A 63,470-nucleotide genomic window follows, 5' to 3' on the forward strand; every position below is an offset into this window, starting at 1 on the left:
TCAAAGCCCGAGTCCTAGCGATAGTCTTTTCTTATTGGTATAAAGGGTGGCCCGAACTCTCAATCATTGGCTTTCTCTACATGTCCGTCACGGAACCAATTTCCAAGTCCGTCACACCGGCTTTTTTTTAAATGAACGCGCAAAAGGCGGGGAAGTATTCGAAAAGCGATTGGCTACTCTTCGGAAACGGTCAAACCCAGAGTCTATGCGGAGCCTTCTCGTTCTGTGAGGACCATGTCCCTTTATTTTTGACCTCTAAGCCTCGCGTAAAACAAACGCCATAAAGGAGCCAGCGGGCTGTCCAATTATAGGTGTGGAGGCCTAGTCCCACCCGGAATTGCAGGGGGTTGGCTGCTGATTGGCAAACAAAGTCCTACTAGGCCCTCATTGGAGGATATAAACGCCTCTCTTAGACGTCGAGACGGGAAGGGAAGGCGCAGGCGAGGACAAGAAGCGATCTAGGGAGAGGCGGTTGTTTTGCTTTAGCCAGCGGGTGGGGCGCACGCGGGAGAGGGAACCTCGGCAGGCAGGGCTCTGGGGGAGGTGTTGCGGGGAGGGGAAAGGCCCGGATGCTCCCTAACAATGAAATCATCGCCGACCAATCAGAGCAGCTGAACTGGGATACCTGCCTAACCTGTCCCCAGAAGCGAAGAAAATGAGTTAGAGAGCGGGAAATTGGGGTGTCAGGAGAGGACAAAAAGCGACGTGAGAAAATCAGACAGGCGATCCCTTCAGGAGGATTCTGTGCTGTTAGGGGTTATTTTTATTCCTTCTCGGCCCGCACTGGCATTCAGCCCTTGACATTTCCGTGTTTTGTTTCTTAGTCAACGTTGATTTTAGAAACTCTTGGCCTAGTCTTTGACATTCGTTCGCTCCACAGTTATTGAACGCCTGCTATTTGCCAGGCACTGTACGGAGAGCTGAAGTACAAAAATAAATTAGGTATAAGATGATGGGTGCTATAACTGAAACGTGGTGACGATGAAGTAAAGGATCTCCTGTGAGTAAGTTTACGGAGGAAGGCTTCACAAAGATACAGGATTAGTCTAGAATGAATGACTCAATAGGAGGATGAGGGAAGTGGACTTAATTCTTCCAGCAACTGAATTAGACTAAAAGGTACTGCCAGGTTAATCTGCCCCTCCTCCACCCCCAGCAAAAGAATGATAACTAGAGTGTAATGAAGGCATTCTAGTACCTTAAGATACATTTTTTTTTTAATGAAAATTCCCTGAAAGAGAATTTAAACCTTATTCACACTTTGGTGTAAATTGGTTTGGGTAGACAATTTAAGCTAAGATCCAACAGAGTGCTGTTCAGCTTAAGGGCTGTCAGTGTTTGGGGGAGAAGGGCAAATTTAAGAATAGGGCAGTTGTCCTAGCCATGGTGAGGATGGCAGAAAAAAAGACTTGATTGCAATTCAGATTTCTTGATCTACTCAAGTTTGTGTAAGGACAGTGTTTCTTACAGCATGGTGGCTAGACCACCAGCATCAGAATCACCTGGGGTGCAGATTCCTGGGTCCACTCACATCTATAATATCAGGGACTCTGGGGACAAGACTTAGTTGAATTTTTAAACAATTCCCCAAGGTGGTTTTTATGAACACCAAAGATTGAGACCTTCTAGCATAGGTAATGAAGACACCGTAAACTAAAATTCAGTTTCCCTACTTCTGCACCTTGGGAAGACAAATAATAAGAAAAAGAAGTAGGCCCATTTAGATTTTGCCTCTCCCTTGTCCCCTTTATTATCAGCATGGGATCATACAGTTCTCAGGAAATATTTCTTCAATGACTTATAGAATCTGTTTCTTTAAATCATACTCCTTTGCCTGACACACCTTATATAGGGGTAAGGGAATCTAGGATCCCAGCTTCCAAACAGGAATCAAGCTAAAGATCATAAAAATGGAGACCTCTAGGGACCCTTGTCTTGAGAATCCAAGCAGCCGCAAAGGGCATCAGAGAATTTTCGTGGTCTGCTTGATGTCCTTCTCACTTTCCCTTGGTTGACCTCAAAATTAATACAAAGCACAATCATTTAGGTGGGCTCATCATGCATTCTTTCATTCACTAAAAATAAGGATGTTTTGAATACTGTTCTAGGTGCTGAGAATATAACAGGGATCAAAAAGATTTTACGTTAACTTTGTTATATACTTTATCTAATTAAAACACTAAACCAATAGAGAAGGTCCAAGAAGATTCACAAAATTGATGTGTACCATTATAACATACAATGTGTCAGAAACATCGAGTACCATCATAGTGGGCTCTGCTACAAACTAGCTATGTGGCTTCAGCTAGGAACTAAGCTATCTTCAGCTAGTCAACAAGCCTTGGTTTGCTCTTCTGTAAAATAGGAATCATAACATCTTCCAAAGTCAGATGAAGAGCTTTTGACACTCTCAGTAATAATACAAAGCACTCCCCAATACATAATTTAAAATGGAAATAATACTAAACGTAATGTAGAAAAGGTTCTAATTTTTCCAATGTTGACTATAGTATTCTCAAGTTCTTTTTTAAATAAGACATCAGATATCAATTTTTTCCAAATTTGGGTGCCCCAGTTTTGCTGGGACACTAAGCCCACACTTGGTAATCCAGTGCTGCCTACTTCACGTGACTATTTTAAAGATTAAATGGGATATGGTATATAATAGCACCAAATACAGTGCCTGTCACAGTTCAATCAGAATCTTTATATGTCATAGAGAAGAAGTTTCATTTATTCATTCAGCATATTTATGTGCCTGTTATATGCAGATGAGTATATTCTCTGACAAGGAGCTTCAGAATCAAACTTCAAGTAGTCTGATTTGAGCAAATTGATCCTCTCCCTTCTTAACCACTGGAAATATTCCACTAATAAACCTGTTTTCTTCACTTAAAAAAAATTTCACCAGCTCCACTCTACAAATGTTTACTAAGCGTTCACTGTGAATCAGCTACTATGGTAGGTGATAGGCATTGCTGCCCACGTGGAATTAATTAACTGATATTGTGGTATAATAAGAAATATATATTTGGTCTTCATCCATAGTTTTGCAGCTATGTTTCTGTTTTATCTATGCACAGATGAAAATAAAATCAAGCAGAGGCAAAACCAAGAAATCTTTGCAGATACCAGTAGGTCCTCAACGCACCTAGCTCTTTCCCAAGCCATTAAAGACCTTAGGCTCTGAGACACCAGGGCTTCACAGCTTTCTAACTTCCATTAAGATCAAGTGGATCTGGTGCCATGGATGATACTTTAACTGAAGTTTATCCCTAAGGTCATGTAACTCTCAAAGGTTGCATTAATCAGAGTCTGGCAAGAAACAGATGGTGCAACCAAATTAGGAATTTTGAGGAGAGTGTAATAATGGGACTATTTTTAAAGATGCAGGCAGGGTAGAGATAAATCATGAAGTCTAATCCCCTCAGGCTAGTAATAGGGAAGCATGGTATCATCTCTATTCCTGAAGGGATGAGAGTAGGAAGGGCTTCCAGAAACCTGTACCTGGAGAGCGTTGTATGCAGAGGGTTCCGTGACAAGAACTCTGACTTGTGGTGAAGGACAAAGTAAGCCCTCCTCAAGTAGGGGATAAATACCCCAGCCTCACTCTCCTCCCTCCCTTTGATCTCCCACAGGTGCTACCCATTGGCCAAACCCAACTGGAGCCTGTTGATGCTATCCATATAGGTCACAGAACAAGATGGAGAAATGGAGGGACAGCTGGATGTCTAGAGGGACACCAAGAGATATCCAACACACATATATTTGAAGACAACAAGCACACACATATCATTTATTTCTAATTATAGAATTCGTCTTTTTCCGTAGCTGAAGAAAATTCAAATCATAAAACAAAGAAGAAAAATTTTAGAAGAAATCCCTAAATCAAAGATCTCAAAGTATGGTCTGAGGACCCCTGAGGGTCTACAAGGTCAAAACTATTTTCACAATGATATTAAGACATTCTTTGCCTGTTTCACTCCTGTTCTTTCACAAGAATACAGTGGAGCTTTCCAGGGGCTATATAACATGTGCTGTTGCAACATACTGAATGCAAAAGCAAATACAGATTCCAACTGTCTTTTTTCTTTTTTTTAACTGGGATTTTTTTTTTTTTTTTTTTTTTTTGGCTGTGTTGGGTCTTTGTTGCTGCATGTGGGCTTTCTCTAGTTGCAGCGAGCGGCGGCTACTCTTCGTTGTGGTGCACGAGCTTCTCGTTGCAGTGGCTTCTCTTGTTGCGGAGCACGGGCTCTAGGCAGGCGGACTTTAGTAGTTGTGGCTCACGGGCTCTAGAGTGCAGGCTCAGTAGTTGTGGCACATGGGCTGAGTTGCTCCGCAGCATGTGGGATCTTCCCGGACCAGGGATCGAACCTGTGTCCCCTGCATTGGCAGGCGGATTCTTATCCATGGTGCCACCAGGGAAGCCCCTCCAACTGTCTTTTATTAAGCCAGAGTTTAAAGAGATTGGCAAAAATATAAGACAATGTCTCCTTCCTCACTAATATTTTTGTTATTATTATAGAAAATAGTGATGTGTCACCAAAAAATGCTATTTCTGTAACATATACTATAAATTGATAAATATTTTTAAATTTCTCAGTTTTAATTTCTAGTATAATAAATATTTATAGATATAACCCACACAGACAAAAGCTCTTTGGGTACTCAATAGTTTATAAGAGTGCAAAGGGATACTGACATCAGACTGTTTGAGAACTGCTCTAAATCATACTCCACCTAGGGCTAGCTCCAACGGTAAGCCAGTGTTAGTCAGTTTAATGAGCTGAGGAGTAGGAGGATGGGAAGAAAAGGATGACCCAGAAGCTAATATGCCTGCCTCCCTTCTCTCCACTCTCTTTTCTTCCCCTTTACCTATTTTTAAGCCTTTTCAGATTTCCTCTCCCTATTGAATCCCTGTAGCACTTTGCTGCTGCAATCCTACAGCACTTATCCTATTCTACCTCACATTTTAATTATTTAGGTAATTTATTATTCCAACATGCTACCCTGTCTGAAGGACACGTGTATGAGCACATGTGTGCACACACACACATACACACACATCCCCAGTGAGAAGTTCTTAACCTGAGGTCCACAGAGTCCAAGGGGATTGAATTCACAAGTTTATGAATTTGGATGGGAAAAAAGTTACACATTTATTTTTATTAACCTCTAACTGAAACTTAGCCTTTCTTTCTTATGAATGTAGACAACAAACCACAGTAGCAGTAACCGTACTGTGACTTTATCATCGTCATAGATTGCTGATCTCTTTATATCACATTAGAGTTGTTACAGAGCTCTCGAAATATTTACAATCAACACTATTTTGAAATTACAGGAATTATTAGACTCACCACTAGATCTTGTTATTTATTCATAAAGAAACATATATATTACTGTATCACAAATTTGCTTCTTTAATAGTTTGATGACTATTTCAATATAATTGGTTTCCTTTGAAATCTTATGAACTCTGTTTTATGTATTTTAAAACATTATCCTGGGAAGGGATCCACAGGATTCACCAAAGGAACCCTTTGCAAAAAAAAAAAAAAAAAAAAGAAAGAAAAGATAAACTCTGAGGAGTAATAACCCCTGCTGAGACAGTAATCTCCATTTCAGCAAAGACGTTATTTCTTTTGTTGTACATTGTACACAGTGGCTGCTCAATAATCACTTATTATAATTGAATTCGGGGTATCTCGAGTGGTTCACTGGATGATTTCCCCTTCCTCAGTGCCACTCTGCCAAGGCTGGGCTGGCCCTACCCTGCCTCCTCTGAAGAGAGGAAGTTGATCAAGCTCTCGCCATCCTGCATGCAATCCCCACAGCCTTGGAGGCCAAAGCTGGCTGCCTCAGAGCTAGCTGCGCCTCTGTGTTTTAAAGTGAGTGTCATGCATAAGAGATCATTGAGATTATGGTTACAACACAGGGGGTGTTATCAGAAACACTTTTCACTTGGAGCCCAGTGATATAAATTCTGCAAAACTACAAAATGTTTAAACATGCTTGGCTGTAGAAAACTACTATCAGGCATTTATGTTGAGCATTTATGCCCAAACTCATTTACATTATTCATTTGCTTTGTTATATTTTGTTTTCTTTTTTACAGTAAACTGTACATTTCTGCCAACTTTTCATCTTTTGCTTCTTGGTAGCACTTCCATTTGCTTATGCAATCTGGTAGTTTGCTCATGTTTCAGAAACCTAAAGGGAAACATTGGGCTACTTTTCCCTTATTTTTCTTCCACACCTGCAAGTACTCCTTTCCTGTTTACCTTGTCTGAAAGCTCTTTATCTCCTGCTATTAAAGCTGGATATGAGTGCTGATCTTGAGAATCTAAGCAGACTTTGAGGATGAAGCAGTCATCAAGGTGATGAGCACAGGAGTAAAGTCACAGGTTGGTTACATTAGCAACAAGTATGGAGGGATGTAGTTGTAAGAAGACTCTCAAATGAAAAATTCATGATGAAAGGGACATGCCGGACTTGAATGCTGTTAGTTTAAAATGTTTCATAATAAGGCCCACATTTAATGTCCTTTAGATAAAGGCCTTATGTTTCTGGAAAACAGCAGAGACCCCAGCAGTTAGATAACTGGTCCAGAGGCAGGTATCTTATCAGGACCTGGCCACAGAAAGATTGAAGATCAGGGTTGAGAAATTCAGGCTCTGAGGCCAAGTAGAAATGGTGACAGGAGAGGAAGCCAGAGAATCCGAGAATAGCCAGAGGAGATCAGCAGCAGAAATGAATGGAAACCGAACCAGTGAGAGGCCAAACTAGGGCTTCTTATATTTTCCCTGCCTGGGACCAGAACTTGTCTCAAAGTCCCAGAGTGGGTTCAAACCTTAGACAAGGGTTAAGGAAGGTACAAGGCCGCAGAGGGGCTGGGGAAGCAAGGACAGGAAGTCCCTTCCGAGTGAGAGTTTCCAGAGTCTCCATGGTTGGTTTTTGTTTTGCTTTGTCTCTCAAAAATTTTCATTAGGGAAATTTTCAGACACACACAAAAATAGACAGTGATATTATATAACGAACCCCATGTACCTACCACATAGCTTAAACAGTTCTCAACATTTGGACTATATTGCTTCAACCATCCTTCCCCTCAAGTTTCAGTTTTTAGCCCTCTGATTTCTATACCATCTTCCTCAGAAATTTGTCCCATTCTTGTGACTCCGGCTACTGCCTCAGTGAATCTGAGCCCCAAATGTGGAACACAAGCCCCTTCCTTTGATGAACCTCACTTAGTTGATGTATAGGGGGAGGTTTAGTTACCCTCCAGCCCCAGAGATTAATCTTGGTTAGTCTAAACTATCTATGATAATTTCATTCCCCTTAGGGTGATTTGGTTTAGGAATGTGCATGTGATGCAAATCAGGCTAGCTAGTGACACTTGAGGGGCAAGAGGCAGGAAACAGGGTGGGGTGGGGGGAGGGGGGTACTCTTATAAGGGACCGTGAAAAAGGCATGCTCTTCTTTTGTTGGAGCCAAACTGCCTGCAGTTGTATCTCAGTGATGCCACTCACTAGCTAGGTAACTCTGAACAAGTTACATAACTTCCACACCTCAATTTTCTTATCTGTAAAATAGGATGATAGAACCAATTCACAGGGTTGTTGTAAGGAACAAAGGAATTAATATACGTAAAGTGTTTAGAACAGTATCTGGCTTATCAAAAGTGTGAAGTAGGGACTTCCCTGGTGGCACAGTGGTTAAGAATCTGCCTGCCAATGCAGGGGACGTGGGTTCGAGCCCTGGTCCAGGATGATCCCACATGCCGTGGAACAACTAAGCCCGTGCACCACAACTACTGAGCCTGCACTCTAGAGCCCGCGAGCCACAACTACTGAAGCCTGTGCGCCTACAGCCCATGCTCCACAACAAGAGAAGCCAACGCAATGAGAAGCCCGTACACAGCAACGCAAGAGTAGCCCCCCCTCACCGCAATTAGAGAAAGCCGGCACGCAGCAACGAAGACCCAATGCAGCCAAATAAATAAATAAATAAAAGTGTGAAGTAAATTTTAGCTATTATTATTATTTTGTAAGGATGTGATGCTTGGAGCTGTGGCAGCAATTTGTGACTATGGAGGGGCAAGCTTGAGGAGAAAGACCAGCTCACTGCGCATGAGAGGAAATGTAGAAAGGACCTTAATCACTGATGTCAAGCTACTGAGTTAAACAACCTTGGAATCATTCTATCCCTGAATTTCTCAATAAAGGAGAGAATAATTTTCCTTATTATATGTCTCTTTGGTTGAATTTTCTATTATTCATAGCTCAAAGCATCCTAATTGATACATATGCCCCAAATAAGATTTCTTTTCCCCAAAGCTTGCTCAAGTTTATTGCCTCTTTCAAGGCACTGCGATTTCCCCATTCAGTCTTCTATATAATTCCCCATATCTAGCCAGTTTTGTCAATGTTTTTATAGTATGTGTTTTTTTGTTTTTTTATAAATTTATTTATTTATTTATTTATTTTTGGCTGTGTTGGGTCTGTGGTGCTGTGCGCAGGCTTTCTCTAGTTGTGGCGAGCAGGGGCTACTCTTGCGTTGCTGTGTGCGGGCTTCTCATTGCGTTGGCTTCTCTTGTTGCAGAGCACGGGCTCTAGGTGCACAGGCTTCTGTAGTTGTGGCACGTGGGCTCAGTGGTTGTGGCTTGCGGGCTCTAGAGCACAGGCTCAATAGTTGTGGTGCACAGGCTTAGTTGCTCTGCGGCATGTGGGATCTTCCCAGGCCTGGGCTTGAACCCGTGTCCCTTGCATTGGCAGGCAGATTCTTAACCACTGCGCCACCAGGGAAGCCCTTATCAATGTTTCTTTCAACTTTTTCTTTCTCTCCATTAACAAAGTTACTGTTACTGGCAAAACAAAAAATAGTGCAGTTAATGCCTGAAATAGCCCTTATGAGAAGTGAGGGGCTCATATAATGTAAAAATTGGTCATGGCCATCTCTGTCTTATTTACAGAATCTAGCACATAGTGGGTATTCAATATCTATTTGCTGAATGAATGAATGGAGGGATGGATGAGGCATTTTCCAAGTGAATATTTTTCAGTGAATAATTTTTCAGAGAAAGAAATTTTCCTCTGCCAAATAAGTTTGTTTATTTGATTAACCATTAAATAAAGTTGCTCCAGGACTTCTCAGAGCCTTCTATACGCTTCTATGCGTTAAGAATCAAGAGGAGACACTACTGCTCAGTGCTTCCCTAACTTAATTGACTAGAGAGGCATTTGTTTTCCAGTCACCATTTTCTGGAGTTCCACAGAACATAACTGGAAAAATGTTTAAGGCAGTGTTTTTTTAAATGAACACGATAACATTAGCTAACAAATGAAATTATACTTGAATAGAAATCAACTGTAGTTGGATTTTTCTTAAAAATATAGGGGCAGCATTCTGAAATTGGTACCCCCCCTCCCACTTTTATATGGGACTGAGCCTACATGATAATACAGTAGGTGAAATTCCATAAATATCCCAAGGTCTCTGTAAGTTAACTCAGATATCCTACACTCAAATGCCTACAGAGGCCAAGAAGTAAATGAGTGAAGCACATGAGTATAAAAAAACATACAGCACTAGCATGATAGTAAATGGCAGTTGGTCCTCAGTATCAGTGTCAGGGAATAACAGGTACCCAGCTAATGGGCCAGCTAATTCACCACTCTGCCTAAGTAGTGAATAAAGGCCCAGTGGCAAAAGCATTCCTCTTTTTTATTTTTTTCCCAAGAGAAACCTCACATCTGGACTTTTATGTAAATTTCCCAGTTTTTCAATATTAAGAATTAATTCAATTCCTTTTTAAAAATTGCATGGCCCAAACACACCTCTGCCAGTTTTAGACCAATCAGCCTATCAACGGCATCTTTTAAGGTCCATCCTCATAACTGAAAAAACACCTGTAAACTCAGATTACACAGAACAGTGAGCAATCACACTCATGCTAAATTTCTGTGGCTTAATCTTTAAAAGAGCAAAGAATTTTCTGGAGTTTAGGTATCCTAAAGTGCATGATGAAAGAAAAAAAAGAGACATTTTACCATTTTATCTATTATAAGCTTAATATTCATATACATTTTATATATTCATGTAACATATGCACAGATATAAAATTTCAATTTAACACTTTGAAACAGTAGTTACTCAGAAAAATTAAGCCATCATTTATATCCTAAGTAGATCATGCTGTCACTTCTAACTACTACTACAGCAAATAATTCTTACATCACTTCATCGGGTTGATTTTTTTTTAACGGTTGACCATTAAAACAATCCTTTTAGAAAAGTTCTGTTGTCTGAATGCCATCAGTGTCTTGCTTCTCAGATTAGCAATCTTATACTCTAGAGAAGAAATGTAAACAGATGGATATTTTAATATTAATAGATCATAGTATTTGTCAGATTTACCCTGTATAATTTAGATTGCTGTTTTGTTCAAAAAAAGAGAAAGCTCTGGCATTTATTAATAGCAGGTAATAGGAACAGAACTGTTGGTCTCAAACAGTTTTTGCCAATGACAGCTTTAGACAGTAGAGAAAACTCTAGAACAATCTACACCCTATACTTGCTTTCCTATATACTCATTCTCATTTCCCAATGGAAAAAGAGTTGGGGATAACAATGAAGTGCCACTCAATGGGAAAGTTGGGGGAGATTATGTATGCATCTATTTTTGCAATTCTAGTATGACTTATTTATTATTTGAACAATGTGTACATATTCTGAAGTCTAAATATTGTAAAATTCCATGCTAAAACACTATTGATGCAAACATATAGTACTGCATGTTGTTAGTTAATCAAAACCCCTATTGAAGCTTAATTGAGCATGGAATGGAAGAACAGCAACTTTGGAAAACCATAACCAACCTAAAAGAATACTGATGAAGCAATGAGAACAAAAGTGTCCTTCCTGAAAACTGTGGGAATTTCTGCCAACCATTTATGTGCATATGCTATAGCTTTGCATGCATCCTATCTTCCTAGAAGAACACTGCATTAGTCCTCACTAAATTCTAACAAATCACTAATTTTAGTTTATGAATATCAGAACCTCATAACCCTCAATAACTCAGTAGGTTTCAAGTAGGCCTTAGTTTTATGTGAAAATGAATGTCATTAAAATTGGCTAAGATAATGCTTATAAGAACCAGGGACCATACTTCTGAGAATGACTTCATGGCCTGCCTAACTCCATACAATGTGCAGAGAGATCATCTGTTCATCTCCCTTATATGTTGGAGCCCCTCGTGGAGGGGCCCAGATTAGCTTTTACATGGGGCCTATTTTACCAGCTGCCACTAGTTACTGCCTACCATATTAGCCCAGACCAACATCTCCTCACACCTAAAGAACCTAATAGCTACTGGCAATGAAAGTTACCAGCCCCTACATTAGTAGCTAGCACCTCTAATGGTGTGCAAAATTAATCAAAGGAACCTAAGAGCTCACAGTTCAGGCATACAAAAATGCGTTGGGCAGCCATTCAGGATCTAGTCTTAGACCCATCTCTGCACCATCTCTGAGGCCTTGAACTTTCTTTGAATTGTACCAGACCCAAGGACACCACCTGCCATATTCAGAATAGCACCTGCCAACTGCAACCTCATGGGTCTCAAAGTTTCCCCTTGTAACTCTGCAACCATTTTGGACCCCAACTAATCTTTATTTAACAAGCACTTTTACTTCTTGCCAGCTCCAATTATAATTCTTGATAAACAATTCATGTAATTAATGTACTGTTGCTGTTTTCGCCTTTAAAAACCTCCTCCACTTTGTATAATAGTTCAAGTGCTTTTTGAATCTGTGTCTCCTGGGCTACAGTCCTAACAAACCCCAAATACAAAGTGGGGGAGGCTTATAAAGGCCCCAAATAAGCACCTTTTAATTTCAATTAGGTCTCCATTTCTGAAATTTTGGTTAACATAGCTATTTTCAATATATCAAAAAACCTAAAGGAAATCACGAATTTACTTGTAATATTGTTGCATTGACCACATTTCTTACTTTTAGTCTGGAATTATGCCAACTCAATGAAGAAGTACCAGTATTCTCCAAGAGATCTGAAGTTTAGAATGACAGTTTTATATCTTTGATTTATAAAACATGTAAACTCATCCTCATTTCCATGTCTTTGCTCATTTTGATTCACTCAACTGCAATCTTTTAATTCTTCCTTTTCAAATCCTCCCCATTTTTAAAGGATAGGCTCAAGATCCCACTAGTGCAGTCCTCAGAGATCTCCCATTACTCTTAAACTCTCCAACACTCATTGATTATTTTATTATCCTAATTTCTTAACATGTGCTAATCTTAATCCCAAACGCTGTATTCTTGTCTTCTCCATCACTTTTGAATCAGCATTGCATGAATGCAATGTTCTCAACTGAGTAGATACTCAACAAATGAATAAAACTCACTTTTTGAATGAAACTGATTTGAATTTGTAGGACAGTTGACTGAAGTTCATCTATTTAATTTACATAATTTGTGGTGTTCTTAAAAAAAAAACTGAGGTTAAGCAGAAGCTTACACACTTGATTTTTATCTTAACCTTTTTATTATGAACTTATTCATACATGGAGACAAATTTAAGAAAATTACAATGAACATCTGTATACTCTCCACCCAGATCCAACAATTTTTATGATTTTACCATATTTATTTCATCACTCACCAATGAACTATCTATACATATTTTATACTGTTGCTGAATCATTTAAAAATAATTTGCAGGACAAGAGGGGCCGCGATAGTGAGAGGCCCGCACACCGCGATGAAGAGTGGCCCCCGCTCGCCGCAACTAGAGAAAGCCCTCGCACAGAAACGAAGACACAACACAGCCAAAAATAAATAAATAAATAAATAAAAATTTAAATAATAATAAGTTGCAGGTATCATAACACTTACCTCTTAAATATTGGGTTGGCCAAAAAGTTCATTCGGGTTTTTCCATAAGATATTACCCAACGTAAATTAATAATTAATTCACTTATGTCATTCAATATCCAGTTCTTATCCAATTGTCCCAAAAATATCTCTTCTTTCTGTTTTTTTCCTAAACGGGATCCAATAAAGTTTTATGCATTGCATTTGTTTGTTATATCTTGTAGAGGAGGAAATAGTTTTCCATGTTTTGGGGTAGCGTGCCCTGGATCCCGTCAATCTCTTTACATGCTTTTAAGCTAAAAGAGTCCTCCCTCTTTCTTTTTTTTTTTTTTTAACACCTTTATTGGAGTATAATTGCTTTACAATGTTGTGTTAGTCTCTGCTATATAACAAAGTGAATCAGCTATATGCCGTACGTATATCCCCATATCCCCACCCTCTTGAGTCACCCTCCCACCCTCCTTATCCCACCCCTCTAGGTGGTCACAAAGCACCAAGCTGATTTCCCTGTGCTATGCAGCTGCTTCCCACTAGAGTCCTATTTTACATTTGGTAGTGTATATAGGTCAGTGTTACTCTCTCACTTCGTCCCAGCTTACCCTTCCCCCTCCCCGTGTCTTCAAGTCCATTCTCTATGTCTGTGTCTTTATTCCTGTCCTGCCATTAGGTTCATCAGAACCTTTTTTTTTTTTTTTTTTAGATTCCATATATATGTGTTAGCACACAGTATTTTCTTTGTCTTTCTGACTTACTTCACTCTGTATGACAGTCTCTAGGTCCATACATCTGACTACAAAAAACTAAATTTCGTTTCTTTTTATGGCTAATATTCCATTGTATATATGTGCCACATCTTCTTTATCCATTCATCTGTTGATGGACACTTAGGTTGCTTCCATGCTCTGGCTATTGTAAATAGAGCTGCAATGAATATTGTGCTACATGGGTATATGCCCTATGGTGGGATTGCTGGGTCGTATGGTAGTTCTATTTTTAGTTTTTTGAGGAACCTCTGTACTGTTCTCCATAGTGGCTTTATCAATTTACATTCCCACCAACAGTGCAAGAGGGTTCCCTTTTCTCCACACCCTCTCCAGCATTTATTGTAGATTTTTTTGATGATGGACATTCTGACTGGTGTGAGGTGATACCTCATTGTAGTTTTGATTAGCATTTCTCTAATGATTAGTGATGCTGAGCATCCTTTCATGTGTTTGTGGGCAATCTGTATATCTTCTTTGGAGAAAACTCTGTTTAGGTCTTCTGCCCGTTTTTGGATTGGGTTGTTTTCTTGATATTGAGCGGCATGAGCTGCTTGTATATTCTGGAGATTAATCCTTTGTCAGTTGCTTCGTTAGCAAATATTTTCTCCCATTCTGAGGGTTGTCTTTTTGTCTTGTTTATGGTTTCCTTTGCTGTGTGAAAGCTTTTAAGTTTCATTAGGTCCCATTTGTTTATTTTTGTTTTTATTTCCATTTCTCTAGGACGAGGGTCAAAAAGGATCTTGCTGTGATTTATGTCAGAGTGTTCTGCCTATGTTGTCCTCTAAGAGTTTTATAGTTTCTGGCCTTACATGTAGGTGTTTAATCCATTCTGAGTTTATTTTCGTATACGGTGTTAGGGAGTGTTCTAATTTCATTCTTTTACATGTAGCTGTCCAGTTTTCCCAGCACCACTTATTGAAGAGGCTGTCTTTTCTCCATTGTATATCCTTGCCTCCCTTGTCATAGATTAGTTGACCATATGTGCGTGGGTTTATCTCTGGGCTTTCTATCCTGTTCCATTGATCTATATTTGTTTTTGTGCCAGTACCATACTGTCTTGATTACTGTAGCTTTGTAGTATAGTCTGAAGTCTGGGAGCCTGATTCCTCCAGCTCTGTTTTTCTTTCTCAAAATTCCTTTGGCTATTCAGGATCTTTTCGGTTTCCATACAAATTATGCAATTTTTTGTTCTAGTTCTGTGAAAAATGCCATTGGTAGTTTGACAGGGATTGCATTGAATCTGTAGATTGCTTTGGGTAGTATACTCATTTTTACAATATTGATTCTTCCAATCCAAGAACATGGTATATCTCTCCATCTGTTTGTATCATCTTTAATTTCTTTCATCAGTGTCTTATCGTTTTCTGCATACAGGTCTTTTGTCTCCTTAGGCAGGTTTTTTCCTAGGTTTTTTAGTCTTTTTGTTGCAAGGGTAAATGGGAGTGTTCCCTTAATTTCTCTTTCAGATTTTTCATCATTAGTGTATAGGAATGCAAGAGATTTCTGCGCATTAACTTTGTATCCTGCTACTTTACCAGATTCACTGATTAGCTCTAGTAGTTTTCTGGTGGCATCTTTAGGATTCTGTATGTATAGTATCATGTCATCTGCAAACAGTGACCGTTTTACTTCTTCTTTTCCAATTTGTATTCCTTTTATTTCTTTCTCTTCTCTGATTGCTGTGGCTAGGACTTCAAAAACTACGTTAAGGGCTTCCCTGGTGGTGCAGTGGTTGAGAATCCGCCTGCCAATGCAGGGGACATGGGTTCGAGCCCTGGTCTGGGAAGATCCCACGTGCCACGGAGCAACTGGGCCCGTGAGCCACAACTACTGAGCCTGCGCGTCTGGAGCCTGTGCTCCGCAACAAGAGAGGCCACGATAGTGCGAGGCCCACGCACCGCGATTAACAGTGGCCCCCGCTTGCCGAAACTAGAGAAAGCCCTCGCACAGAAACAAAGACCCAACACAGCCAAAAATAAATTAATTAATTAATTTTTTAAAAAAACTACGTTAAATAATAGTGGTGAGAGTGGACATCCTTGTCTTGTTCCTGATCTTAGAGGAAATGCTTTCAGTTTTTCACCATTGAGAACGATGTTGGCTGTGGGTTTGTCAAATATGGCCTTTATTATGTTGAGGTAAGTTCCCTCTATGCCTACTTTCTGGAGGGTTTTTATCATAAATGGGTGTTGAATTTTGTCAAAAGCTTTTTCTTCATCTATTGAGATGATGGTTTTTCTCCTTCAATTTGTCAATATGGTTTATCACATTGATTTATTTGCATATATTGAAGAATATATTGAAGAATCCTTGCATTCCTGGGATAAACCCCACTTGATCATGGTGTATGATCCTTTTAATGTGCTGTTGGATTCTGTTTGCTAGTATTTTGTTGAGGATTTGTGCATCTATGTTCATCTATGTGATATTGGCCTGTAGTTTTCTTTCTTTGTGACATCTTTGTCTGGTTTTGTTATCAGGGTGATGGTGGCCTCGTAGAATGAGTTTGGGAGTGTTCCTCCTTCTGCCATATTTTGGAAGAGTTTGAGAAGGATAGGTGTTAGCTCTTCTCTAAATATTTGATAGAATTTGCCTATGAAGCCATCTGGTCCTAGGCTTTTGTTTGTTGGAAGATTTTTAATCACAGTTTCGATTTCAGTGCTTGTGATTGGTCTGTTTATATTTTCTATTTCTTCCTGGTTCGGTCTCGGAAGGTTGTGCTTTTCTAAGAATTTGTCCATTTCTTCCAGGTTGTCCATTTTATTGGCATAGAGTTGCTTGTAGTAATCTCTCATGATCCTTTCTAATTCTGCATTGTCAGTTGTTACTTCTCCTTTTTCATTTCTAATTCTGTTGATTTCAGTCTTCTCCCTTTTTTTCTTTTTTTTTTTTAATTAATTTATTTATTTATTTATTTATTTTTGGCTGTGTTGGGTCTTCGTTTCTGTGCGAGGGCTTTCTCTAGTTGCGGCAAGCGGGGGCCACTCTTCATCGCGGTGCGCGGGCCTCTCACTGTCGCGGCCTCTCTTGTTGCGGAGCACAGGCTCCAGACGCGCAGGCTCAGTAGTTGTGGCTCACGAGCTTAGTTGCTCCACGGCATGTGGGATCTTCCCAGACCAGGGCTCGAACCCGTGTCCCCTGTATTGGCAGGCAGATTCTTAACCACTGCGCCACCAGGGAAGCCCCTCCCTTTTTTTCTTGATGAGTCTGGTTAATGGTTTATCAATTTTGTTTATCTTCTCAAAGAACCAGCTTTTAGTTTTATTGATCTTTGCTATTGTTTCCTTCATTTCTTTTTCATTTATTTCTGATCTGATCTTTATGATTTCTTTCCTTCTGCTAACTTTGGGGTTTTCTTGTTCTTCTTTCTCTAATTGCTTTAGTTGTAAGGTTAGGTTGTTTATTTGAGAGTTTCTTGTTTCTTGAGGTAGGACTGTATTGCTGTAAACTTCCCTCTTAGAACTGCTTTTGCTGCATTCCCATAGGTTTTGGGTTGTTGTGTTTTCATTGTCATTTGTTTCTAGGTTTTTTTTTTACATAAATTTATTTTATTTATTTACTTATTTTTGGCTGTGTTGGGTCTTCGTTTCTGTGCGTGGGCTTTCTCTAGTTGCGGCGAGCGGGGGCCACTCTTCATTGCGGTGCGCAGGCCTCTCACTGTCGCAGCCTCTCTTGTTGCGGAGCACAGGCTCCAGACGCGCAGGCTCAGTAGTTGTGGCTCACGGGCCCAGTTGCTCCGTGGCACGTGGGATCTTCCCAGACCAGGGCTCGAACCCGTGTCCCCTGCCATTGGCAGGCAGATTCTCAACCACTGCGCCACCAGGGAAGCCCCTGTTTCTAGGTATTTTTTGATTTCCTCTTTGATTTCTTCAGTGATCTCTTGGCTATTTAGTAGCGTATTGTTTAGCCTCCATGTGTTTGTATTTTTTACAGTTTTTTTCCTGTAATTTATATCTAGTCTCATAGCATTGTGGTCAGAAAAGATACTTGATGCGATTTCAATTTTCTTAAATTCACCAAGGCTTGATTTGTGACCCAAGATATGATCAATCCTGGAGAATGTTCCATGAGCACTTGAGAAGAAAGTGTATTCTGTTGGTTTTGGATGGAATGTCCTATAAATGTCAATTAAGTCCATCTTGTTTAATGGGTCTTTTTTTTTTTAATTTATTAATTAATTTATTTTTTATTTTTGGCTGTGTTGGGTCTTCGTTTCTGTGCGAGGGCTTTCTCTAGTTGCGGCAAGTGGGGGCCACTCTTCATCGCAGTGCACGGGTCTCTCACTATCACGGCCTCTCTTGTTGCGGAGCACAGGCTCCAGACACGCAGGCTCAGTAGTTGTGGCTCACGAGCCTAGTTGCTCCACGGCATGTGGGATCTTCCCAGAGCAGGGCTTGAACCCGTGTCCCCTGCATTGGCAGGCAGATTCTCAACCACTGCGCCACTGGGGAAGCCCCTAATGGGTCATTAAAGCTTGTGTTTCCTTATTTATTTTCATTTTGGATGATCTGTCCATTGGTGAAAGTGGGGTGTTAAAGTCCCCTACTATGATTGTGTTACTGTCGATTTCCCCTTTCATGGCTGTTAGCATTTGCCTTATGTATTGAGGTGCTCCTCTTTTGGGTGCATAAATATTTACAATTGTTATATCTTCTTCTTGGATTTATCCCTTGATCATTATGTAGTGTCCTTCTTTGTCTCTTGTAATAGTCTTTATTTTAAAGTCTACTTTGTCTGATATGAGGATTGCTACTCCAGCTTTCTTTGGATTTTCATTTGCATGGTGTATCTTTTTCCATCCGCTCACTTCAGTCTGTATGTGTCCATAGGTGTGAAGTGGGTCTCTTGTAGACAGCATATGTACGGGCCTTGTTTTTGTATCCATTCAATCAGTCTATGTCTTTTGGTGGGAGCATTTAATCCATTTACATTTAAGGTAATTATCGATATGTATGTTCCTATTACCATTTTCTGAATTGTTTTGGGTTTGTTATTGTAGGTCTTTTCCTTCTCTTGTGTTTCCTGCCTAGAAAAGTTCCTTTAGCATTTGTTGTAAAGCTGGTTTGGTGGTGCTTAATTTTCTTAACTTTTGCTTACCTGTAAAGGTTTTAATTTCTCCATTGAATCTGAATGAGATCCTTGCTGGGTAGAGTCATCTTGGTTGTAGGTTTTTCCCTTTCATCACTTGAAATATGTCCTGCCACTCCCTTATGGCTTGCAGAGTTTCTGCTGAAAAATCAGCTGTTAACCTTATGGGGATTCCCTTGTATGTTATTTGTTGCTTTTCCCTTGCTGCTTTTAATATTTTTTCTTTGTATTTAATTTTTGATAGTTGGAATAATATGTGTCTCGTGTGTTTCTCTTTGGGTTTTTCCTGTATGGTACTTTCTTTGCTTCCTGGACTTGACTATTTCCTTTCCCATGTTAGGGAAGTTTTTGACTATAATCTCTTCAAATATTTTCTCAGACCCCTATAATTTGAATGTTGGTGTGTTTAATGTTGTCCCAGAGGTCTCTGAGACTGTCTTCAATTCTTTTCATTCTTTTTTCTTTATTCTGCTCCCTGGCAGTTATTTCCACCATTTTATCTTCCAGCTCACTTATCTGTTCTTCTGCCTCAGTTATTCTGCTATTGATTCCTTCTAGAGTATTTTTAGTTTCAGTAATTGTGTTGTTCGTCACTGTTTGTTTACTCTTTAGTTCTTCTAGATCCTTATTAAATGTTTCTTGTATTTTCTCCATACTGTGTCCAAGATTTTGGATCATCTTTACTATCATTACTCTGAATTCTTTTTCAGGTAGGTTGCCTATTTCATCTTCATTTATTTGGTCTTGTAGGTTTTTACCTTGCTCCTTCATCTGTAACATATTTTTTTGTTGTTTCTTTTTTTTTTTTTTGATGGGTGGTACTGTATTCCTGTCTTACCAGTTGTTTGGCCTAAGACCTCTAGCCCTGGAGTTTGTAGGCAGTTAGATAGAGCTGAGTCTTGGTGCTGAGATGAGGACCCCTGGGAGGCCTCACTCCAGTGAATATTCCCTGGGGTCTAAAGTTCTCTGTTAGTCCAGCACTTTGGACTCAGAGTTCCCACCACAGGAGCTCGGGCCCGGCCTCCAGCCTGGGAACCAAGATCTCGCAAGCTTTGTGGCATGGTAAAAAAAAAAAAAGAAAGAAAAAAGGAACAGTAAAATATCAAAGAATAAAAAAGGAAATAATATTAGAAAGATAAAAAATATATTAGTAAGAATAAAACTATAATTGAAATAACCAGTTGCTGGGGGTTCCTCCCATTCCCTTAGGTGTTTGCGGTCCCCCACCAGTGCCTGGTAGGTACCCTAGTTGTGAGGAGGTGCGAATTCTGCGTCCTCCTAGTATGCCATCTTGACTCCCTCCCTCTTTCTTTATTTCATCGACTTTTAAAAGAGATAGGGAGTTGTAGAAACAGTTTTAATAATGTTAAATAATTCTATAAGAGAGACATTTTTCAGTTTCATCTGATTACAGAAAAAGAAATTCCTGTTCTGAGATTCTAAGATTTTGAAATTTAACCTGATCATAGGTTGACACAGTTTCAAATAAAATAGCTACTGAAGAGAAAAGAGAAAACTGAATTTACAAGATAATAATTGGGTTCCAGCAATCACTAGTCAGAACTCCTTGAGGAAGTTATTTAGCTGCTATGAGGTTCATTTTCTGCTACATAAGAGGGAGATCGTATCTACTTTGTAAAGTAAGGATTACTATGAGATAATTATGCAAATACCTAGCATAGCATAGAAGCTTAATAAATGCCGGTTTCTTTCCCCTAAGTCCCTATTTTTTGTCTAAGAATGGGGTATTTCCAGATTGGTAAACTTCTTATGTATGATTATTTCTTTGAATATTTTGTTGCCAAGTCAATTGCAAAAGAAAAGTCCAGACTGGAGTTTTACACTACATTTTACCTTGCTTTGCTTCTGAGTTATGTTTTGAAAGTAATATCTGTACACCCTCATTTTGAGTTTCTTATGTAAAATGATTTCTAAAAAGTACTTCTGAAAACAATTTAAGACAAAAGCATTACTATTCTAAATTAACATTTTAATCTAAATATGTTTTTAATTTTCTTTAGATAGTATTTATGCCTGCATTATAAATTTAAAATACGACATTTAAAAAATAACAAATTATGGGACTTCCTTGGCTGCACAGTGGTTAAGAATCCGCCTGCCAATGCAGGGAACATGGATTCGAGCCCTGATCCGGGAAGATCCCACATGCCGTGGAGCAACTAAGCCCGTGTGCCCCAGCTACTGAGCCTGTGCTCTAGAGCCTGCAAGCCACAACTACTGAGTCCATGTGCCACAACTACTGAAACCTGTGCACCTAGAGCCCGTGCTCTGCAACAAGAGAAGCCACCGCAATGAGAAGCCCACGCACTGCAATGAAGAGTGGCCCCCACTCTCTGCAACTAGAGAAAGCCCACACGCAGCAACGAAGACCCAACACAGCCAAAAATAAATACATAAATAAATTAATTTTAAAAAAATAACAAATTACAATTTCAAATTACTTGCATAAACATATGGACATCGTTCTAATAAAACTACTTTTAAAATTAAAGAAATATATTTTAGAAAAGCTTCACCATCTTGCTGGTTCTCTTATTAATGAATCAATAAGTCTTCGATAAGTGTTGATTCTAAGTAAAATTAAAGAGATACATAGTCCACGAAATTATAATTTTATAAAAAATAATTAAAATAAATGCTAATTAATTATCTTTGAAGTATAAAGATCAAGTAAGTCACTAAAGATTAAATGAAAATTATCGTGGGACTTCCTTGGTGCTCCAGTGGTTAAGACTCTGCGCTCCCAACGCAGGCAGCCTGATAGATCCGTGATCAGGGAACCAGATCCTGCATGCCGCAACTAAAAGATCCTGCATGCTGCAATTAAAAAAGATCCCGCGTGCAGCTACGGAGATCCCGCATGCCGCAACTAAGACCTGGCAGAGACAAATAAATAAATAAAACAACTATTTTTTTAAAAAGAAAATTACCCTATTCAGAAAACCATTTTAAACAAAGATATAGGGGCTTCCCTGGTGGCTCAGTGGTTGGGAGTCTGCCTGCCAATGCAGGGGACACGGGTTTGAGCCCTGGTCTGGGAAGATCCCACATGCCGCGGAGCAACTAAGCCCGTGAGCCACAACTACTGAGCCTGCGCATCTGGAGCCTGTGCTCCGCAACGGGAGAGGCCGCGACAGTGAGAGGCCCGCGCACCGCGATGAAGAGTGGCCCCCACTTGCCGCAACTGGAGAAAGCCCTCGCACAGAAACGAAGACCCAACACAGCCAAAAATAAATAAATAATTTAAAAAACAAAAAAAACACAAAAAAACCACAATGATATAGAAAGGACAGAATGGATTGTGGAAATTCTCTATTCAGAATTCTTTTGTGTTCATCACTATACTTTAAGGTTAAATTTGACACTGTAAATAGCTATAGAGAGGAAAAAAAAAATGAGCCATCTTTTAAAACACTGTTTTCATCATATTGTTTTGGAACATGATTGATCATCAACAATAAATTAGATATAATTTTCAAACTATATCACAGTAGTCATTTACCCACATAGGACAACTATTTTGGTGGTTTTATTAACACAGTTCATGCAATCTATGGCAAGGTTAACAACAAATAAAGGTCCTTGTTCATTAATTATACAGGTCAATTCTGGAATTCTAATAATAGTTTCATAATAATGTCATAAAAGAATGTACATATATTTTTGTTTCATTCTCCAGGCTATATTTTTTATGTGTCTTAGAAGATTATATATAACGACTGTAACAATTTTCTTTTATTATAACTTCCTAGTGTTATTTCTATATACTTACTGTAGGGTGATTATTTTATAAAGTAAAACATTTTGTGAATTTCAATTGCTACATGAATATTCACATGTTTGTTCTTATTTAGATGACTGTATTTGGTTTATTTGCGATTAATCATCATCATACAGGACAACATACAATAAAGAAAGTGAGATTTTTAGACACAATTGTTAATGTTTTTTACAAAATACTTCATTGAATAGGACAAACAGCTGATTGGCCTCAGGAAATTTAATCTCCTTATATTAAGCTGAAGTGAGTGAAAGCAGACTGAGCATTGAAAATGCTATGAGATTACAGAGAAGAACAACATCAATTAAAGCAATGTGCTTTCATAATTTCCCAACATTACAAGAGAACTCTCCACCAACTAGAAGCCAGTAATCAGAAATAAGAGAACTATTCTTAAGCAAATTTCCTACCAATTAGCCACGTGAACCCTCTTCTCCAGTCCTGCTGGTTTGCTCACTGTGGAACCCTTCCCCCTCCTCTCTCAGCTCTGCCCATTCAAGCCACAAGGATCTTGATCTGTCTTCTGTATGGTAGTAATGTTTCGGTGCCCTGAAATTTAACACTTAATTATATACTGTTTTTTTCCTAGTCTCTAATTGTTTTAGGTGTGTTTTGTATTCTCTTCTCAACTAGATTGTAGCCCCTGAGGCTATGACCACGTGTCTTATTTCTTTGTTAATGCTTTTTATGCTAAACATGGTAGGCATGAAATAATGTCTTGTTGAAAAATCTAAAAATAGCCATTGATTTTGTAAAACTGTGGGCAGAGCTCAAAGCAAAAAAACCTCATGTCTGTGTGCGGTAGAAAGGACACTCGCTGGGCCCTGATGTTCTCAAATTCATTCAGATTGCTCTTGTTACAGTCAACATAAATCTACTCAAGTTGACTGAGCTAGTTTGATATCTGCAATAAACAGACAAGATGATTTCATGGAACCCAACTGCACACTGGTGATTAAGACTGCACGAGACTGAACCTGGGAAGGTCAGAAACCAGTCAGTGTTTTGTTCTTAGAACCAACATGGTCTTTCTTCCATTTCTCCAGTCAGCTGCTTCTAACTCACTGTGTATCTGTAGGTCAGTTTCCCTTGCCTGAATGTGTCTTAGCGTGGCTACTCCAGTATCAACCTTCCATGGTTTTACAAGTCCAGGACCCATGAGTAACTGACCCAGCTTTCACATCCCATTTCCAAATTTCAGACAGAAAAACTACGATTGGCCTGTAATGTGTCAGATATTAAACCCTGGTCCAGTCAGCTGTCACCTGGATAGCAAGAGTCAAGTGGTTTGATACCCATTCTCAGCAGGGTTGTGGGAACAACTCTCAAAGAAGGGGAAAGATAGAAAGCAGGCAACTTGATTGATGCAACTACTACAGTTAAAATCTATAGGAAATTGCAACAAAAGCTTTTATGGATGTCTTCCCAGCTCATAACTCCCTTTTTCTGAAAACTTACATCTTGCCCACTGGGGTAGTCCCCCAGTGGACTATTTGTACTAAACACATTTGTACTAAATGACACTGTACTTCTGGCCAGTTGACCAAACCAGAGTGATCATTCTTCCCAAGCCAGGTTAAACTGATTTTCTCCCAGGAAATTTTCTTTAAGGCCAAGAAATTGCCCATCAGGCTAGGCTGGTCTTGTGAGAGGAAAGACTGTCAGCTCAGAACTGTTTTAGGACCATCCTTCCCCATTCTGTGCACAGGGAAGGAAAGAGAACCAGTCTGTTGTGAGGGAAGAATGAAGCAGACAACCTTAAAGAGGCGTGGCTGAGACAGGAGAGCAAGTTCTGCCACGTTCTTCAAGGCTGAATAGTTTCTGATTCCAGAAGCCCAACTGCTTTACTACCCTTGAGTTCTCTGAGACATCTCCACATTCTTCTTTGCTTAAGTTAGCTTGAGTTGGTTTCTGTTATTTGCAACCAAATAGTTGAGATATCCAGATTAAGAGTCTTTCCTACACTTGACCACTGAGACAAGTCAGTTGTGTTAAGATGCCAATATTTTGTTACCGTGAAAAGCTTCTAAATTTATCTTGTAGACTCACATATCTATGTGGCCATATAGTACATCTGTTTGTGACTCATGAGGATTAAATAGTATGGGAGGGCTCCGTTAACTGATTCTCAGTTGGGTGTTATATGATTTTTTGAAAGAGAACAATTTGTGAAGAAAAATTGGCCTTGAAATTTTTATCATTTATATATACCTGCTATTATAACTGATGCTTGTTATAGTTTTCAAAGCACATTTATATATATCCTGTCATTTGACATTTACAACAATCCTCTGGGGAAGGATTAATTACATCATTCCTATTTCATAAATGAAGAAACTGAGCCTCACAGAGATCAGTTCGTTGTCATGAATCTAGGAAGGAAACAACACAGACTCAAAATCAGTGTTTATTAATATTTCTGACCCACATTTGATCTTTGTCTTTTTATAGAATGTTTTCCCCCCCTTAAAAAACTTGCTTTTCTATTGAAGTATAAAATGGGTACAGAAAAGTGAACAAATCATACGGGTACAGTTCAATGAGTAATCACAAAGCAAACACACCATGTAATACCAATAGGCCATGAAATTGGATATGACATTTCTGCCCTCTCCCAATCACTATTCCCTCCTTCTTCCCAAAAGGAAATCACTCTTCTGACTTTCAATACCATACATTTGCCTGTTTTCAAACTTTATATAAATGAAATTGTGCAGTATGAATACTTTTGTGTTCAACTTCTTTTACATAAATGAGATTCATCTATTTTATTGTAACAGTAGTTCATTCATTTCTATTCCTGCATGGTATTCCATTGTATGAATATACCACAATTTATGTATCCATTCTATTATCTATAGATACTTAAATTGTTTTCAGTTTGGGGCTATCATGAATGATGCTGATAGAAGCATTCATGAGAATATCTTTTAGAGCACAACATGCATGCTCTATTGAGTAAATACCCAAGGAATAAAATTGCTGGGTCAAAAGTTCAGATTTAATAGCTACTGCTAGGCATTTTTGCAATGTGGGTGTATTAATTTACACCCTCACCCCACTGGTATAGGAAAAATTTAGCTGCTCCTTATTCTCATTAATACTTGGTATTTTCCGTTTTTTATTTTAACTCTTCTGATGAGTGCATAATGGTGTGTGTGTGTGTATCTCATTGTGTTTTAAATTTGCTTTTCCTTGATAACTCCTGAGCTTGAGCACATTTTTATGTTCACTGGTCATTTGGATATCCTCTTTTTTGAAGAGCCTGTTCAAGTTTTTGCCCATTTTTCTATTTCTTTGTAAGAATTCTTTATGTATTCTGAGTAATATGCATTAACTTTTGTAATATGCATTGCAAATATCTTCTGCCCTTGTGTGGTTTGCATTTTCAGTCTTGAATTTTTTTTTTTTATAAATTTATTTATTTTATTATTTATTTTTGGCTACGGTGGGTCTTCGTTGCTGCATGCAGGCTTTCTCTAGTTGTGGCGAGCGGGGGCTACTCTTCGTTGTGGTGCGCGGGCTTCTCGTGGCGGTGGCTTCTCTTGTTGCAGAGCACAGGCTCTAGGCTCATGGGCTTCAGTAGTCGCAGCATGCGGGCTTCAGTAGTTGTGGTCGCGGGCTCTGGAGTGCAGGCTCGGTAGTTGTGGTACACGGCCTTAGCTGCTCCGCAGCATGTGGAATCTTCCCGGACCAACGCTCGAACCCATGTCCCCTGCATTGGCAGGCGGATTCTTAACCACTGAGCCACCAGGAAGCCCTCAGTCTTGAATTTTTGACATCAAAGAAATTATAGCATCTTATTTGCATTTTTTTGCTTCATTAAAAAATGTAATTATTTTAATTATTTGGGATAAAATCCAATGAAACAAGATATTCAAATGGCACTTCTCTCTTCATTTTTGGCCAGGCTCCCAAAGCTGAAATCAACACAATGGGTGACCAGTACTCCCAAGTCACTCTGGACCTGCTAAGTGTGTAAATACTCTGTCTTTCATGAGCTCACCATTGACCTTGACAGTATAAAGAGACTGAGGTAGAGAAGATGGGAAGGTGAGGATTTCTTTGGAAACGGCTTTCTCTCCCCCCCACCTTCACATGGGGTCAGGGAGAAGTGTGCTCCCCCCTCACTTCAAGCCAAATGAGAAGTACCTCAAGGAGACCTCCCAGAACTTGTCTCCAGGAGTTTCAGGAAGAAGGACTTGGGTCTGATCCTTGCCAAATGTGAAGGCTGGAGACATAGCTGAAGCTTCACTTGTTTGCAGGGCCATACTGGGTGTAAAATGGCCTTTCACATACAGGAGGCAAAGGGTAGTATGTTTCAGGGAACAAAGTGGAATCCACAAAAAGCACTGGCCTGTGATCATGTGAAAAGGAATCTTGCCTTCTTGCTCCCCAATTGGGAAAGAAACCACCAGAAGTCCAGATTTGAGGGAGTTATCAAAAGCTGACAGCCAGAGAAGTGCTGTCTGCAACAAGGAGCTATAGTCAGAGTGTGCGGAAGCAGACGGTGTACTTCTGGGAAAAAATTTGGAGAGAAAGTGTCATCTTTGGATAGTCTTCATACCCAGAGGGCACTGACACCAGATGACACAGTACCAGGCATACAAAACTGTTTCCCTTTCCCTCTAATCACTTTTTCCCCTGGCACAGGGTGGCAGAGGTCAGAAACAGCCCATAGAAGTGGGGGAGGTATTTTGGGAGGAAAGAAGCAGCTGACAAGGCCACCTCGCCGACCTCAGGTTCTGAAGCCTGAAGCAGGCCTGCGCTAGAGAAGCAAAGAAGATTCAGCTTTGAACAAATTTGGAATTTTGAAATTGCCCTCAACAGAACTGAAGTTACAAGATTAAAAGCTTGAACTGGACTCTTCTACAAATTCTCTTCTCAGCTGTTTCTACTCTGAAGCTTAATTCATCTACTGAGTTTTCAACTTAAATTATTTTTTAAAATTTTTATTCAATTTATTTAAACTAAAAAAAAAGTTCACCCACTTCTTCCACTCCCTACCCTTCACCTCTTGCAACCACCAATCTGTTCTCAGTAGTTATGAGCTTGCTTTGTTTTTTGATTCCACATATAAGAGAGATTATGCAGTATTTATCTTTCTCTGTCTGACATATTTCACTTAGCATAATGCCCTCGAGGTCCATCCATGTTATCAAAAGTGGCATTCTTTTTATGGCTGAGTAATATTCCATTGGATATGTGTACCCAATTTCTTGATCCATTTATCCATCAATGGACACTTAGGTTGTTTCCATATCTTGGCTATTGTATATGATGTTGCAATGAACATGGATGTGTATATATCTTTTTGAATTAGTGTTTTTGTTTTTCTCAGATAAATATCAAGAAATGGAATTGTTGGATAATACGGTAGTTCTATTTTTAATTTTTTGAGGAACTTCCATACTGTTTTCCACAGTGGTTGCACCAATTTACATTCCTATCAATGGTGCATGAGGTTTCCCTTTGCTCCACATCTGTGCCAACATTGTTATTTCTTGTCTTTTTGATAATAGCCATTCTAACAGGTGTGATATCTCATTGTGGTTTTTATTTGCATTTCCCTGATGATTAATGTTGTTGAACACTTTTTCATGTACCTGTTGGCCATCTGTAGGTCTTCTTTGGAAAAATGTCTATTCAGATGTTCTGCCCATTTTTAAAGTAGATTGTTTGGTTTTTTGCTATTGATTTGTATGAGTTCTTTGTGAATTTTGGATTTTAGCCCATTACCATATATATGATTTACAAATATTTTCTCCCATTTAGTACGTTGCCTTTTCATTTTGCTGTTGGTTTATTTGCTGTGCAAAAGCTTTTTGGTTTAACGTAGTCCCAACTTGTTTATTTTTGCTTTTATTGCTTTTGCTTTGGGTGTTAGATTTTAAAAATCATTGCCAAGACCTATGTCAAGGAGTTTGCTACCTATGTTTTCTTCTAGGAGTTTTATGGCTTCAGGCTCTTACTTTCAAATTTTTAATCTATTTTGATTTAGTTTTGGGGTATAGTGTAAGATAGTGGTCCAGTTTCATTCTTTTGCATTTGGCTGTCCAATTTTCCCAGTACCATTTGTTGAAGACACTATCCTTTCACCATTGTATATTCTTCGCTCATTTGTTGTAAATTAATTGACCACAAATGTGTGGGTTTAATTCTGGGGTCTCCAATCTGTTCCATTGATCTGTGTGTCTGTTTTTATGCCGATGCCATACTGTTTTAATTACTATAGTTTTGTAATATAGTTTGAAATCAGGGTCCCTGATGCCTCCAGCTTTGTCCTTCTTTCTCAAGATTGCTTTGGCTATTCAGGGTCTTTGTGGTTCTGTACAAATTTTAGGATTGTTCTCTTTCTGTGAAAAATGCCATTGGAATTTTGTTAGAGATTGTCTTGAATCTGCATATTGCTTTGAGTAGTATGGACATTTTAACAATATTAATTTTTCTAATCCATGAGCATGGAATATCTTTCTGTTTGTGTCTTCTTCAATTTCTTTCATTAATGTCTTGCAGTTTTAAAATACACATTTTTCACCTCCTTGGGTAAACTTATTCCAAGGTATTATATTATTTTGATGCAAATGTAAATGAGATTGTTTTCTTAATTCCTTCTGATAGTTTGTTATTAGTGTAAAGAAACACAACAGATTTTTGTGTATCAATTTTGTATCCTGGGACTTCCCTGGTGGCGCAGTGGTTAAGAACCCACCTGCCAACACAGGGGACATGGGTTCGATCCCTGGTCCAGGAAGATCCCACATTTCACGGAGCAAATAAACCGGTGTGCCACAACTACTGAGCCCACGTGCCACAACTACTGAAGCCTGTGTGCCCTAGAGCCTGCGTGCTGCAACTACTGAGACCATGTGCCACAACTACTGAAGCCCGCCTGCTCTAGGGCCCGCGTGCCGCAACTACTGAGCCTGCATGCTGCAACTACTGAAGTCTGCGCACCTAGAGCCCGTGCTCCGCAACGAGAAGCCACCACAATGAGAAGCCCACACACCACAATGAAGAGTAGCCTCCACTTACTGCAACTAGAGAAAGCACACACGCAGCAAAGAAGACCCAACACAGCCAAAAAAAAAAAAAAAAATTTGTATCCTGCAACTTTACCTAAGTTATTAGTTATAACAGTTTTTCGATGGAGTCTAGATCTGTACCGTCTTTCTATATATAACATCATGTCATCTGCAAATAGTGAAAGTTTTACTTCTTCCTTTCCGATTTGGATTCTTTTTATTTCTTTTTCTCACCTAATTGCTCTGGCTAGGGCTTCCTATGTTGAATAAAATCATAGAGAGTGGACATCCTTGTCTTGTTCCTGATCTTAGAGGAAATGCTTTCAGCCTTTCATCATTGAGTAAAATGTCAACTGTCAACTCTCTGGTCACGGACTTTTGTTTGTTGGAAAGCTTTTGATTATTGATTCAAGCTAGTAATTGATCTGTTCAGATTTTATATTTCATAATGATTCCTTCTTGGTAGACTGTATGTTTCTAGAAATTTATACATTTCTTCTAGGTTGTTATATATGGCCATTATTTTGTTGCAATCATTTCCCTCTATGTGCACTTTGTTGAGAGTTTTTAATCATAAATGGATGTTGAATTTTGTCAACTGCTTCTTCTGCATCTATTGAGATGATGATATGATTTTTATTTTTCGTTGTGCTAATGTGGTATATCACATGGACTGATTTGTGGATGATGAACCATCCTAGCAATCCCTGGAATAAATCCCACTGGATCATGGTGTATTATCCTTTTAATGTATTGTTTAATTTGGTTTGCTAATATTTTGTTGAGGATTTTTGTATCTATGTTCACCAGGAATATTGGCCTGTAATTTTCTTTTTTAATAGTATCCTTGTCTGGCTTTGGTATCAGGGGAATGCTGGCCTCATAAAATGTGTTTGGAGGATTTTCCCCCTCTTCTATTTTTTGGAGGAGTTTGAGAAGAATTGGTATTAATCCTTCTTTGAATGTTTGGTAGAATTCACCAGTGAAGCTCTCTGGTCATGGACTTCTGTTTGCTGGAAGGCTTTTGATTACTGATTCAAGCTCCTTGCTAGTAATTGATCTGTTCAGATTTTATATTTCATAATGATTCCTTCTTGGTAGATTGTATGTTTCTAGAAATTTACACATTTCTTCTAGGTTGTCCAATTTGTTGGCATGAAATTTTTAGTAGTATTTTATTATGATCCTTTATATTTCTGTGTTATCTGTTTTAATATCTCCTCTTTCATTTCTGATTTTATTTATTTGAATCCTCTCTCATTTTTTTTTTTCTTGGTGAGTCAACCTGAAGGTTTAGCAATTTTGTTTATCATTTCAAAGAACCAGCTAGTAGTTTCATTGATCTCTTTGTCTTTTTAGTTTCTGCTTCATTTATTTCTGCTCTAATCTTTATGTCTTTCCTTCTACTAACTTTTGGCTTCATTTGTTCTTGTTTTTTTAGTTCCTTGAGGTGTGAAGTTATGTTGTTTACTTGAGACTTTTCTTATTTCTTGAGGTATGCATTTATCACTAAGAACTTCTCTCTTAAAAGTGCTTTTGCTGCATTCCATACATTTTGGTATGTTACATTTCCATTTTCGATTGTCTCAAGGTATTTTTAAAATTTTTCTCTTCTTTGACCAATTAGCAATTCAGTAGCATGTTGTTTAACCTCCACACATTTGTGAATTTTCCAGTTTTCTTTGTGTAATTAATTTCTAGTTTCATACCATTGTTGGAAAAGATTCTTGATATCATTTCAATTCTCTTATATTTATTAAGACTTGTTTTGTGACCTAATACATGGTCTATCTTGGAAAATATTCCATGTGCACTTGAGAATAACGTGTATCCTGTTGCTTCTGGATGGAATGTTTTATAAATATTTGTTGTCACTCTGTTCTACCATGTTTCTTAAGGCTGATGCTTCCTTATTGACTTTCTGTCTAGATGATCTGTCCATTGATGTAAGTGGTATATTAAAGTCCCCTACTATTATTGTATTGCTGTCTATTTCTCCATTTAGGCCTGTTAATATTTACTTTAATATTTAGGTACTCCTATGTTGGGTGCATAAACATTTACAAATGTTATATCCTCTTGTTGGATTAACCCCTTTATTATTATGTCATTATGTAATACCCTTTTTTTGGTCTCTTATTACAGTTTTTGTTTTAAAGTCTACTTTGCCTGATACACGGGTAGCTACTCCAGCTTTCTTTTGGTTTTCATTTGCATGGAATATCTTTTTTCATGCCTTCACTTTCAGTCTGTATGTGTACTTACATCTAAAGTGTGTCTCTTGTAGGCAGAATACAGATAGATCTTGGTTTTTTAAATCCATTCAGCCACTCTGTCTTTTGATTGGAGAATTTAGTCCACTTAAATTTAAAGTAACTATTGATAGCTATGTGCTAATTGCCATATTGTTAATTATTTTCTAGCTCTCTTTGTAGTTCCTCTCTGTTCCTTTCTTCTTCTTTTGTTCTCTTCCTTTGTGGTCTGATGACTTTCTTTGGCGGTATGCTTATATTCCTTTCTTTTTATCTTTGTGTACTTACTATAGGTTTTTGCTTTGTGGTTACCATCAGGGTTACATATAACAACTTATGTCTATAACAGTCTATTTTAAGTTGATAACAACTTAAGGTTAATCCCATTCTATAGCTCAACATTTTCATTCTTTCCCCACCCATGTTTTATGTTTTTGATGTCACGTTTTACATCTTTTTATCTTGTATATCCCTTAACTGTTGTTATAGTTGTTTTTACTACTTTTGTCTTTTAACCTTTATATTAGCTTTTTAAGTAATTAACATACTACCTTGATTATATATTTACTTTTCCAGTGAGATTTACTCTTTCATACGTGTTCTTATTACTAATTAGCACCCTTTCTTTTCATCTTAAAGAAGACCCTTTAACATTTCTTGTTAGACCAGTTTAGTGGTGATAAACTCCTTTAGCTTTTGCTTATCTGGAGAACTCTTTATCTCTCCTTCAGTTCTGATGATAACTTTGCTGGGTAGTGTATTCTGAGGCTTAATTTGTCCACTGAGTTTTCAACTTTAATTATTAAAGTTTTCATCTCCAGAAATTCTGTTCAGCTCTTTATCATATCTGCTTAACCATTTTTATAGTCTTCTGTTCCTTGCTTGTATTTTCAAGCCACTCTTATTTCTTTAAACACATTAAACACAGTACTTTTATGTTGGGCTTGACAACTGCAATTTCTGAAGTCTTTGCAGATCTGATTCTTCTGTTTTGTTTCTGCTAGCTCTAGCTTTGAGTGCCTTATTTCCTTGCATTGTTAGATTTTTTTTTTTTTTTTTTTTTTACTGAGAGCTGAATCATTGGCCTTGGCATTTCATCTGTGGAATTTCTTTGAGGTCCAGGTTGAAATTGCAGTCCTCCTGCCTGTTGCCTGGGGGAACTACCAACCTGAGACCACTTCAAGTTCAATGATCATTTGAGGTTTTCAAAACTCACAGGGGGCAGGCTTTTGGAATGAAAATCCACTTGGAGATCAGCTTGTGTTATAAATGCTCAGGGGAAATTTTTCTGTCTCATTTTTCTATCTCATTGTCTTCAACTAGGATCAAGTTCAAGATGCAAGTTTCTTGCTGTCTACTCCTGAGTGATAAGTTAATTTTTCCTTGGGATTTTTGGGGTCCTGGTTTTATGCAGATCTCCTAGTAGACGCTCTACTTGAATAGGCCCTTACCTTTATCTCCTGTCCCCCAAACTCTGTGCAGCCATCAGAGTGGAATCTCAAGGTCACCAGAGTTCTTCAGAAACTTTAGGGCTAATCCAGCTTTGGTGCTCACTTTACCTCTTTGAATTCCTGCTTTAACTTCATTTTAGGCCTTAATAGTTCTCCTTGCACCATGCCAGTCAGCAACACATTTTAAATATTTTTTTCAATAACTTATTCCAGGTAAAACCACAAGTGAGGGTTTACCAAACCTCTTACAGCCTTTTGGCTGCTCACCAAAACTGTGTCACTTTCCTCCTGGACATACATACTTCTGGAAATCTGGACAAGACCCCCTCATGTTTGAAAGAGACGAAAGGACTTGTTATCTGGGGAGTAACTGGATATAAGTCTGAGTTTTCACCCGGGCAGGGACGTTTAACTAAAACTGGTGGTGATGAATAGGGTCACTTTCATACTTGTACATTGCTGAGGTCAGCTTCTATCTAAAAATTATCATACACTCTTTACAATTACGTGACTAGCTAGAGATGCCTTTAACGTTTCTAAAGAAATATTAAGAAAGAAGTGGGAGTGCTTCTCAGCTACTGAAGTAATCCTGCAGAGGAGTGAGTTTGAGACCTCAGTGAAATGTAGCACTCATTGACATATATTTAATACAAGTAAAAGTTTGCAGCAGTGAGGCCAAACCAGCCAAAAACAACAGAGACCATCAGGCTTGGAGTGTTTGGTGACTGCAACTTCTCTAGCATTCACAGTCCCTCTCAGCTTCACAGGTAACCATGAGGTGGAGGTTTGCCAAAACTCCTACAGCCTCTGTGGGAGAGAATGACTGGCTCTTTTCAAAGCTGTTATCACTTTGCTCCTAGACCATATTTCCTAGCCTCCTTTACAGATGGGTGTGGTCTGAGTTTTGGCTGATAGAATGTCAATGTGGGCAGAAGTGATATGCACCACTTTCAGCCTGGCCCATTAAACCCTCCTGCATAGTTGCTGGTGAGCTATAGCTTTTGGCCAGGTGTATTTGCCCCTGTTTTTCCCCAGTGGAAGTAGCCTGTGTCGGCTCTTTCCATATGTTGAAACTCTTCGCTCGACCACTTGTGAACACTGCATAACATAGAATTCCAGTGATCCGTCCACCCTACTAGTACCTTATTTTAACTCTGGTTATTTATCTCATTCTCTTTCCTCTTGTTCTATGTTTAAAATTGATTGTATAAACCACGTACTTCTAAAACCAAAATCAAAAACCTACGTGACCTTTCTCTTCTGCCACTGGAAGCAAAGGACCCCAAGGCTCCAGAAGATGGCAGATCATGAGATGGAAGATATCAGAGAGTCTGAGTTGTTATATGGAAGATCATTCACCAAACACCAATTGGACACTGAGAGAGGAATTAAGTTTCTATTGAATTGTCATTGAGATTTTAGTTTTTCTATTACTACGATTATTATATTAACAAATACAACCCATGTCACCCTGAAATTCCAGCAAAATTACCTAATATGGTTGTAAAATCTGCCTTTAGCAAGCCAGGTCATCTGTATCTAGCAACTAGGATTTGGATATAATGTCTGTCACTAGTTTCATCATGCTACATTGTCCACAGAGTTATGACAATGACTAAGCATCACAAACAGCACAGTCTCACTGCAGCTAGGTAACAATGATCAGTCCATGGGCTTGTGTATCATTTATCTGAGGCATAGGAGGGACTGAGCTAAGCAAACCTGACCAGGGCTCACCAGTTACACATCCTGATAAAAAATGTTTTTCTACATGTATCCTGAAAAATCTGGAGGTCCTGTATGCATGGGCCTTTGTGTGGTATCATAGTCATATTTGAAACCCTGAAGATAATGTTGATCTTTACCCCAGTGAGGTAGGAATTTTATACAATGTTTTCTCACATTGTAGGAATCGGTATTTGGTGGAAAATAACAAAAGCCAATTCTAGCTAACTCAAGCAAAAAATAAAACAAAACAAATTATATAGGATACTTCACATACTAAAAAAAAAAAAAAAAAGGGATACTTTACATACTAAAAAAAAAAAGTTTTCTGGTGAACCATACTTAATAAACTGGCAAAAACTACTAAGAAGGTTAGGCCAGATGAGAACTCGAAGACCACAATATAGGCTAGTTACATGTCTTAAAATATCACCCTATGGATTACTTATTAACTAAAATAGAGAAAAGCCACTTTTACAAAGGAGGGATCTGAAAGACTTAATTTAGTGACTTAACTTAATACTGTTAATAATGGGACAAACTGATACGACGTGTCTCCTGAAGTGATACAATGAGAGGATACATTATATCCTCTGTGTAGTATACTGTGTAGTATACTTATAAAAATATTTAACCCAAAACTAATCAGGGGAAGACAATCAGACAATTCCAGATTGTGGGATTACTTGCTTGTAATCTTCAAAATGATTAGTGTCACAAAAGACCAAAGAATGTAGAAGACTTTTCTAAATTAAAGCAGACTAGAAAAACATTAACCTTGACTAAATCCTACCTTGAAAAAAGAAAAAAACTGTTTTACGGGGCATTTGGGGAACAATTTTAAAATCTGTATATATATTAGATAGTATGCTGTATCAATGTTAAATTTCTAGAGTGAGATAATAATATTGTGGTTTTATAGCTGAATGTCCATGTTCTTAGGATATGTATACTAAGTATTTAGGGATACAGTTTCATGATATCTATAACTTACTTTCAAGTCATTTAGCAAAAAATAAATATAAATAGGTAGATAGATAGACAAAGACAGAGAGAACAACCAGACGTCACAAAAGTTAATGATAGGTGAATCTAGGCGAAGGGTATATGGCTGCTCATTGCACTATTTTTTCAACTTTTTGTAGGTTTGATATTTTTCAAAATAAAAACTTTGGAAAGTTTTAAAAAATCTGTAATGCCTCTGAATTGTGCCTAGGAATTTACAGTAAAGGTTTGGGTAATATTACACTGGGATGGGTCTGTGGGCAACTACCACATTAAATGTTTATGTTAGTCTCTGACAAAACTCATGTACCTTTTTGTAGATATAATTAAATTTTCTAAATGAGAGAGAGAAAGAATATTACCAAAGATCACATGGCTCACTAATGGCAAAGCTGGGATATAAGCTCATGCTCACACTTTTTTCCTCTATGGACAGCAAATAAGCCAGAGGCTCGCTATGGTCTGAAATCAAATAACATACTTCTCAATTTTGAAGAAGGCCAGTCTTGAAAATAATTTCTAAATAACTCTTAAATGCTAAAGATAGTCACAGAATAAAAGGAAAAGAATGCTTTAAAAATGATGTTCTGTTGAGCCAAGCTTGAGAATATGTTTGGGATTTGTAAGAGGATTTGAGGAATTTAATAAAACTATTATTTAAAAACAAGAGAACAAGAGGTTCTTTGATATGGAGTTAACAAGAGTTTAGGAACAGTTAGGAATGACCCACTTCCAGGTAGTCTAATTAATATGTTGGATTTGTGGGAGGAAATTAATTGCTAAAGTAGAGCAATATTCTGAAAAATAAGATGATTTTATAAACATCACTGTCTTATAGTAATATGACCTTTGTGTTTTCTCCCAGTCTTTCAAAATTCTGTTCTCAGACCACATCTCCTCTTTGCCCTTTTTCAGTACTCTTACCTGCTCCCGTTCCTTTAACCAATAACTCACGGCAAATGTCTCCTAAAATCTATATCTTTGGTCTTAGCCTCTTTCTAGGCTCCACAAGTACATGTTTAGCTGCCTCTGGAATTATGCTAAGGTATCCAGTTAAATCTCAAACTCAAAACAAATTCATCATTCCCCCTTAAAATTTGGCCCTCCTTCTGACTTCTCTATTCCTGTTCCTGACATCATCTTCCCAGATATCTGCTTTAAACCGTGGAATGTTTTTTGTTGTTGTTGTTTGTTTGCTTCTAATTCTGCCTTCTCCTCTGCTCTATAGACACAGTCATTTTCAAAAGTCTATGTATTCCCCTTCCACAGTGCCACTCATGTCTGCCGCATTTGTTCTCTTCTTGTTATGCATTCTAATTATCTCTAACCCAGAGTTTCTCAAGTGGGATACTACTGACATTTTGGACAGGATAACTCTTTGCTGCGCATTGTAGGATGTTAAGCAGCATCCCTGGCCTCCAACCACTAGATGCCAATAGCACCCCCTCACTTATATGTCTCCAGACGTTTCCAAATGTCCCCTGAGAGGCAAAATCACTCCCAATTGAGAACCACTGCTCTAACCTGAATGACTGCCTTCTGTTTGAAACATCTTCTATTAGAAACATCTTCCCATCTACTAGGAGTCCTACCACCCATTCATTCTAGACATTGCTACTGGTTTACTCTTCTTAAGCTTTAGCTCTGATCGTATTATTTCCCTGTCCATAAACTTTTAGTGGTTCCCTACTGCCTACACAATAGTGCATGAATACCTCAGCTTAGCATTTAAGCCTCCCTACTATATGGTCTTAACCTACATTTTAATTGTATTTCCCACTGTTACTCTCTGTAGTCCTTGTTTCAGCTTTGTGACCTCTAAAACTTTGCTTATGGGAGTTATTCATTGCTTATTCATTAAAATAATATTTATAGAGCAACTATTAAGTATTAGGTATTACGTTGGGCACTGAAGCTATAAAGTGAGACACAACCCCATCCCTCACAGAGTTAACACGGAGAGGCAGATTAACAGTGGTCTGCACAGCAGTTGCTGTGGCCTGCCTAGCATTCCCTTCTACTTCTGCCAGCCACAGAGCCTCTCTTTGTTGTGGGGGGACGCTCTCCATGAGGTTCAGGCAGGGCTGATTTGTCATTCACAACTTTAGAGATGAGGAAACTGAGGCTTTAAAAAGTGGATGAGGAAATTTAGACTTGGGGGAAGTTCGATGTGATTTCCAATTGACTGGTACAAGGTCACACTGCTGGTGAGTCACTGAGCCAGGATTTGAAGGCAAGTGTTTTAACTCCAGAGTTCACATCCTTGACCACCACGCTGCACTGATTCTCCATTACTTAAAGAAAGCAGAATTAATGTCATGATTGAAATCTACCAAACATCAATATCTCAGCTGCCAGAAAGCTCAGCCCATGTTTGTGTTGGGGAAATATAATCAAAACAAATCTTCCTTCAATTCAAAAGCTCTCCACAAGGGTAGAAAGAAAAAAAGGGAAATTTTAAATTTTGAATAAGATTAAACCAGAACGTGATATGCCACACAGGTAACCCGCTAAAAGGATTACAAAGACAGAAGGGAATCTCCCTCTTTCATACAGCTAAGTGGACACAAACCATTCAATACTTGGGTAGCTTTTAATTTACAGTCAGGTGACAAATTAGACCCATCTTTTCCCAGAAAACCCATCTTCCAGGAGACTGGAATTATTTTCCTTGATGATTACACTTCAAAGAGATGGCTCCCAGGTCCTTGAGGAAACATTCCTGAGTTGAGACTGGCCAGAGGCTTATTTAGCCATTACAAAGATTTACATACATTTGACAAGGACAGAGAAAGAAATTCAGAAAGTAAAGGGAGAAGGGGAAAATCTCTCTGCTTATTTTCAGAGGGGAGAAAATTTGTATTTGCCCTTATACTTATTCCAGCACTTGAGATCAGTCAGTATTCTCAGAGATTAACTCTATACACTATATTTTCACTCCATTTATTTATATTCAATTTTATATTGCCTTGTAAATTTTTTCAAGTCATTTTCTTAGACCGATATATAAACTCACAATTAAATATTATATATTCTCTTTATATAAACTCACAATTCCTCTGCCAAGAAGAAGATTCAGTAAATCTTGTGAAATGATTGACAGCTTTCAGCTTCAAGCACCTGGGAGCAACTGTGAAGCTGCTGCAGTTCAATCCGCTGATCCTCAGACCAGTGTCAGGCAGGAGCCATGTGCTGGGGACCAAAGACAATAGATGAGTCTCTGCCCTCTTGGAGGCTATGAACAATCACGTTCCAAGAAATATGTGAGTAGAGGATATATTCAAGTCTGCCTTATTACCGGCTCCCAAGCAAGATCGATGAACCTTGAAATAATGCTTAGAAAATTATCAATCCACCTATCTATTCATCTCTCTCTCTCTCTATCTATCTATTTTTACAGTCAGGTCTACTCTTAAAGGAAGTATAAATATTTTTTACTGCTCTCATTGGGATTAATAGTTGACAAGAAAAATAGCATTCACTCTGAACAAATGAATGGAAAGCCATTTACAAGGGTAACTAACACAATGAAAATAAGTAAAACTATGAGGTCGAGGACAGAGACTTGAGATACTGAGTAAGATTAATCTTTGTTAAAAAATAAACTGAGGCATATTGAACATTTCAAGAGTTTATTTGAGCAAAAGTCTATTCCAGTTGGGCAGCACCAAACCAGAAGTTGTTAGAAGCGTTCCACCCACAGGAGCTGGGGGCGGTGAGGGTGAGACTTTTATAGAGAAAATGTGTAAGCAAAGTAAGGAAATTATTGATTGGCTATAGCTAAAGCCTAGATGGCAGTTTGTGATTGGTTGCCCTAACTTTTCAGCATTTGCATGCTTAGATTTTGGTTTGCTTCCGTAGGCTGCCAGTACATCAGAGCCACATCAGTCTCATGGCCTCCTTGCTGAATTAATGTAATGCCTTTTAAGTTAGCCTTATAGGATGGCATTAGACTGGAGTTTAGTGGTCTGGTTTGAACAACCTTTAAGAGCTTCCCAGACTCCTGTGTAAAAAAGCAAACATTACTAGCAGGGATCTCACTTCAAACCTTTATCAATGAAGTCTTCCTTAACTTTTTGCTCTCAGTCAGTAGCTTTAGAACAGGTCTCCACATGGGAGTGTGGGGAGGGGGAGGTAAATCTGGTGATCCTGGAGGAAAAACAGCCACCCAAACGGAAAACACACTGCCTGCCAACCAAACTGAAGCTACCTCTGTTTTGCTGAGGGCCCGACCTAGGAGAGGAATGGGCTGAACTAGGCAGTGTTTCCAAGGTGAGCCTTAATGATGACCTAGATGGGTGGGATGGGAGGGGGTGAGAGGGAGGCCCAAGAGGGAGGGGATATATGTATATGTTTAGCTGATTCACTTTGTTCTAAGAGGGAGGGGATATATGTATATGTTTAGCTGATTCACTTTGTTGTACAGCAGAAACTAACACACCATTGTAAAGCAATTATACTACAATAAAAAAAAGAATTAATGAGAATGAAACTTGTTTTTTGCACTTCTCAGAGCCTCTAGATTGATTTTTCCCTCCTTCAAAGCCCCTACAAGCCTTCACGCCGCTCCTTCTCCCTGGCCTGCTACCTTGCCTGACTCTCCAGTACAGGGCCCTGCAAGATCTGACTCTCCCACCTTCCTACTCTTCTTTTTCCTCACACTGTAACTTACCTATCTATTTACTCAGGGGTCTAATAAATCAGGAGTTAAAAGGAGCCCTTAGAGGGTCAAGATCTGGTTTTATTCATCTACGTTACTCTGGGACCTAATATCTGGAGGCTGTACAAGGATGATTATCAAGTAGTTGCTGGATATATTAATATATGTTAATGGAAGATACTAGCTTAAAGTGTTTCCCTATGGATAGCCAATAATTTGGAGGGAGATATTTTTGAGGAAGGTAGGCCTTCTATTCCTGTCTCCTTTCAGGAGAAATACCAACTCCATTTGTTAGACCATCCCTGAATATTCTGGGACTGGAGGTGACTTGGCCACTGCCTGAATGCGAGTAAGAAAAAAGGAAAACATTAAAGGCCCCCCTGAGGTTTCCCATATGGCAGGGGGAGGGGAAATCAGGTAGAAAGGCTCATGGAACAATGAAACAGGCACTGCTCTAAAATCCAAGCACAATCAAGTGCTCTCTGTAACCTGATTCCACAGTTCACTTTCAATTTAGCCACATTATTATAAATTTATTAAAAGGAACTTAAATCTTTGAATATATGCTTACTTATACTTAACCAGAATTTGACCCATAATACTCTCAGTGCTGTTGTATCTCACAGAATGTCCTAGATATACTGTGATCTTATTTCTAATAGCTGAATAAGCTAATCCCCATAAAGCCACATGAGTACTTCACTGTGATGTAGTACAAGGAAGAATTAGGATGTTCTTAGTAGGCAACTGCAATAAGCTACCTGCTGAGTCATTGAGCTGATCTATTTTTAATCCAATGAGCAAAACTCCTATTTGGTGTGACCTTATCTGAATGATATCCTCTGTGGAGCTTGTAAAAACTATACCACTCCAAAAAATGGAGGAAATATTCATTTTCATTACTCCCTGACAAGATAATCATTCTGTTAATTTGGTTGGACAAAAATCTTTTATTTTAACTAGAAATCAAATAAGTATTACCTTAATAAAGACAGACAGGCAGCCAAGTTGTAAAAACAAAACAAAATGAAAAAAGTTTAGTACAACTAAATGTCTGTTTTTCTTTGAGAATTTACCTTAGTAATAATTACTGGAAATGCATTAGTCATGGTGAAAATTCTATTCTTATTTTACATATACTTCTCTACTGGTACAGAAAAATGAAACTGCCTATGGTCACCACGTGATACTGCTTTTGATAGTCCCAAATTAGACGAGCCCCTGGTTTTGTAGTGGCAGAAAATGTCCCATCATGATTGTTAAACTCCTGCTGAAAAAAAGAACCAATAGTGTTTGTAAAACCACCGCAAAATAGAAATACTAAATAGAAAAAAAAAATCTTATAATTTGGTACCATTTGTTAATGATTTTCTCTTCAATTTCCACAAGAAAAGAAATAATTTGATGCTAATTGTTTGAAAAGTTTGAGAGAGGTGTTAATGTCCAGTGTTAGTTAATTGTCTCTTGGTAAGAAAATCACTTTAGATAAGGGAGAAAACCTCACTGTAAAATCGTGTTGGATGAGAGAACAATTGTTCTATCAGGTTTAAGAGTTTTTGGCCTATGGAGATAGGATTCACTATTGCTATTTTAGATGAATTTCTTTTAATAGACTTCAGTAAGTTAACATAATCAGTATGTATCTTACAGCAAGAGCCACACTTTTCTTGCTATAGTCTTTGGGGCATGGCTCTAGGGACCCCATTTCCATTTTTGAGTCACACTACCAGCAGTCTTGTTAGCTTTCCCCACTAATTTGCTAGAGTTAAGGCTATCCTTAAATCTATGGGCGATAATTTCTCAGGAAGGTAGAGGACCCTAAGACTAGTTAAGACTAACAATGGGAAATTCTACTGTTTGAGTTTCTTTCACCTTCCAAATTCACCATGCATATTTGTGTGGTCAAAATAAAATTCAAAATAGTCATTGAAAATTACTTTTACCTTTCATTGCAGATATCGCATGTTGCCTATCCTATGTCTACCCTTCTCTTCTTCATTCCTAGTGAAAATCAAATTTGTTCAGAGTGGCAGAGTACCCAATTAAAAATATTCACTTCCCTGGTCATCTTTGCGGCTAGCAGTGGCCAGGCAACCCAGTTCTGGGGGATAAAATATAAGTAAAGTCTACAAGATGGAGTTTCCAGAGAAGCTACTGTTTTCCTGTTTCAAAGGATCAGACTCAGTTGGTTTAGGACTACTGTATTCTCCATTTTTCTTTCCCTCAATCTTCCCGCCTAGAACATGGATTTGATGCCTGGAGGTACAGTATCCATCTTACAACCATGAGGACAAAAGCCACAAAGAAAGGACAGTAGAGTAGGATGCTAGAAGGAACTTGCTGACATCCTTGAGCAGCTGCACCAGCCCTAAACAGCTTGCTTCTATGAATGCCAAATAAAATGAATGCTGTCCAGTTAACATTTGTCCCATGGGACACTTATACTAAAAAACTGTTTATCTGAAATTCAAATGTAACTAGATGCCCTGTATGTTTATTTGTTAAAGCTGGCAACACTACCTGCTTCTAGACTTCCTGCTATTTGAAAATTAAATTCCTATTTGGTTAAGCTACTACTGTAGTCAAGTTTCTATTATATGCATCTGAAGTCAACCCCTGATTTTTTTTTTAATAATTATTTGTTATAAATTATTTTAGACTTCTCCTTAAAGCCCTAACTTTTAGATTAACTATTTGGAATTATGAGCTACATAATATTTTCTTTCTTAGAAAATGCAATCCAGATATAGCAATTGTTAAATTAATTTAAAAGGAGTTCATTAAACTGAGATGGTTCTAATGTGTTAGTGGCATTACATAAGCAAACCAAACCCAATCCTGTAAATTTCTCAAGGTTAAGAAATTAAAATCTAAGGACAACCGATCACAAACAGCCAATAAGGTTTTCCCAAGTAAAGTGAATGCTTAAGCTATAGCCCATCAAATAATCTCCTTGCTTCGCTTCCTTCTTCTCTGTAAAATCTTTCCCCTAGCTCCTGTTGGTGGAGCACTTTCCAGTTTGGTGATTTGATTTAAACTGATTTTTGCTCAAATAAACTCTTAAAATTTTTAATATGCCTCAATTTATCTTTTAACAGTTCAAATGATTGGGTATTTGTTCTACCAGAAGTTGGCACTTGAAACTTAATAGCATTAATAAACAGAATTCAAATTTGTTTTCCATATGATTCATCAAAAGAAGCAAAAAGATTTAAGGCAATAATCCCAACATCAAAACACAACATAGGGACTTCCCTGGTGGCGCACTGGTTAAGAATCCGCCTGCCAGTGCAGGGGACATGGGTTCGGTCCCTGGTCTGGGAAGATCCCACGTGCCGCAGAGCAACTAAGCCTGTGCGCCACAACTACTGACCCCGCGTGCCACAACTACTGAAGCCTGCGCGCCTAGAGCCCGTGCTCTGCAACCAGAAGCCACCACAATGAGAAGCCCGCGAAATGCAACGAAGAGTAGCCCCCACTCGCTGCAACTAGAGAAAGCCCGCGCGCAGCAACGAACACCCAACACAGAAAAAAAAAAAAAATACATAGGTCACTTCAAAAAGGGCTTGTGAGACCAAAACCAGGAGCTCTTAAATGCTGCAACCAAAGACTGAAGTTCTCCAAAGGTTGTGATCACTCAATTGTGCTGTGTTTTCCTGAGGAGATAGAAGCCTTAGCCACTCATATCCATGATTGGTGATGTGGGCAAGTAAATAAAATCTCCCAAGTTTAACCAAAACTAACAATCAAACAAACAAAAACTTATATACATGAAATGTAAGTAATTTAGTAAATTCAAAGGGAACTATTATTCATGGAATAACTGATACATTTGTAGATTTACTTATATTCTTCACTGTACCTATAATACCAAACGACTCAAATTATTGAAGATAAACTAATTCAATTGAATTATGGACTACTGTACTTATCACTATGCATAAGAAAGTGTAGAGCATAAAGAAGTAGAAAATAATATGGTTTTTATCCTCAAAGAGTTACCATATTTTGAAGAAGATAAAACTTACAGGGGTCAAATACTTAAAGATGAAACATGGAAGAATAATATAAAAAGATAAATTATAGTTAAAATGGAGGGGAAATGGGAGGAAATGCATCAAAAGGCTAATGGTGGTTATCTCTAAGGGATGAAGATTATGGATGTTAATTATTATTTACTTTATGATTTTATGTATTCCTAATTGTCTGAAATGAACATGTATTGATTGTAAGATTAGAAAGACAACAGTGTGTCTTTAAAAATGAAAAAAATTAATAAAATGAAATGAAATATAAAGAAATACCAAAATATACAATGCATATAATGGACTGCTAGGACAGAATATTGGGGCAGATTTCATGGAGGAGGTGGGATTTGTGATGGACCTTGAGATTTGCCTGACTCATGTCTGTGATATCTACATAGCATCTCTAATTTAGGAATCTGATTTAATTCCACAGGACACCTACCACTAATGTCTAATGCTATGGGGATGGTGTCACCTCCATGTGAATGGTGTCCCCTGAAGCTGTGCAAGGAGGCAGCACTGTCAATCATTCTATAGCATATCAGGGCTTGCAAGTTCAGGGTCTGATCTGTTTAAAAGTAGTTTATGGAAGTCATAAATATAAAGCACCAATAAATTTGTCATTTCCATGAGTATCCCTGCTGTACACTGTTCCCTTGTTCTCCAGTTTTAAATAGTTCCCAAATTTTCATGTACCAGCTACAAGTTTAAGTTCTCTCTTGCAGCTATTTATATCATGCTGCTTGTGTAAAATAAGACTCCTCATTCATAAAATGAGGATGATTAACAAAACCTTGTCCTACTTACCTGAAAATAGTTTCCTATTTGCAAAATGGGGCTAATAATACCTACCCTATTGATTTCACAGGGCTGTTGCAAGCATCAGAAGGGATACTATGTAAAAGCAGGCTGAAACTCAAAAGTGTTACACAAATCAGAGGCATCCCTATAGCTCTGCCTAGCACTGGAACCAAATCATTTGTGAGACAAACACCAAGCTGTCCACTACAATATGCTTGACCATGAAGGGGTATGATATTTACTAGTCCGTGAACCTACAAAAACGTTTGTGCTACATTTTGTGTTTACTGTTTTTATGAATAGCTATTTTTAAAGGAGCTGGCAAAAGCCTGTGCAACTAGTGTGACTACTTACAAGCCTGCCCATAAGTGGTCTAGTGTTTAAACCAAGAAGGTGAATTCTATTTCTCCTCTCTTATTCTGCTCATTTTCCCATTTCTTTCCACAAAGGGTGACATTGTTCAGAGCAGAATTGTAGATAGAGTACTTTTCTAGTAGATACTTTCTTTTTACCTCTTAGGCTGACTCCAGTTTGAATGCATTTGGTATGATCATTGGAATTTTCTTCCCAGAAGTGAAAGGGGTATTGTAATACTATTCTGGGGGATGAAATGCATTCTATTGCAGAAACCAGAAACCTGGATTCTAGTACTAGCTTTTGAGTGAGTTTAGGTCAATCACCCCTCTCTCTGGGGCTTTAGTCTCCCCCTCTATAAAATTATCTAAAAATTTTTCATATGGTTAATTTTTTTCTATAATGTAGTTGATTTGGGGGGGCAGGGAACAGCTTTATTGAGATATAATTTACATACCATACAATTCACCATTTAAAGTGTATAGTTCAATGGTTTTTAGGATATTCACAGACATGTGCAGTCATCACCACAGTCAATTTTAGAACATTTTCATCTCAGGGAGAAACCCCTATCACTCATCTACCCCTGCAAACTCCTCACCCCTACACCCCAAGTAACCACTAATCAACTTTCCATCTCCATAGATTTCCTATTCTGAACTTTCATGTAAGTGGAATCATATAATATGTAGTCTTTTGTGATTGGTTTCTTTCAGGTAGCATAATGTTTTCAAGATTCATCCATATTGTTGAATATATCAGTATTTCATTCCTTTTTTATGGCCAAATAATATTCCATTGTATGGATATATCACATTTGTTTATTCATTTGTCTGTTGATGGACATTTGGGTTGTTTTCACTTTTTGGCTATTATAAATAATGCTGCTATGAACTTATATACAAGTTTCTGTGTAGGCATGTTTTTGTTTCTCTTGGTGAAATTCTATGTTTAATTGTTTGAGGAACTCCCAGACTGTTTTCCAAAGTAGATGGACCATTTTACATTCTCATAAGCAGTATATGAGGGTTCCACTTTCTCATCATCTTCACCAATACTTGTTAGTATCTGGCTTTTTTACTTCTAGCCATCTTAGTGGGTGTGAAGTGGTATCTCATTGTGATTTTGACCTGTATATCCTTGATAACTAATGATGTTGAGTATCTTTTCATATTCTTCTTGGCCATTTGTGTATCTTCTTTGGAGAAATGCCTTTTCAGATACTTTCCCATTAATGTAATTATTTTTTAGAGAATAAGTAACAGGAGAGAGAAAACTATCTCACTGACAGATCTTTTAGTGCTTGAAAACAAAAATATAATTAGCTAAGCTAACTTTAAAGTCTTTAAACTTTTGACCCAAAGTTTGTTTTTAAGCATATTAGAAAATCTAAATTAGTCCTAAATCATATTGTTTTCCCATTATGTGATTTTTATAGTAGTTGCCCTATTAAAAAGGCATATATCATAATCAGTGTTCTACTTCAGCATTCTGTTTCATATGTTAAAGATTCTTTGTGAGGAAATATGGTTATTTTCTGTGATGGTGGTTCTCAAACTGTGGTCTGCCTACCCCTTGGGGTCACCAAAACCGTTTCATGAGGTCCACAAGGTCAAAACTATCTTCCTAATAACACTAACTATTATTTACCTTTTTCATTATGTTGACATTTGCACTGATGCTACAAAAGCAATGGTGGGTAAAACTCCTGGTGCCTTAACATAAATGACAGCATTTGCACCAAACTGTAATAATAGCCATTATATTGTTCTCTGCCAAGCACTAGCAGTAAACAAACAAAAAAATAAATTAAATTTCAGATGCCATTTTCACTTAAGAATGTTCTTGATGAAAATTAAACATCTCAATTTTATTCAGTCTTGACCCTTGAGTACATGTCTTTTTAATATCTGTGATGAAATGGGAAGTACACATAAAGCCCTTGTGCGGCATACTGAAATAGGGGGCTATGAGGAAAAGCACTTGTTCCTTGAGTTACAAGCTGAACTAACTGCTTTTTTCATTGAACACCATTTTGACTTAAAAGAATGACTGGTAAACAAATTATAGCTATTCAGACTTGGGTATTTGGTAGACATTTTCTCAAAAATGAATAAAGTGGGTCTGTCACTTCAAGGAAAACAACTGACAGTATTTGTTGCCAGTGATAAATTTGAGCTTTCAAGCTTTAGGAACCTTGTATCTGACACTGCGAACTTGACAGCTTCCCAGTGTTTAAAGACCTTGCCAATGAGATCAGTGGTAATATTAAAGAATGTGATTTTTTTTTTTTTTTGGTTTGTATAATATGTGTCAACATTTGGAAGATCTGCATAAATTCACGGAAGTTACCATTCAATATCTTCTGAATGATAATGCATGATGTTATAAAATCATGCATAGGTAAAATGTCCATTCAAAGTGTGAGATAGATAAATTGATTTTAATATAACAGCATATGAAAAGGTCAGCTTTTAGATTCCAACTAACCTTTAAGAAACTACAACTTGTCAAGTTTTGGTGTACTATCAAAGACTGTCCATAATCATCTGAAAAGACTGTTAAAAATTCTCCTCCTTTCCCAACTACCTGTGTGAGGTTAGATTTTCTTCATGTGTTTCAACCCAAACAACATATGTCAACAAACTGAATGCAAATATGAGAAGCAAATAAGAGAATCTGTTTTTTATTAAGCATGACATTATGGAAATCAGCCAAACAAATAAAAAAACAAATCAAATGTCACTTTTCTCACTGGATTTTTTTTTTTTGGAAATAATTATTTTTCATAAAATATATTTTGTTAACATATAATGGGTTTATTACATTTTAAATGAATGAATAAATATTTTTAAATTCTCCATTTTAATTTCTTAGCTCTCCTTAGTAGCTCAATAGAGATCTAAACCCCTATGGCCCTTAACTTTTTCTTTAGTAACACATTTGAGGAAAATACCATAAACCCCTCTGTAACGGTGGCTATTATGCAAGGAACAGTGTCATCTTAGTCTTTACTGTATTCCATGCACACAACACAAAGCCTAGCACATAGTAGTTACTCAACAAATACTTTGCTGAATTGAATTGATTGGAATTATGGCATTGATCTTCAGCTTACACTGTGCTTACTCATGTCTTGGAGTACATAGTTTTTCAGAGCAAGGATTTAATTTTGTTACAAAGCAAAATAACCACTCTTCAAAGGCATCAAAGAGGTAAACTTGACTCAATCACTGCCTGTTAGACATAAGGGGGAAAAAAGCAAATTCCAAAATTCAACTATGAAATTCATTCACTAAAATTTTTTTTTTGCTTGAAATTGTCAACAGCTATAAGTGCTGCGCCAGAAAGACTAGAGACAGGCTGCCTAGGTTCAAATTCTGGCTCCACTTTTTACCATCTTCGTAAATGGGCAAGTCTTTAACCCACCTGTGCCTCAGTCTCCTCATCTGTAAAATGGGATATTAATAGTTTTGTAGAGTTATTTTGTAGGGTTATTTTGAGAATATAATGAGTTAATATATATAACTCATTTAGAGTTTTATGTATTAGAATAGTGAATTTAGAACAGTGCTTGGCACTTAGGTTATCAATAAATTTTCCCTGTATTCCATAAAATAGGGGACATTCATAAAGTATTTATGTTGACATGGTATATAATTATTCATAGTGTGTAAAAGTACTTTGAAATTTTTTAAAAACCATTACATACATAGAGGATAATATTTGTATGATACACTCGGTGAACAGAGGGGGCTGCTCATGACCTAAGTTGAGTAGTCTAGAGATTCCTACCTCCCAGGACCTGCCTAGCTATCTCAAGGATGAGTGAACAATATCTTGGTACCACGTAACTCATTCACAGGTTGTAACGTTCTGCACAGCACATATACACATACCCACACCTACGCCAACACACATTCTCATATATAAACATAAATTTGTAAGTTCAAAACAAACACATCTTCATTCCTGTTCCCAGGAAAACTGTTTTGATCACAATAAGCTATTCCATGCTGTGATGACAAAGTAAATCCCAAAACTACAGTGACTGTTAGAGGCTGAATTGTGTCCTCCTCCTAAATTCATATTTGAAGTTCCAACCTACAGTATTTGGAGATAAGTATTTAAAGATAAGTAATTAAGTTAATATGGGGCTTTTAGGATGGGGCCCTAATCCAATATGACTAGTGTCCTTAGAAGAGGAAGGGACAGCAGGGATGTGCCCACACAGACACAAGGTCATGTGAGAACTCAGCAAGAAGGTGGCCATCTGCAAGCTAGGGAGAGAGGCCTCAGAAGACACCAAACCTGCCAGGCACCTTAGCTTAGATTTCTATGCTCCAGAACTATGAAAAAATAAATTTCTATAGTATAAACCACCCAGTCTGTGGTGTTTTGTTATGGCAGCCCTAGCAAACTGATAGAGTGACTTAACACAATAAAAAGTTTATTTCTGGGGACTCCCTTGGTGGTCCAGTGATAAAGAATCTGCCTTCCAATGCAGGGGTCACAGGTTCCATCCCTGATTGGGGAACTAAGGCCCCACATGCCGTGGAGCAACTAAGCCCGCGCACCACAACTAGAGAGAGAAAACCTGCACTCCACAACTAGAGAGAAGCCCGCAAGCCACAACGAAAGATCCCACATGCCCCAACTAAGACCCAACGCATCCAAAAAAAAAAAAAGTTTATTTCTTACTCAAACTTCAAAGAAGGTTGATGAAGCTCTCCTCCATTTGGTGACTCAGGAAACCAGGCTCCATCTCTTGTGACACCGCCATCTCAGTAAGTGGTTCAATCCCCACTACTCCCCATTGCAGAACAGAAGGAACCTATACACATCATTTGTGCTCACAGGCTCCTGGGAGGGACTAGCCACATGGCCATAACCTGACAACAAAAGGAAGCTGGGAAATATAGGGAAGCATATAGAATATAGGGTGAACACTATTCCTCTGTCACAAAACTAATTTATTTTGGGATCTGGTTAAAACAAATATAGTTCCCCAATGATCCAGATTGTCTCTTTTTTTTTTTTTTTGGCCGGGCCATGCATCTTGCAGGATCTTAGTTCCCCAACGGGGGGATTGAACCCGGGCCATGGCAGTGAAAGCACCGAATCCTAACCACTAGACCACCAGGGAATTCCCCAGATTGTCTCTCTTTTTTTTTTTTTTAAACAAATTAACGTTATTAAGTTACCACTTCAGTCCTTACATTGATTTGTTTACAAAAATATCAGTTTGAAATGCATTATTGAAAGTGAGTACACACAATAAATAGAAAATAAGGATGCATGGTGCTGGAGACATCTCAACCAACTTATCTTCATCTACTGCCCACTGTTGTAGACAAAATTTGACACCAACTTATTATCTTCATCTACTGCCCACTGCTGTAGACAAAATTTGACACGCAAACAGCATTTTTGAAAGAGCAGTCAAAGTACCGGGGAGAGGGCTGCAAACTATGAGAAAAGTAGCTTAAAACTCTGGACCACTCACCAAAAAAAAAAAAAAAAAAAAAATCACTGTTTATCTGGAAGCTAACCTCAGTATAACACCGAATTATCTACTACTACCCACAAGAACAATTTAAAAATAAGAAAAGTGCCAAGGAACCTTCATTAACAGTATTTTTAAGTCAAAGTTTTTACTTTAAACATCTGATGATTACTCAAATATCCTAAGCCATGAGGCAGACCCTAAGACCATAAGTTATAAATAGTCTGAATTTAATAACTTAAAAGTGATATGGTTAATATAATACACACTGCATGAGTATCTCAACCAACCTCTTTCAGGTGAGGTGATAACTAAAAGGTTTAAATTTACAGTTTCAATATCTGTTCAGAAGAGTGATGTCAGTATTCTAGCAATAGTGATGACATCCCATTATTGTAAATATGCTAATATACATATTACTCTGAATTACACTCGATTGAATTCTATGTACACGTGGTTCCATATTCCAAGTGCAAATTTTCAATGGTACGGGTTTATAATCAAAGCTGGGTTTGACAAATGCTTTCTGACTTCTGAAAGCAAATGATAAAAGTACTTCCTAAAAGTGAATAAACTAGTTACAAGTACGTGACCATTTCCTTTTTCTCTTTACGTGTGATGAACTTCATGAAGCATTAATTCCCGAGGTATATTTGTTTCTGGACCATACAGCTTACATGCTCTTCTTTCAAAGGCAGCTACCATCTGCTTTACAACTTCATCGAAAAACAACGTGGCAAGCTGAGAGTGTAGAAGTGAGCGAAATTCAAAAGAAATTGAAAAATCCAAAGTACAAGTTCTTGGGTAGCCAGGAAGACCTGGGCTAAAACGCCATACAGTCTCCAAATGATTGAAGAGCTTCCCATCAGTACAGGATGCCTTTACCAAATGTGGTTTCACCAAGGTTACCACTGATGTATAGCGCTCCAATACAGGTGGAAACCCAATTTCTAATCGTGTTTTGCAGTATCCAGATCTCCTTGATATTACATCTGATTTTTTGCACCAAGGAACAAAATGCTTGTAATCCTCCATTCCTGATACTACATCATACATTTCCTGCATAGAATATCCTATAATTCTTCTCTCTGAATATTCTTTTCTTTTGTTTATTAATGGTGCAGCAATTCTGAAGAAAGTTCTTGCATATATCTCCTTAGGCAGAACTGAGGTGTGTAGTGGAAGAGTTCTGCTCATCAGTATACCACAGGAAGCTAAATACCCCTCTCCGCCGGCGGGTCTCCAGTTCCCGCCGCGCGCTCTGGCCCCTTACGTAAGAACCACCGTGACCTCTCACTTCACCTCCCGCGCTGGAACTCTTCCCCGGATTCGCCGACTGCCGCCCCAGATTGTCTCTTAATCAGAGTAGTAACAGATCTATTTATCCCCCGTGGAGTACAGGGTTTTATTAGTATTTAATTACAAGTAAATGTGAATTCTTTCCATTGTTTAAAAAAATACATGCTGATTTGTTTCCTTGTGTTACTTTAACCCTCTTGAGATTTCTTTTATGGTTTTGCTTTCATCATTGAGCATGTATTACTTTACACTTCTGTTAAAATATAATTTCCAATGAAAAGAATCTCTTGACCATCCTTAGGGAATATTAAGGAAAATTGAAAAACTCACTACTTGAATTCATATTCAAGAACACTTCTGGTATCAAATCCCAACTCTTCAGACTATCCCTCAAGACCCTCCTTCAATAATCATCCCACCCCTTCCAACACACACACACACACATACAAACACACACTTCTTTAGCTCGTTGTCTTCTTTGAAAACAGGTTTTCTTGCTTCCACCAAAACTAATTTCAATTCAAAACAAATTAATATCCATTTGTTGACACACTATATCATTTGTTGTCAGCCACTTGATAAACTGTTAGCAATAATTATGTTCCAGATTCTCTGAAACAGTAATAATTTTAAATGCTGTAGTTTTTTTTAATCAAATCACAGATTGTCATCTTTGTTTTTATCCATGATCATCCTGCCTGGAGAGCTTCCCCTCTTGGATCATTTGAGTCTACCTTATCTACCAATGAAAAGTTGAGGACAACATAAATTTCTAGTAATAAGGTCATACATAGCTAAGTAAGCTATAATATACTGAGATTAAGTGGCTAATGAAAATGCCAGCAAGTAGACTCAATCAACATATATAAATAGATATAATAACAATATTATATAGGGTTTATTGACTGCTTACTATATGCATGGTGCTACATGATTTTATATCCACTACCTTATTTATTTCAGGCCATAATCCTATGAAATAGGTAAAATTATAATGCCCAATTAACAGATGAAGAAACTGAGGCTTAGGTAATTTGCCAGGTTCAAACAGCTGAAAAACGATACTGAACCCAGAACTGACTCAATCACAATGCTATTCTCTCCTATAGATATAAGAATAATTTAAAATTTTAGAAACTAGAGGATAAAAAACACTAGATATGTATAGTGGTTGCTGCCAACTGAGCTCAAATGTATATCCGTTGAAAATATGATTTTTTAATTAAAAATTGGGAAAGTACAGGACCTACTGTATAGCACAGGGAACTCTACTCAATATTCTGTAATAACCTATATGGGAAAAGAATCTGAAAATGAACGGATATATGTATATATATAACTGAATTACTTTGCTGTACATCTGAAACTAACCCAATATTGTAAATCAGCTATACTCCAATATAAAATAAAAATTAAATTAAAAATAAAAATTGTTCAGATAAAAAAACTGGGGAAGTACAGAAAAATATGAAACAGGAAAGAACCTACCCATTATTCTACCATCCTAAACCAACAAGTTAATAATTTGGTATATTTCCTTCCTATGTATCTTCTATGTGTACACGTACACAATTTTGCCTTCTGCATTGTTTCCACTTATTATAACATAAGCCTTTCTCCATTAACTTAAAAGCAGCTTGAAGTTTTGTAAGTTAGTATTAGTTTGTGTTAGTTAGGATAAACTTCAGCTGTGAATGAAGGAAAGCCCCAAACACCAGTGCATTAAAGTTTATTTGTGCCTCAAATAAACGTAGGCAATTTAGGGCTGGCATGATGGCATCATGGGACCATCAGGAGCCAAGCTCCTTGAATTTTGCTTCTTCTCCAGCCTCAATATGCAGCTTCTACACTATGACCCAAGCTGACTTGTCTATCCCCAATTACCAAAGTCCCAGTCCATCAGCAGAAAGGAGAAAATGGAAGGAAGTAGCAGGCTACCTCTTTTTAAGAATGCTTCCTGGAATTTTTTCACACTATATTTATGCATATACCATTAGCCAGAACTCAGGTACACGGTCACATCTAACAGTGAGGGAGGTTGGGAAATGCAGTCTTTTTTCCAGGTGGCAACATACTTGGCTTAAAATTAGGGGTTCTACCACTGTAGAATAAGGAGAGACTGGATTCTGGAGAACAACTAGCAGTCTCCTTGTAGCTGAGTTCTTTTTTCTTTCTATAAAAATTAAATGGATTTTTTAGTTTATTTATAATCCTCAGTATATTGTAAGCTCTTTCAAAACACTATCTCTTGAATTAGAAGGTATATGCACTCTCTATTTTTTGCATGCCTCTTCCCTCCCCAATATCTAATAAAATACTTGACATACAACACAAACTCAGAAACAATCTACGTTTTTTTCTTACTATAAAGAGAATAATAATTTTTTTCACTACCTAGTATGTCTTACACATTTTATTTCATTACATCCCATTTTCCCTCTATAAGTACATGTATTATTCCCTCTGGGCATATGCAGAAAGTCTTCTCTGACTTACATAATAAGGAAGGAGACTCAGAGAAAAACAATTTGCCTGAAGTTATACAGCTAGTATTTGGCAGGACTGTCCAACTCCCAGATTCCTCTATGCTTTCTATAGCACAGGGCATCCAAACTCAGACATCATCAGGAAGAAATAAACAGTTCAGAGAAGCAGGAATTTTCATCTATAACAGGGCAATCTATCAGTGATAGCTATTGGAATCACTGATGCTATGAGTCACAACCAATGACTATCTACCAGAGAAAAGCAAAATTCCTTGAGTTTTAAAAGCTCTTTTAATTTTTTGCTCTATATCAGATTATGTTTTCTTTCATTGTCTTTTTTTAATCAGTTTTCCCAGACATGATCATCTGGATTAATCATACTCCCAGGTTTTTAAAATTTTTTTCTTTTTTATGATAATTATGTTTTCTTAATAAAATCTTAAAATTGTGCATTTATTTATTCACACATTCACAAATACTTATTAGGGACCACTAACTACGTTCCCAGGACTCTGGCTCTGGGGACACAGGTGAAAGAAACAGCACTTATTTGTAAACAGCTCACCTGGCAGTGAAACAGACAAGTAACCAGCAGCAACAATAATAAATTGCACTTGTATGCCTTAAGGGCAATACAGAGGTTCGCTCTTCAGCCAGCCTAGGGGCGTCAAGGAAGGTTTGCCATAGGTGACTCTTAAGGAAGATTTAGAACTAATTTAGAAGCAGAGTCCAAACTCAGCCAGGCAAAAAAAACTGTGTGTGTGTGTGTGTGTGTGTGTGTGTGTCACAGAGCACAAGGTAAAGGCATGTAGGGGAGAGAATGTGGGACACTGAACAAGTAGTTGGCAAATGCTCCTGGCAGTTACCGAATTCTTCATGTTGCCTGAGAATCAACCCAGAGTTTAACAATGCATATTTCTGGCCCCGAACCTCACGGTTTCTGATTCTATAGACCTCAGACAGGACCCAGGATTTTTTCTGGTCGCACCACACAGCTTGCAGGATCTTACTTCCCCTAGCAAAGATGGAAACCTCACCCTCACCCTCAGCAGTGAAAGCGTGGAGTCCTAACCAGGGAATTCCCAATAAGTGGTATTTTCTTGGGGATGGTGCAAGGACAGCATTTTGAGAAACACTGAAGAAGTAAAGGATGTGGGTGAAGGCAGGAGGTAAGGCTAGTAAAGCAGGCAAAGATACAACCCGTCTGGCTCAGGAGTTTGAAGTATACTCTGGCGGCGGGACAGAACATTTTAAGCAAAACAGTGAATGACGTGACTAGATTGTTGTTTTATAAAAATAATTCAAGGTCTAGTTTTCAGGAAAGACCATCTGGGAGACTGGGGACCTTAACCAAGACACTGAGGATAAAGATGGAGAAATGAGAATGTTTTTGAAAGATATTTTGGAGGTAGAACATCCTGGATTTGAACTTGAATGTGGTGGGGGGGAGGGGTGACTGAGTAGGCAGAGCTTAGGATACTTTCTGAATTACTGCAAAAACTGGAAAATGGGTAGACAGATCAGTCTAAAAATAAAAAGACAATTACAGCATGAGGCTGAGAAAGTCCAGTAAAAATATTGCTAGTAAATTTTAAAATCTTTTTTATCTGAAAAAAATATTAAACCTGTGTTTGCTTTAGTTTCTGAAACTTAACAAATAAAATCACCATTGAATGTCATGAGAGTTTCCTAAAACCAGGCATTATAACCTCAGGTTAAACACTCGTCCCAAGCAAAACTCTTCTATTTCAGGCATTGTCTGATCACTCCTTCTGGCACTATAGGGCACCTCAAAAGAGGATCATTCTTCCTTTCCTACCTATGGGGGAATGAAGGAGAAATTAATTCTCTGTCCTGGAGCAGACGTTTTCTTCCTGAACTATGTAAGAACGTTGCTAACTCGTTACAGAATCAGTCTACAGGTGTATAAAACGTGCTGGGTGCTTTTAAAATTTGTTATTTACATTAGTGGGTCACGCATAAAGGTATTGATAAAAGGATAAAATCCACTCATATTAGAAATACATATGCATGAGAGAGTTTCTCAGAAATAAAGGATATTGCTGGGCTTCCCTGGTGGCGCAGTGGTTAAGAATCCGCCTGCCAGTGCAGGGGACACAGGTTCGAGCCCTGATCTGGGAAGATCCCACATGCCACAGAGCAGTTAAGCCCGTGTGCCACAACTACTGAACCTGTGCTCTAGAGCCCATGAGCCACAACTACTGAGCCCACGAGCCCCAACTACTGAAGCCCACGTGCCCAGAGCCCATGCTCTGCAACAAGAGAAGACACGGCAATGAGAAGCCCGCACACCACAACGAAGAGTAGCCCCCGCTCGCTGCCAACCAGAGAAAGCCCGCACGCAGCAATGAAGACCCAACACAGCCAAAAGTAAAAAATAAAATAAATAAATTTATAGAAAAAAAAATAAAGGATATTGCTCCTGGAAGCTGGTAAGACTGCCTTCATGTGATTACCTAAGAAAAGAACGTTGTATCAATAATTTTCAAGTCAGGGCTTACCACCCTGCCATGGTCACAGCCTCAGCAGCCGACAGGGACTGGATGAAGTGTTTATGGAGTAATAACTGGCACTAAGAATAAAACAGACTCATAACTAGAAGGGTCTCAATTATACCTTTATGAGTCAGACTAGTCATTCTGGTTTGCCCATTATATAGCGATAGGACCTGGTCAGGCTGGCAGTCACAGGAGATCCGTAACCTTGATCCCAGCAGCTGAATGTTGTCTCAGGTTCTTACTTATGGAGAGAAAACGATAGCTACTTGCTCTTTCTCAAGAACATTTCATTTGCTTTTGTTGGTAGAAAATTCTTGACAATCAGACTTGCCTACCACCTCCTCCTATGCTCCCATACTCTTAGAAGCAGAACCATAAAGACTGGATTCCTTGCCATCAAGGAGCTTACCATCTAGGGACATAAAAAGGTCATGTACACAAAGTGCCAGGCAATACTGTGATATCTAACTCCGAAATGATAAAAACAAAGTCCATTAGGACTAAAGAGGAGAAAAGGATCACTCTGGGGTGATCAGGGAAGTTTTCACAGAGGATTGGAGCTGAGTCTTGACGTGTACAACCTCTGCTTAATTGAATTCAGGTATCTGTTCATATTAGTTTTCTATTGCTATGTAACAAATCGCTGCAAATTTAGCAGCTCAAAACAATATTTATTTACTAGCTCTTAGTTCTGTAGGACAAAAGACTGGGCAGGCTCAACTGGGCTCTCAGCTTAGAGTATCACAGGGTCAAAATCAAAGCGTTGGCCAGGTGGGGCTCTTTTCTGGAGGCTTTTGGAAACAATCTGCTTCCAACTTCATTTGGCTTGTTGGTAGAATCTAGTGTCTGGCAGCTGGTTGTCATTCAAGGGCCACCGTCTGCTCTTAGAGACCACCCACCTTCCTTCTCACATGGCCTCCTCCATCTTCAAAGTCAGCCATGGTACACTGAGTCCTTACACTTCGAATCTCTGCTTGTTCTGCTACCGACCAGAGAAAAAGCTCTGCTTTTAAAGGGCTCTCTATCTTAAGGGCAACTAATTTGGGGCCATAATTATAGCTGCTTCACACCACTACTTATATTAGTTTTGACTGAATAATCAGGGACAGGAATCTTGAGGGATACCTTTAGAATTCTGCCTATTCCATGTTATTCTGTAAACCTACCTTAAGGTGTCTATCAATTCAATAATCAACTGGCCACTTATTAAGCACAGTGTACCAGTTATGGTTATACTAAGTGGAATCTTAATTTTTGTTTGAAAGATTTTTCAGGTGCTTCAAAACTTGAAGTCCACTCCAGGTTTAAACAAAAGCAAAATATTTTCAATAAACGAATATAACATATTTAAATAGTATTTCAAAATATTTCAGTGAAGACGTATAAGAGCATTACTTAGGGAGCTGTTAAAGCAACACACACAACTTTCTGCCTCATTTCTGTCCATAGGGAGAAGACTGCTTCCTATTTTGCCCACCCTCACCCCATTCATAGAGAATCACCACCATAATGACTCAACGTCATCCATTTCTTTATCCACAATCTTCTCTCTGTTCTCTTTTATTTCTGGAACTTTCACATACATAATGCCTTCCTATCCATTACGCCTATGAACATTTCACATACACTTCGAGACTTTGCCCAAATCCTGCTTTCTCCATGCTTCTGACCATACCTACATTTTTCTTCTGTGCAATCCATTTGGCAATCAGTAGTATCATTGGGCTATTATCACTTCTATTTCAATCGTCATTTATACATACATATACACACACATATATTTTTTAAATTTTCAAATGACAACGTCTTTTTTTATATTACTCCAAAGTATTCAGTGCAGGAAAGGCATTGAAAAATATTTGTAGTATTACTAAATTGCTCTGACTGGGAAAATCTGACAGTTGCTCATGATTTACTGCTGTTGATATTATCTACCTAGTTGTTAGATTCCTTAAATATTTTTAAACTAATCAGCGTTTTAACCAACAAGCAATCACCTGGTTGTGGCTGCGGCCCTGTGTTTTCCATTTATGAAGAGGCCTTTTTTCTGACGCTTGTAAGAAAGCAGGCAGGTGTCACTGGCAAAGCCCATTAACAATACTCAGGAAATAAAAATAGAATCTGGGTAATAAAATAAAGTCTAACCTTTTTTTTTTTTCCTTTCCTTTGTGCTTAGTCTGGTTTCACTTGCTCACAGGGTGCCGTGTGCAGAGGCCCTGCCCCCGGCACCTCAGACCAGAGATCCTGGTGCGACGTAGCTGCACCCCACACTTCGCTTCGGCACCGTGTGCAGAAGCCCGAACTGCACCCAATTCAAGATGGCGGTGGCAGGCCGTGTGCAGAGACGCTGCGCCCGGCACCGCGCCCGGCTCCGCCAACACCTCCGCCCACTCCCTGCGGGAACTCCACTCCCTTCCGTTCCCCCACTGCCAAGCTCTCTGTGAAGCAGCCCCGCCCACGCCCACGGCCTGTCCTGAGAGCGTGTGCTCTAGCGCGCAAGACTGCACCTCTCCATTCTTTGATTAAAGGATAGAACTTTGCTTTGAACCAAGCTTGGTCTTGTTCGATTGGCTCCAATGACACTGGGCAGGAGGACCCTCGTTGGGGACCCACTTGAAAGGGTTGATAAATCCTTTGATATTACCAAGCGAATGACTATAAAATGCTCTGGAGCTAAGAAGCATGCTTTTCTTCTTTCCTAGCTCTATTGAGGTATAATTGACATATAACCTTGTGTAACTTTAAGGTGTACCACTTGTTGATTTGTGAGAGCCATTCTTTTTTTTTTTTTTTTTTTTTAAAGTCTTCCCAGGGCGGGGAGCCTCATCTTCATTCAGGGCTCTGCAGTGGCTCCCCACCCTTTTATAAAAAATATTTATTTATTTATTTGGCTGCGCCGGGTCTTAGTTGCGACATGCGGGATCTTCGCTGCCGTGTGCAGGATCTTCTAATTGCAGCATGCGGGATCTTTTAGTTGTGGCATGTGGGATCTTGTGCCCTGGCCAGGGGTTGAACCCGGGCCCCCTGCATTGGGAGCACGAAGTCTTAACCTCTGGACCACCAGGGAAGTCCCTGTGAGAGCCATTCTTATTAATAACTTTCTAGCTTAGATTTCCTGTGATTATCCATTTTCTTTCTCTCAGTTTATAAGATGAAAGCAGTAGCTGCCCATCAAAATCTTCTTCCTTATCAACGGCTGTGCTTGAAATCAGCTGCTCAGTCTGGAAACACATTTCCCAGCAGATCCTGAAACCGCGTGTGGCCATGTGACTAATTTTTGCCAATAAAATACAAGAAAAAATGATATGTGCTGTCACGGGTGTAGCTCTTTCAGAAAGTGTTTACTCGTTATTTCCCCATCCTCTAACTGAACATAGACATCAAGGCCCCAGGGAAGCAGAATCTCAGATGGAGGAGCTTGGAGCTACAATTCTCCATGTGGAAGAGAGCTGCTGCTGACTTGGAATATTCTCCAATTTATTGGTGATAAACTTCTGCTGGATTTCAGCCACTGTATTTTAGGGTCCATTTGTTTCAACAATTTAGCCTTCCCTAACTAGTAGACTTCATTTTTGTATTTTCTCAAGTACCCAATAGATATGTAGCGTGGCTCCCACAGCATACGCTTATTTAGAAATCATCCAAAGGAGATGAGACCCAAGTGATCACTGAGGAAAATGCCACCCAGCTCTGATTCTGAAGAATAGCTGTTTTCATCTTTGTAAAAAGAAACTATTTATAGTAATTGAAAGCAGAACTTCTAGTTAGCAATATCCCTGAGGCAATGTGGTTAGGGTTTTGATCAGTTTGTGGCTTATGGTCAAGGAGGCTTGCTGGATGGCCCATCTCTGCCTCATCAGAAAAAAGTAGAAAAAACCTGAATTCTCTTCTATTTAAGGCCAGAACGATGTCCTCCCATGTCAATTTCCTCTAATTTAAATTCTTCTCAGGTGTTACATCTTCTGGGAAGGGTTTCCTGACCACCATCCTCTCCCCACTAATGCCAGGATGAGATGTCTCTTCTCAAAGTATCCCCAGGACTCTTTGTAAATCTCTATCATTGCTCTCGCCACACTAATGCCTATGCCTCCTCACCTCCCACTCCAGTTAGTCAGCCCCTTGACTGCAGGGACATTCATCTTTGTGGCCCCTCTGCCTAGTACAGTGCCTGACAAACAGTAGATGTTTCATAAATGATGGTTGAATGAACAAATGAATTTAAGGGCCTCACTGGATGGTATTTATCTGCTTATTCCCACAGGAGACAACAACATAATAGTTATCGCTGACATCATTTCCAAGCCCCCCTTGAAATCTTTTTTTCTCATTTTTGTTACCATGCCTAATTACTTTCTACTTGTTGAGTCCTTCACTGCCTTTGCTTAGATCAGCCAGATTTATGTGCGTTCTTAAGAAAGTCCCTTGGAAAAGCCTCTCTTGATTATAATTTTTCATATTCTCAATTCTTTACTATATTGGACACATCGTGTCAAGAGTTAGCCCTGAGGAGTAAAGAGAGACCTGCACAGAAGTCAGGAAATCTTGAGTCTCTTTATCTCTTAATGCCCTGTCAAAAGGCCACTGTAAAATGACAGTGAGTGAATTAGAAAAGAGTAAGTCTTAGACAAAATCCTACTCAGAAATCATAATAAATTTTAAAACAGATAAAAGCATAGCTCAGTACGGGGCCTCTGAGAAGCAGAGTTTGAACAACACAGCCTAGATCATCTCAAAGTTCCCTTTCACCTGTAAAAGCCTGCAATTCTACGTAAATTAATTGTTCTGCACGTTTGGTATGCAAATGATGTGGTCTTTGGTACCTTCAAATTTGTCAAATAATAAATGGTTCTGTGTATTAGCTGTATCTAATAAAATTATCTTCTGTTGACAAAGCATTTTACAGGGATATTTATAGAGGCAGTGGGGCACTGTGGTTACCAGCATGGACTTTGGAGTAAGACAGAACTGAATTCAAATCCTAACACCTAAAGGAACTAGCAGTGTGACTTGGGCAGGTTACTTAATCTCTCTAAGCCTCAGTTTCCTCACCTGTAAAAGGGGGATGAGAACGCCTCCATGACTGGCTGTTGGAAGGATGAAATGGGATGTTGTACACAGAACATTTAGCAGCACAGTACCTGTCATAGGCTACAATCTCTATAAAAATTAGCTGTGGTTAATTCACATTCATTATTTAATTTAATCCTCACAATGTTAGTGTTATTACTATTCTTATTTACAGAAAAAGTTGAGACTCCAAGAAGTGAAATGACTCGCCAAAATTCACCCAGGGAGGGCTCTTTCAACTACCCCACTCAGGAAAGAACTAAGACAAACCAAAGGGAAGAGTCCCGGTTGGGAGCCACAAGAGCAATACCTGTCAACCACACAGCAATGACCCCAGACAAGGTAGGGGTAGAGAGGAGGATTCCAGAGACAAATTTTACCAACTTATAATAGTGTGTGAGACTGAGACATTGTCTAAGCAGGGCCCAAGCCAGGATGTCACAGTGAGCTCTCCACCCAGGCAACTCCACATTCCATGATGGGTGTGGGGTTTCTCCTCCGCCCCGCTCAGGCTTCTGCACATAGCAGGTGCTCATTGAACATTTGCTAAGTGGCCTGGGTAATAAGGCTTCTTTTTTATCTCTCCCCCACCCCCATAATTTTGAAGACTTTCCTTGCCCTTAAAATCACGAGGTATAAAGGACTTTGCCTCTTCCTCAATAAAAAAGAGTTGGGGGGGGGTGGAGAATCTTCCCTGACAATTCAATTTTGTATAAAGTACCTGATGGATCCTGGCAAT

The 63,470-nt window shown here is 38.5% G+C and overlaps 1 protein-coding gene and 1 long non-coding RNA gene across 3 annotated transcripts; both read right to left on the bottom strand.

Moving 5' to 3' along the window:
- Positions 1–44,457: 44,457 nt before the first annotated feature.
- LOC309644268 lies at positions 44,458–59,903 on the bottom strand. 2 transcript variants are annotated; one of them, XR_014254330.1, is made up of 3 exons: positions 59,810–59,903; positions 50,556–50,746; positions 44,458–49,958 (listed from the first exon to the last, which is right to left on the bottom strand). It is a non-coding gene; the product is annotated as an uncharacterized lncRNA (long non-coding RNA). The 2 variants fall into 2 exon arrangements; XR_014254331.1 differs by having other exon boundaries at positions 50,556–50,763.
- LOC309644238 (coenzyme Q-binding protein COQ10 homolog B, mitochondrial) lies at positions 51,025–52,604 on the bottom strand. The gene has a single exon (XM_082427901.1). The coding sequence runs from the start codon at positions 52,555–52,557 to the stop codon at positions 51,970–51,972; it is 588 nt and encodes a 195-aa protein (XP_082284027.1). The 5' UTR covers positions 52,558–52,604; the 3' UTR covers positions 51,025–51,969.
- Positions 59,904–63,470: the final 3,567 nt, after the last annotated feature.

Source organism: Balaenoptera physalus, assembly GCF_965194825.1.
Source record: "Balaenoptera physalus genome assembly, chromosome: 15".
Lineage (NCBI taxonomy): Eukaryota > Metazoa > Chordata > Mammalia > Artiodactyla > Balaenopteridae > Balaenoptera > Balaenoptera physalus.

Bases quoted from the DNA above. Each gene is read 5' to 3' on its own strand.
- LOC309644238 (XM_082427901.1), bottom strand. From the start codon at position 52,557: ATGAGCAGAACTCTTCCACTACACACCTCAGTTCTGCCTAAGGAGATA.